The sequence below is a fragment of the Phoenix dactylifera genome, chromosome 2 (assembly GCF_051530095.1).
Source record: "Phoenix dactylifera cultivar Ajwa chromosome 2, Ajwa_hap1_PhDact_Kaust_v1.1, whole genome shotgun sequence".
Lineage (NCBI taxonomy): Eukaryota > Viridiplantae > Streptophyta > Magnoliopsida > Arecales > Arecaceae > Phoenix > Phoenix dactylifera.
In genome coordinates, this window is record NC_143191.1 from 36,536,684 (window position 1) to 36,608,772 (window position 72,089).

Sequence of the window (72,089 nt, forward strand, 5' to 3'; positions counted from 1 at the left end):
TAAAGTTCTAAACCCTTTCTTTCTTGATTTCTGACGAGGCCTGAGCACCACTTCCAGGACTCCATCCAATGAGTGTTCTGATAATAATCTTGTCCAACTTCTGAAGCTCTGGGTTTTTTTTTCTACAAACTGCGTTAGGACCTGCCATATTGTGTTTGGTCGAGAAAACTTGTCTGATTTTGGAGGCCTGTGACAAAGAACATACCTCGAATAATTATTGATTAGTGTTGTTGGCAAGTTCAGGAGAGTTGCAGATGATTCTTGAAGTAGGAATATGGGTTGAAGTAACATTGAAGTACGTGTGTGGTTATTTCGGAAGGTTATCCTGGCCAAACATACAGTTACTTTATGAAAGACCTCCTGATTATCATCCATGGAAATGTTTTGCATGCAAGTGGCGTAAGAGACATGCTAATTGGTCTTACCAACCCCCTTTGTTTGTGTCTCTAATTTTAGTTGTCAAAGTTTGTGCCAAAGAATTATAGGGAAACTATGTTTTAACCTTTGCTGATAGAATGGTGGCAGATGATCACCATACAAGTTCTTACAACATATGATTACGAGTAGTTTGTGCCAAAGAATTATAGGGAAACTATGTTTTAACCTTTGCTGATAGAATGGTGGCAGATGATCACCATACAAGTTTTTACAACATATGATTACTATGACGTAGTTAAAATGAAAAACAACTACTCGTTCATGGCATCCTTTGGCATAACTTCTTTTTTTAGTCATCGCAAGTTAGAATTCTACCATTTTTTTTTTATTTCATCCAAATCACGGATTTTTATATTATGATTCATTGAACTAATATCCTCAATATGCCTCCCGGAGCCGCAAGGTTCTCATCTTTCTTGGAACAAAAACAAATCATTGAAAGTGGCTTCATTACTGGGCACAAGCAATCAATTTATTAATTTCTGGATGCAATTGCAGAACAACAATGTTTAAATGCTTCACAGGATTCATGAATGTGGATTCTGATCGAAAGAATGAGCTTTATCTGCATTTGATGATTTTATGATGCCAAAACGATCCATATGGTCAGGTTTTTCACCTTTAGTTTCTATTGACAGTTGTGTTACTGTTAAACATCTATTTGTAGTTCTTTTCCATAATCTTTAAAGAATCATTCTTTTATCATAGGATTCATGTCAACCTATAGTGTCTCATAAAATATTGTACTATAGACATTTATGATGAGTTTAAACATAATAGAAATTTTTCGCTATTCAATGACATTATCTATTTCCCCACATATGCCACTAATTCAGCAATAACAAGATTTAAGCAAAGCGAGCAATTTTTGTCAGTAGAACAACCAGATATAGAAAAAAAAGGAACTCAGCTAATGAAAGTTTTAAGAGTAACATGGAATGATCTAGATATGGATGGAATTATGAACTAGTCTCATGCTAGTATCAATCTATGTTGCGAAGAGGACCAAGGCAAGAGGGGGGGGGGCATTAATCTAGTTTGTAATAAACAGAAATTTGATGACAGGTGTTAAATTTGTTCATGTGGAGCAGATGTGTTATAACCTTGTGTCTAGCAAGTGCAACCAAAAGGTTAGCATGACCAGAAATTTTGGTGCTTAACATCCTGAGTTCCAGTGGGATAATGGGACACTCAAATGTGCATTTTCTTCAGAAGGGGTCGTCTCCATTTATGGTGGCAACGCTGACGAATCTTTTCAATCAACTGGATGTGTTTCCCATAACATCAAGTTTCCTGAAGCCTGAAAAACTTTCTGAGATCGGACAGAATGCCGCTTTCCTCTCAGAACCTGTATTGCCTGCATCATGGTGTAGGAGTTAATGGTTCAATAGTCTCAGAATCGTCCGATGTTCGCCACCAGTGCTTGAAATCCAGTAAGGAAAACCTGGACTTTTCGTCGGGGCTTTCGTTGTGCAACCTTGAGCTCTTAGCCAGCATCCAAATTCCACATTGAAGAAACATAGCGGAGGAGCTCAAGATGACTGCTCTAATCGTATGACTGCAATTATAATCCGAGGGGCGAAAAAAAATCTGAAAAGCCTCATTGGACACATTTTATTTGTGAACCATTCATAAATACCTATTGAGAATCTTTACAATGGATCAAATTTGACCACTACACAGTTAGGGATTCAAATCTCAAGCGAATAGATAGTTTAAAATACAGACCTTGCAGCCTATATGATGTCAATGGGATCCAATACCATGATAACATTATCCATAATGCCAACAGAAAATTGAAACGATGGTTGTACTCCTATCCACGGTAAGTAACATAACCCCTCGTTCCCATATAAAAATATAACAAAATAGAGCCACGGTCGAAACTGATCAAAGTGAACCATAAGAGGCACAGAAGTCTCGACTTGACGACTCTACTACTTGTCACCAAGGTTTCACATAATGTGGTATCCATTTGTAATGGACCTCATCAAAATTATTATCGACCATTGTAATAGTTACAATATCCATAAAAAAAAAAATGTTAAAGTTTTTAATATGAAAACAATCACTAGAATAATGGCTATCATAATGGCATTGTAATGGAAAAAAAACAGGTAATAACGTAAAAACAAAATTGTTATCTTATTCTATTTTTCACTTTTGGAGGGAATTTTAATATAACATTTGAATTTTCAAAAAAAAATATTTTATTCATAATAAGGTTCAAGGGAAAAATGGCCATTATTCCTGCTATAATGGTCCACTATAATAGTGAATCAAGGAAAATAATGGCCATTCTTTTTCTTTTTTTTATGTTATTTGTCCTAAAAACATAGCGGGGAGCGGCTGAGATGTTATAACGGCCATTATATTAGAACTATGCTTTCCATTCAAACAAGCATCCAGCCGCAGGCGGTTCACCCATCAAGGATTATGAGACAGATAAAGGTTATGAAGACCAGCAGAGCTTGTCAAATTAATCCAACATAAGACTATGCAAATTTCATAAATCCATTCAAAACCTCTCCTTTTTATAAGGATCCAGTCCACGGTATAGACTCAAAACCACGTCATACCAGGCCGAATTCAAGAAATACTCACCTGCAAGCAGCCTTGTGACGACTGTCACAAGTTGTCCTAACCAGCTCCCATTTCAAGGGGTATGTCAATGCATTTAGCAAAACCACATAAAAACAGACCGAAATTTGGCTACAGGTCACTCTGGACCCTGGACAAAAAATTGTTCCACCACAAGTGCATGCCAAGGAAGGATGACAGTTGTTCGAGCCATGGGGCAACATTATTCTGACGGCATAAAATCCAAAGTGTAGTAGATTAGCTTCCTTCAAGAAGGATTTTTGTACTTCACCATGTACAAGAAAGTTTTGTGAAACATAACATCTCGAAGACAAGCATTATAATGCTAACTTGACTGTAATAATATACAAAAGAGCACTGCTTGAGTTGCAGACTTTCGCATCTTTAGCTGTCATACTCTATGTACGCGCACACAAACTAAATCACTTGATTTCTAAACTATTACCCATCTTTGAGGAGTTGACCTGCAACGTCTTTGTAGCTAACTTTCTTCTTCACTGGGTTGGTGTGGGGGTCTGGCTGTGCTTTCTTGCCGTCAGGAATGGAGCTTCCAGTTTCCACATTATTCTGGCTAAGACTTGGTATCATATCCAATAATATTGCACGCAGTGGATCAACCATTTGTTCCAATTTTTCACCAGTTCCTTTATTCCCTGTTTCTGTAAAATTCAAAGTTTGCACATTGTCAAACCTTTCATTGGTTCTATCTTCTGGAGTTACAATCTGAGACCCTTGAGGATACTCAGCTACTTGAATACTAAAATGTGGTGCTTGATATTTGATATCCTCACTTTCCTCCATGTCACCTTGAGACTCTTTCCTTGATCCTAAGGCTTCTCTTTGACAACTTCCATCTGAAAATGATTCTTGATTTTTGACACCCACACTTTCTGTGATGTCAATCTCAGACTCTTCCCTTGACTTCAGGGTTTTCCCCATAGAAGTTTCATCTGAGGAATCACTGTTCTCTGCTTCGTCTGCATCTATTTTTGCAAGTCTATTTCCAATCCTTGCCCGCATTGTCCGTTTGTGTCTTGGACCTGTTCTACCCTTTCTTGTATCAGCATGCGTGGGCCTATCTCTTTTCCTCTTTTCACCTATAATTAGTCTAGAGACACTCTGTTTTTCTGTATTAATTGTGGTTACAGGAGATACGAGATTGTGCCTGCTGGGGAAAAAAGAGGAAAAAGAAAAAAGATGAGAAAGGGGAAACAAGAAAGCTTAGCATATATATATTTCACTGACGGAAGCAGAAAGACGAGCATAAATGAACATCCGCTTACCTCTAGCACAGTAACAATTTTTCTTATACATCCATACATAGATAGACTAGAATGCACTTGAGTGTGTTTGACCCCAAATACTTCCTACTGAAAATTGATGATCGACCTCTCAAAATGAACATCGACATTGTTGACCATGATCTATGATGTATAAAATCATAGGGATTGAAAAACATTTATTGTGCACGCACGCACACACATCCATGCATACATACAAGGCTAGAATACATTTGACTGTACTTGACCTCAAATACTTTCTAGTGGAAATCAATGATGGAACTTGCCCAATGAATATTGACATCAATGATCATGATCTATGGTGTATAAAATCCAAGCAACTAAAAGTTATTTATTTTAGAGGTATCTTACCCATGCATCAAGGGAGCACAAAATAATAGGGCTGAAAACGGGTCGGATATGGATCAAATATTGATATATCCATATTTTTCAACGAATATGGATAGGAATACGGATATTAAACGGATATCAAACTTAATATCCATATTTGTTCTAAAAAGATACGGATACGAATCGGATATTAAGCATATCCGTATTTGTTATAAATGGATACGGATACGATTTGGATATTAAACATCTCCATATTTTTTTATTCGAATACGGATATAAATCGGATACTTTTCTGGATATTAATCAAATTTGAGCAAAATTCAATGATGAAAACTAGCAATAAAGACATGGACAGACCAAATCCCTACTATCCTCATTGAATCTGTTCCAATATTACAAAACAGCTCAGTAAATTACTTGTACAAATCATATAGACCAGAGAATGCAATTAATCTAAGAAAATCCTATCTTTGCTAACATCATGGACGAACATTTGGACCTTAGTTGCCAGAATCAGGAGGCGGCGCAGGTGCAGTCATGGGGAAGCGGATATTTAAGAAACACTTCTAATAAGAAAGTGTCTCGGAAGTGGTGCTGGTTCTAGATTCCGAGAAGAAATACATCATCATTGAAAGTCATCTGACATCTCATGTTTAACAGGACAAGGCAGCTTGTACTGGCAATGCCCAAATGCAAGTCATAGGGATTATCACTTGTCCTGTGGGAAAGTTGCTTGTCTCGTACTGATTCTTCTTCAAGATATTCTTCATTCTTTTTAACTACTTTTTTTTTAAAGACTGAAAAATGATTAAGAAAAAATTATTTTGTCTTATGAATAGGTGATTACAAAAAGGAACCTAATTAGATAGCAAGTATGAAGTTCGTCACTATCGTAATATGGATACTGACAGATGGTTAAAAGTTTTCAAGGTTAAAAGTTTTCAAAGTTAAAACTGGCTATGAAAGACTTGCCAAAATTAGGATAAATTTTTATACTAAGGATAGCGCATTAATGCAATTTACCAAGGACCTCACCACTCTCATTCTTTAGAGCTTAATATATGGTAGATAATACTTATATATACATTCTAAATCACCATAAAAGCATTGTACTAATTACCTCTCATCAATCTTAATTTCTTCTAAAGTATCAGGCTTCAAGTTATAAGAATCTTCATGCAACTTCTTGCCTGTTTCTAATGAATCTTCCAACCACTGATGCATCACAACATGTAGCCTTCTGTCATGTAGTAGGTGTCTTTGAGAAGATGGAAAACTGCAGAAACAGAAGTAAAACATGAACTATTCAAAAATTCATGGTATCATTTAATTTAGCTGACATGTCAGGAAAAAAAAAAGGAAAAAAAGGATACAATATAAGGAGACATCAACGTTTCCATCAATGCCTAAAAAGACATGCTTGCATGCAAGCATGCACATACATATACATATAGCGTAAACTACAAAAAGACAGGTTTTTGAAATTGTAGAAAAAAAGGGCCTCCAAGTCATAAAATGAAGTAAAGCATACAGCTATCCCATAAAATCTGCATTCCTCTTATAAATTTTCATACATACCAGATTCTAAACATCAAAACTAGTACTAGCAGATATCACCTACTACCATCAGAAATTGGAGACAAATGGTACTATGATGTCTATGGAACTGTGGATGAGCACTACAAAATTGTCGATATTTACCTTTTATATATTTCATCAAAGTTGTTGGCTTCTTTCGTTGTTGAACACACTATCAGATGAGTAGCACATTGAAGACCGCTGCAAACTTCACCACCATGCATGGTTATTTCAAGCCTCATCCTCCTTAAAGCAAGCTCTGATATTACTTCATCACAGGTATTTCTTCGATACAACGAAGACATTTTGAAAAATGTGTAAATATTACAGCATAATATTTAGACAATATTGTTCTCTGATTAAGTAGACGCAAAGTGAGCATGATAATGAACACTGAACTTACATAACAGACATTGATTTGTAGAAGTAAACACAACAACCCTGAAACAAGCACAATGCTTCCACCGGACAGTACTTCTTTTTATAATAATCTATGTTGTTTGCATATTCTGGTCCATGCATATTGCTGAATACCTGAAAATGAAAAACAGAATACATTAGACCTATGGTGTCATCTGCTGGCTGTGCCAGTCCATGCTGGCCAGTGTGTACCGTGCATTGCTGGCTTGTACTAGAACATGTCGTGTGTTGCCATGGCACCTCTCAAATTCATTTCTTAATATTTTTAACTAAAAGGATTTTTTAAGTAATTTTTCATTTTTTTTCCATTTGGCATGTAGTGGTACATGTTCTGGCACAGCAAAAAACATGCCATGCTGGCAGGTGGCCAGCATCAACACCTAAGTCCTCAATTAGCTTATTGTCTTCCAGCCTCACTTCAAAACACAGGTAAAATGAAGAAATAACTTTTCAGCTTTCCAGATGTCATTCTGCTTTTGAACAACTGTCTTAGATTAGCAGTTCAATATTAGACGCACAGAAGGATCATGCACTGCAACACCATGATTTAACTTACAACAAAAGAACACAAATTGTGATAAAAGCAACACCAAATTGCAACAACTTCCACCACTTCACTGATCAACTGGACTGGGACATTAATGGTTTAGTCCAGGATCAGCAGAACTGGTACCGGGGACCGTACCGGTTGTCCGGCGGCACGAGTCAGTACGGACCCGCATCGTGTCATGCTGGGCCTGTACCGACACAGTAAAAGAGGCGGGGAGAGGGAGAATGAGAGAAGAAAAGAGAGAGAAGGGGGAGGCCGGCGGAGAGTCAGCGGAGGGCCGGGAAGCCGCCACACGAAGGAGGCGGAGGTCGGAGAGCTGCTGCATGGAGGAGGCAAAAGCCCCTATTTCGAACGAAACAGGAGACCAGAGCGAGCCCCTCTTCCCCGGCTCTCTCCTCCATGTGGCAGCTCCCCGGCCTCCACCGGCCGGCCTCGACCTTCCTCTCCCTCTTCCTCCCTCTCTCTCTTTTCCTCTTTTTTCTTCGTCTTCTCCTCCTCCAATGCCGGTCTTGTTTTCGTCGCCGGAATCGTCCCGATCCACGGCCGGTACAGTTCGAGGCACCCCAAACCGGGCGGTTCGGGACGATTCTGCCGACCTTGGTTCAGTCTCATGACAATGAATCAGAATATAATCTTGATAACAGTTATAAAGATGCTCATGGTGTATGCTCAGAATATATAAGATCCACCTCTCAGGAACAAAAGTATACAAACAATGCTACAAAAGTGAGTACTGTTGCAATTGAGTAGATGCCTTTCTAGAACATTGATAGAATGAGACATTGATCTATTTAACCCCTTGCTATTTAAATAAAACTAATAATCTAGCATGGCTTTGGTCATATAAAATTCTTATAAATGACAACAAGCAATGGCCCATAGTTATGAATGAGAGAGGATATACATTTTTAAGTAGACTTCTCTTCGTGCCACAAACTAGGTCCCACTAATTTATTCCACACTTACCTGGATGATTATTTTTAAAATTTCTAGGAGTATTGGCACTTCCAGATACTTGGATATGGCATGACATGACACAACGTTTCTGCAAATGTCAACAGGACACTTCTTTTTATTCCCCCCTCTTGAAAAGAGGTGTCCTATTGACATTAGCAAAAGTGCTGAAACTAGGCAATTTTTGGGGGGGAGAATCATTTGGAGACTCTTAGTCTCAAGTGCTAGATATTTTTAAGTGTCCTTAGTGTTTCAATATGAAGTTATCAAGGCCATATTGACACTTCAACAAAAGTGTCCCCATCAAAATTATGAAGTGTCCTTATGTTTTTAATTTAAAGTTATCACAATTATACAGACACCTTAAGTGTCATAATGTTTAAAAATAAAGCTACCACAATTGATTATCAATTTAAGTATCCCAACACATCTTAAATAATCTTAAATGAACCGAACAAATGACTCAAACAACTAGCAAACTCATGGTTATTCTATTAATTTGTTTGTGAAACAACACATATAAACTCTCTTCCCCTTTCTAGTTCCTCTTTTCTGTGTATGTACTGAAACACACGTGAACATGCATGCATGCATATACACACAAACATACATACACATGTATGTATATATGTATGCATATGTGTATACATGTCTATATGTTTGTATCATGTATATATGTTATATGTGTGTGTATGCTATGTCAGCATGCCTGGATTTTTGGGGGCTGCTGTGTTTGACACACACTTGAGACACTTGGCAGGTAACACTGCTTCATTATGCCGCTCTGACGGCATCAGCTGTTTGCATTTTGAAGCATACCATGGTGTTCGATGACCAAATCATGAAATTTTGCCTATGGGTTGATGGACACATAATTTTGAATTTTTAAGTTTATTCAATAGGCATATTCATTGTATAAAGAGAACTCGCTAAGAGGCAAAAATTGAGCTGGCAATAATGGTACTTTTTAAAAGCATACCTGTTTAATGTCTGCAATATCTATATCGCAGTAATAATAATCAGAGAATGTGTCGATCTCCTCTTGAAACTTTCTCTTCGAAGAATCTGCAAGAAATAAGTAGTACCTTCCAGGGGCAAAAGCATTAGCATTTATGCTTACAAACTAAAACAATCTAAACAGATAATACAAGTACATAATGCAGTTAAGACTAACTTAGGATGGAAAAGTAGAAGACGCTTTTGTTTGCAACAATCCAAGACCCAAGAATAGTGAATGATATCTCTGTGGCGCATAGCGGCTTGATACTTGATCCCTGCCAAGCTCATCACACAATTTTAGTCAAGCAAAGTAATACCTAGTACCCAATGAAAAACAAAAGGAAGTACCTTTTCTCTCAGCTGCAATGCAGTGAGTAACCGAGTCATTGAGATTCATTGAGAAAGTTCCCCCATTCTCAACCACAATTTTATGAAAGTAGTCTACAGAAGAGGATGGAGGAACATTGATAAAATCTAACAAAGTCAAGGAGGTTTAAACAATTTTCAATCTAATTAAATATTGGAAGAACTAGAAACTGGATAGGCCAAAACTTGTCTCTACACAACATGATTAATTCACTCAGATCAGACTGACAGAACCAGCCAACAGTAAAGCAGGTAACATCCCCCATATCAATATGCAGATGAATTTGAAAAACATGCTCAAAAAGAAAAAGGAGGTGCATAAATGAAATCAATTAGAGGATACAAAACATCATATTTGCAAATATAAGTGTCTCCTCCTTAACACCAGAGATGTCGGTATGGATCAAATGAGCAGGGACAATGGAAACATTTTTCTTCTCTCCCTTCTTTGTGGACTTTACATGTTTTGATCCATGATTTTGTAGACCTCCATGATCTGTTCCCCTCTGTGTATTGCCATTGCTTGAATGTACCAAGTCCACGAATGCTGAGATCATAAATAGAAATACTCAAAAACACAATTTCAAAAAAAGTATCTTGCACCTGCTTGAATGTAAATTGCAGCTGCTTTTTATAAATTGAAATGCAATCAAAAATTAATTTGAAATAACAAAATCAAAAGGGGCGTGCACAAAAATCCAGGAGTAGTTCATTTAAGTAATGATAATAATATCATGTCTCCTATTTTTTACCATGTTCCTGAAATTCTAGCACTTTGAAATTCTCTATTTCTATATTTCACCATCTATCAGAGCCTCAATTTTCTTTCTTTTAATTGTCTCTTGGAGCTTCGTGTGAACCATTATATTAGTTTGCACATGCATCTTTAACCCATGGGCACTGCAAGTGTTTCCCATTAGCTACATGTAAAACATTGTGCCATCCCTCTGCACAAATAATCATGACAAGAAATGCCCACTAACAGATACCAATATTTAACAAAAGAAAATCTTCATTTTCACATACCATTCAGATTAGCTGTAGACTAAATTACATGAAATCAGGTACAGTATAATGTAATGATTTATTGAAATTTCCACATCTCTCTTATTATTCAGTTTGAAAATAAGCACCATGATCCATATGGAGGTTGGAACTGTATTCAGAGTTTACCATCTACAAGAGTAAAACAGCAGTCGCATGCATCAGAAGGCCTCATAGTTGATTAAAAATCAAGGAATGCTTACACTGAACATCAAGGCACTCATGCCATGGCTTGTCATATCTCACTCGATGAATACGTGGAAATCTCAAACTGTATGGCGCAGCAAATACCTTGGAATGTTTAAAATTGGTGTTAAATACATTTAAACAACCAGAAATAATAGATAAAAGATAACAGCACCATACGGTCAAGGAAAAACATGCTTTGCAAGATCAGGTATTATAACAAATACAACAGCATTAAAGAAATAAGTATACAATCATCACAAGAACTATAGTCTAAACAAGCAGTGCAATCATCACCAGAAATATGGAAGTACCTCAGACTTTATTGTTCGGATATCGCTAGTTATTGAAAGTATGACCGATCTGCGGTTAAAAAGTGAGCAAAGAATTGCAAGATCATAGATACACTTAAATGAAAATGAAAGAGAAAAAAAGGCTGCTAACTTGTCAGGGCTGTCAATCCAAACATCTGGCCTCTCCTTTGAATTATTTGTTACTTCATAAAAGGATGGCACTTTTTTTGGATATTCATTCTTCCTGGAAACACAATTTGAAATTAAACAATAGTTTTATTAATCAAAGTTTCCCACCTTCAGAGTTAAATTTAGAGAGGAGAGAAAAAGTAACACCAAAAGAAATTTTAATATAATCACTTAAAACAAAAAGGTGTCCAAGTATTTATGAAAGTTGAAAGTCTATGTTTACCAGTAGAGAAGCCTATTTTTATCTTGCAGAATGTTAACCATTAGTGTCTTACCTGTGTGAGACTTTCCCAAGACAGACTACCAACGTGGAAAAAAAATCAAAATTCCCATAACAAAATTAAATATCCCTATATGTAGCTTTATGAACTAAAATTTTCAGTAGCTTGTGGAAAAGTCTAGGGTTGACAATGACTTTTCACAAACTATAATTTCATTTTTTAAAACTAAGGAATAAATGAATTTGGACATGTTAAAAATGAAAAAAAGAAACCTAAACAATATTTCAACGTTTATTTTTATGTTTTCGATTCTTTAGCTATGGATATATCATACCGATAACTAATAGATTATAACACTTGGAATGACATAATGCAGGGGAATATAACAATCAAATAGATACAGAAAATGTGTATCTAAATCAGCACATCTCACAAACAAATATATCTAAATCCCACTATTTTTTTTCTTCAAAAGGAGGCCAATAACATGACCATTAAAAAGAATGCACTACTTTGTATAACATGAAATGGCCCCTTTAACCCCTCCAATTGATTTCCATGTCATTTTACACTCAATTTCCTATCAGTTTCCAGTAATCATTCCATCACCATCTCCCAGTAAATATATTCCAAGTATTACGAATTGTGTAACGTGATACAAATCTCATCATATCTCCAAAAGATAGATTGTGGTCCCTAAAATGGATTAGAAACTAGGTCAGGCTTAGGAAAAAAAGAAAACAAACAGCAACAATCTTATAAGATTACCATATAGGCATCAAAATTCAACTGGGCATCCACCTCATGGAACCACCCATCATAGAGAAATACACTATTCCTTTCTCTTATTTCTAATATGATATAAATAAAAAGTAACCGCCCACTGTCTTCATATTGAAGTCTTTAAATTAGTGACCAAGGAAAGAGATCGATAAATGTGAAACTGCATCATATATGAAATATGAACCAAGAATTGATAATCTACCCTCAAACAATACAGCACTAGTGTATCTCTCTCACACATTTCAAACTCATACCATGCTATTTAAAGCATTTTAAGGGATAAAATGGAACTTTCCATAGACATGTAACACCTTGTCAAAATTCTAGATAGATGTGAAAGAGAGGGAAGATTAACAAGATATGGATGGCAAAAGCAAAATGGTAATTAATCAAAACATGCACCACATGCTCTCAAAGTTAAAATTTTGGTGGTTAATCCAGAAAGCTCAATAGTGAATGCAGAAGAGGCTCAGTTGTTGTATGACAAACAGATAATAAAAGATTAATAATCAGGGAAATCATCTAGGAAGCCACTTTAGCTACTAAGGGTTTTCAACTTTGGTGCTAGCATGACGGATCATATCTTTCTGTTATGAGACAAGGTTTTAGGTGCCAGCTCACGCCACCCCGCATGCACCCTTGCCGGGCAAGTCATAGCACCAGCACTGGATTGACACAACACCCATTTAATACCTTCTATTTTTTTTAAAGCTCTTTTTTACAGAAATTAAATCCTCCAATAATTTTTAGTTTTGGTACAACATAGCACATGCATTGGCACAGCATGGCAGAGAATGTGTGTCAGGGGCTAACTCCTTGTTTTGAGGCACTAAGTATCACAAAAATGGAGAAGGCAACTGCTGATATGATGGCATCTCCAGCCAAATTAGCATCTATATACAAAAAGATGCTAAACATGAGCAAACGGTAGTAGCATGGTAAGACATCAAGTGCATAAAGGAACTGACAAACCAACTCATGTTGAAACTGGAAACAATGAAGGGACAGGAGACTGTCAGATCAACAAAGCCTCTGACAAGCTGACAAGATCTGGTTGAGCTTTTGAAAAAGGCCAACAACTTACAACTTGATGTTCCTTGATTTGCAAACAAAGTCCTGGTGACAGGCTCATGATCCAAAGTTGTGACTTGCAGCTTCAACAAAAAAAGTAACTAAAATAAAAATCTGGGAAAAACCATATCGAATGCTGCAGTTTTATTCTTTTTCAGATAAGAATTCAGAAAGATATCCGAAAAATAGAAACAATAAATAAATCCATGAAAAGGCGGTCAACCAAAACATAGGTAAGTTGACTGCTCTGCTAGACATAAGGGTCTATCATTATCCCTTTCCATTTTAATGTAACAAGACTTATCTATGGTTGGCTTTCAATGCTTTTGGGCCCCATCTTAATTAATCAGTCCACAGAATAACAGTACAGAAGTAACAGAACAATATACATTACTTCTCCCTAAAAAGTGGCACTTGTGGTTTTTACCCTAAAACGGTGGTGCCTGACATTCTTTATAAAATGCAGGACTTTACTCAATCTGTACAGGGGAAAGTAAACATCATTCTGTTCAAATCTGATGTTTAGAGACTTCTTTTTGTCCCAGGACAGTCATAAGCAGAGATATTTCAGTCAAGACCAGTCAAATTTGGTAGTTCTTATGGGTCTTTGATTCTGCTATATCATGTTTGAGTTCATGTAGATGAGCTGCCAACCTATTTAGATTGACTCTTCAATGCATTACAAGTTCAATGCCACAACAATGAGGAAATACGTGAAGTTCAAGTGCAGTTAAAAGAGAAATTTAAGGGACATAAAAAGAGATTTAACATCATGATGGTATAGGACTACCTGAAATAGGGCTTCAATTTGGTAATGAGAGTATCAAGCTCCTCGTCAGAGAGACCAGTACCAACTCGACAGAATGAAACAAATCTATGAAAAATTATTTAATAAAAGTATTGTTAAAATAACTTTTAAAATAAAAATAAAACAGAGTGATACATAAAAAACTAATTTAGACCACATCAAGATAAGTGTTAAAAAGCAATATGATCCGTAAACTTGTGGTTAGGCATGGTGATATTACTTAAAAAAGAGAGAGGAATATAGAAGAAAGAAAAAGAAAGGGACCAAATCCAAGCTCCAAGGCAACATGGGAGGACAATTGAAGAATATCTATTCATAGTTCACCAATGAATCCATCCAAATTCAATATTCTACCACCTGCATTCTGAGGCATCAAAGTACAAACATCCCTAATTTAATATGGACCCTGAGTCAGCTTATTGACCCTGCAAATTTCAGTTAACTTTAATCTTGTAAACAATCAAAATAGAAGTAATCCAACCACTTCAAAAGGTTTAGATGCATCCTGCATATTACAAATCAAAGCATACTTTCAGATGAAATTGACAGCTTTCCTCATTGCAAGGATGTAGAGATCTAAGCAAGGTCCGCCGTACCGGTACCGGTCGGCGTACCGATGGCCGGCCGGACCGGTACGGTACCGGCCGGTACCGGTACAGTACGCGGTGGTTTCAAAAACCACAGCGCGCGGTGCTGTGGTTCTAAAAAAAAAAAACGTACCGGTGCGAACCGGCCGGTTCGCACCGGTACGAGGCCGGTACGGGCTCCGAACCGGCCGGTACGGGCCCGAACCGGCCGGTACAGGCCCGTACCGGCCGGTTCGGATAAAAAACCGGGAATACCGGTTTTTTTGCCGTTCCGGTACCGGTCTAGACCGGTACGGCATTCCATGGATCTAAGTATATTATGTAAGAGTCATAAGATGTACCACACCAAGAAATGTCATCCTCCCAATATGCAGCTAAAAATAGACACAGTCAATAAGTCATTTTCTTTTATTTTATAATACTACTAATTGCTTCTTAGCAAGGTATGCTGAACCGGTTCAGCAGACCATGTTTCGCAGTGACAAGTAACTGTGTCATGAAAATTCAAACAAAAAACTTGCATGCTTCAGTTGTCATTTAGCATAAAGCCATCTCAATATATAAGCTTTTGCTGATAAAGCCAACTTATACATAAGTACATACATCTTGCACAACCCAAAGGATCTAAGCCACAAACTAGCTCTTGTTGATAAAACAGTCCAATACAAAGAAAAAATCATTTCCTTCTTCTCATTATCTGTTCATAAGTAGTAGTACTATATTTCAGAGTGTCATAGTTACAATGATAACAAATAATAATAACACAATAGATCAATTAACTTGAAAATTATAATGCTTCCAGGCATTTCTAGATAACCTGTCAAGTCGCTAAATATCAAAAACAAAAACCAACTGGATGGATTTACTACATTTTCAGACAATCCAGAACCCCCATTCCAAGAGACAGGGCAGAGAGAAAAACCCAAAATCCTTTCTTAACCTTTTAAATCTAGCTTCATTCTGTATTTTCTTCACCTAAAAATTTCCAATCTCACCATTTTCTCTTGTAAGCTAGAGAGTCTAAGGGGTCAAATTGAGAAAAAAACCAAGCTTTTAAATCTCATGGGACGGGGCTGTCCCAGTTTGCCCATGGAATGGGATGCACCGCCTTCCCGCCCTGTCCCAACACTTGGGACTAGGGATGTCCCAAGACATGCCGATCGAGATGGGACAATGGCGGGATGGTCCTGCCCCAACACTTGGGACGGTACCTTGTCCCAGTGTCCTGTGGGACATCCCACTGGCATTTGAGGCCATGTGAGAAACCATACCTCTAAGAGAGAGAAATGCAGTACAAACAGGATCATACTAAATCTAAAGTTTGACCACATGGTACCACCATATTGCAGAGTATTTTTCAGAGACTACAATATCTTTGATATAGATGCATGCCATTTATACAACCTACACAACATGCACAACTATAGCACGTTGGAAAACCTAGTGTCACAATGTGTATGGTAAAAATAGCATACAAACAATAGTAAAATCATTGCAAAGAATGCAATAGGCCACAACAACCAACTAAAATGGAAAAACTGCAATCTGAAATAATGCATTTGGACACCACTGGTAAAGAAATAATTAATGCAATGGCCTTCTAATCTAATAGTATAGATGATGTGAACTCTCTTTAACATACCCTAATCAAAGACCACCATCTCAATATAACAAACTCATGCCAAGCCTCACTAGCCATATCTCATGATCAAAATCTTTCGTAACTTATCTACAGAAGCAGCATGATGGCCTTGATCAGGAAAATGCACAATCATAACAGTTACCCATAATACTACAAAATCTGAGTCAAAATACAGTAATTTGAAAGGAAAAATTCAAAAATTTTATTCACCGTTTTGGACAGCTAGTAGAATCTGAATGCACTGCAAGACCCATCAAAAACTGAGCTACCTGCAATGAAGCAGGAAAAGAAGGGATGAAAAGAACAATTGCAAATGGAAGTTGATATTTACACACATTACACACATCTACAAAGTCAACTAATATTTAGCTCTCATAGAGCCATCTAGGAACAGTCCATATGCAGCTACCTGCCCTCTTGCAGCATAGGGTCACTCCTAGGTGGCCACATAAGAACTACAGGGTTAATACATCAGAACTGCGTTTTAAGAGGGTATTATGATGAAAACATGAAGCACACCTCTCCTCCACGACGGCCAGAACCAAAATATCCTCCTATAGTCAAAAATCCATCATCATCAATTTAATATGATCAATGAACTCTAGAACGGGAACCAATAAAACAAACTTACAAAAAACAAACCTATAATAAGCACATCCAGATCAGCACCAGCATGTATGTAATCAGGTTTCAATTTCAACCACTTTCCACTTCGATCACCAGGTTCCCATTTGGAACCAAGGTCCTTCAACACAATTCCCTCATCTCTGAAAAATATCTAAGGAAAAAATTAAGTTCACTGCATATAATTAAGATAGAAGAATGACTAGCATTTAATAACTCGACATTTATGATTTTAGCAGAACACAATGTACAAGTATGCAAGAGCAAATCATCAATAGCTGTCAAATGTTCATGAAAATGTGGCATCCAAACTATTGACCATAGCCTATCTACTTGCAATCAGATTGGTCGGGGACCATATCCTCCACGGAATGCAAGTTCCTTCCCATAAATTTTCATGACTTTCATTATGGTCCATGTAGGCCTTTTTACCAAACATCAAAAGTAAAAGTCACAAGCATAGATATAAGCTTTCTTTTTTAGCATCTGCCCAAGCGTACTCCTGGAGCCCAGGGGAAAATTGGAAGTCCAGATGACTGGTGCCCGCAACCTTTAGAATAGCAATAAGATTTCAAAAGGATTATCAGAACAAACTTTGGTGCTAGAGATCAGTCCAGGCTAGCTTCAAAATTTGAGTGGCAAAATAACAAAATCTGATCAAAAAAATAAAAATTGTAAGACTGAGTTGCCTCAATAGCAGTCTTGGTTCCTCAGCATTCTTGGGTGCACAGATCTCAAACTTCATCCCTCCTGCCATCCTATATTCACCTTATGTTTTAGATACTCATTGCACTCTTCTAGCGTTCATTCAAAATCCACCAAACCAAAATTTCAGACCATAGATTATTATCACCCTTCTATAATCATATAGCACTCCCGAAGAAAAACTTCACTATGTTGGCCCAACTAATTGTGTTGCAAATATCATTTTAACATAATAATAAAACCTAAATACAATCCTTATACAATTTTTTTTCTCATGCATCTTTTTTTGCCCTTCCTATGAGTTTGAAATTGTCTGAAACAGACCACAGAATAGGGTGTAGAGATACAATGTCCACTGACTCAAAGCAAGTTACTAATTTAACAAAATTCTCACATACTCTGCTAAGGTTCATAAATGCCAATGATGGTCATTGATTTTAACGATTACATGTTTCTGATCTGTGAATAAAAATATATCTGCAAAAACTGAAAAGGGATGATGATTTAATCACCAAGTGTAATTAATTACATAGTCCTTGACAAGAAGGAAATAGGAAGGACAAATTAAGTCAATTCTAGGTTTACAAGAGAAGGTATTTGTGATGTTATACACCTTCAGGAATTTAATGTGCATGTACGAGCATGATTTGCATTTGTCTTAATAATCAAAGCCAAGTTTAGTAGCAATATCTATAATATTATAAAAATGGTCAAGACTCATGGGACAACATATATGTATGTTTGAATAACATACTTGTCCGTTGTCCCATAAAGAAGCAAGCGGTGTAGATGCAATCAATTCTATTAAAAAATATCATAGGAATTCTAAATCAAGGCCGCATTTCTCAGAAATGCATTCCTTGAATTTCCTGAACACATGTGATGGTCCTAGATTTGTAGTAGCGGATCCAATGTGCTAGAGGTATTTATTAAAGGAATATAATGTATCGAATTTTTTACATTTTACATGCAGGTTTTTGGATTGTTTACTACAGAATCAAGATACCTGAAAAAAAAAAAAACTTCAAGCATCATTACAGGTGCCAATACATGTGCAATATCAGTACCGCACATGACTGGTTAAATCCCAGTAAGGTAAGATTGTTCCTTCTTGATTTCTCATTTTTTTTAATAAGAGTACAAGATTCCACATCAGTAAGCCTATGGAATCACTCATTTGGGCACATGAGAATTCACCTAATCTGAATGATGCATAATGATGAGGTACAAATAAAATGTCTAGTTAATTAAATGATCAAGTTATTTTTTTAAGCTTTATATTAGAACGGGTACACCTATGTGTATACAATCACGTGTCAGAAAGAGAGAGAGAGAGAGAGAGAGAGAGAGAGAGAGAGAGAGAGAGATCTAGTTCTCAACTTCAGAAAGAAATGTTATGATTTTAGGCTTTCCCAAGAAATAACCAGCTATTTTGATTAACAAATAAATAAACTCCAACTATAAGAGACTATGCAGTTATTAAAAAGAACAAAACTTCGGATTTATTCTGAAGGATAGAACTGATTAAAGAAGTCCATGCTAAATGACAACACACCTATCCATAATTTGGTTAGACTTTTGAATCCATCCTAAAACCACTAATGATAAATACACCCTTGCAACTAATACTAGTTTTCTTTCATGATTCTTGCCATATCCTTAATATTTTGGGGCTAAATGTTTCTGGACACACAGCATCACATTCAGCCTATAAGTCAATGCTTTTGTAGACATATATTCTTCGCAGAAAAAAAGGACAAGAAAACCATGAAAAGGCTAGATATACTTTGAACCAGCTAACTGAACAATTATTTGCTTGAAAGAGTAATATAAATAAATAAGATGAATAACAGAAAGGATAAACTAGCATACTCATATTTCTGACCTGTTCTCAATAGTTTCTTTGAAAAATCTCTCCACATCTTCCACAGTATAAGCAACAATGGACCAACATGGTTCGCCTGAAAATTCAAGATAAATATCAAGTCAAGTTTTTTCCTCTAACATCAAATAAATAGGTGACAGAAAATAAGCACATAAAAGCATATTAAATTCTACTAAATGCAAGAATGCACAGAATATAGGTAATGCAAAATATGCCAGTTACATCTCATGCAAATCCTCCAACTTAATATGGCTCCAATCAAGTTGTCATTCCACTTGTTGCGATGATAAGAACAAGTGTTAAGAACAAAGAAGATATTGAAAGGAAATAATTTGAATAATTCATTAGAGAAACATCAGTATAAGAAATTCTTTAATAGCTATTGTAGTGATCTATGAAACACAACAAAATTAAGCAGGTTCACAGTTGAATATCATTGAATGTATAAGGAAGAATATATGTGTAAGAAAATACGGTCATGGTCTTCTCCCATTGGGAAATAAGCTTCATAAATTTGAAATGTGATATCAATGCCATAGATGATGTTCTTTTCCCAAAAGTGATCTCTTGGTATATTGTTTGTAATAAGACTCGGTTGCTTCTTTAAAGCTATGTTGCTGAATCATACAATATGATTGAACTTGTTTAGCAGAGCTAGGTATTGATACTTCTCTTGTCTGGATGGTGGACTATACAATTCAAAATGATATTTTTCGTTTCTAATATTTTAGATGTTACATTTAGAAGTTTTCATAACCAATCAAATTCTAAAAGACGAGAATGAAAAAAAGAAATGCTTACATAATATAAACCAAGGTCGGCAGAACCGATACCGGGTACCGTACCGGTTCTCCGGTGGCATGAGTCAGTACGGGCCGTGCCGGACCTGTACCGACGGAGAAGACGGCATGCAGACTGTGGAAGAGAGGAAGAGAGAGAGAGAGAGAGAGAAGGGGGAGAGAGGGAGGGAGGCCAGCAGAGGGTGGCAGACGCGCTTGCCTCCGCTGGCCCTCCATCAGCATCTGCCACCCTCCGCCGGCCTTCCGCCCTCTCCCTCTTCCTCCCTCCCCCACTCGCTCTCTCTTTCCTTCTCCTTCTCCGGCTCCGGCAACGGATTTTGATTGCATTGCCATAACCGTACCGGTGAGCCGACGGTATGGCTCAGAACGGCTGGAACAGCCCGGTTCGAGACAGTTCCACCGATCTGATATAAACTATCGCAATGAACAAAGGGTACAGTAAAGGTTTAATTCATTCATCACCAATTCACGTTCACAAAAATTTATTGAATACTTGAATATCACCATGAAAAACATAAAATAAACATAGACTCAAGCAAGGTTCGCGGTACCGATCGTACCGACGTACCGGTCGGCTCCGGTAACGGTACGGTATCGATGCCGAACCGATACCGTACCGATATGGCACATTCGGCCTGATTTCGATCCCATCGTCTTTTTTTTTTTTGGAGTTCTTTCACTTTTGAATTTTTTTTGATGTTTTTATGTTTAGGTTTAAGGTTAAAACTAGATGATGCAACTTATTACTTCCAAATGATTCAAATAATGAGATGAAGAATATAAAATATTTTTAAATTAAGATACAATCAATTACATACATTTAAAGCACTCTCGGATATTTAAAATCGGGTCGAGTGGCGATGCTTCTCGTCAATATCTGGATCATTAGCATAATATGGAGGCAGATCAACCCATTCTTCTAACCAAGCGGCATTGTAGTCTTGTATGTTCAATCCTCGAGGAATGCGCGTCGGGTCATAACAACTCTCGAATCTCTCGCTGAAGCTCTGGCTCTGAGAGGTGTCTTGATAAGGGGCCCATCCGAATATGCCGGCACCAAAATCCGACCCATAAGACCCTCCAAGCTGCGCAGGGTAGTAGCCACCGGAAGATGACTCTAATACACCATATCCATAGACTGGCGGAGGCCGCGGATAATAGGAAGACTCGGAACTTGATACATCAATGGATCCGACTCCACATGAGAGGTCATCTGCAGCTGCATCCTGGCCTCTTGAACGACCTCGAAAAGCTCTTCTTCGATATACAATGGTATCCGACCGGCCTATATCAGACGGCCTATCGTGGTCCGTATCTTGTGTAGCATGCGTAAACTGAGACTCACCGGTGTATCGAATAGCTCCCTCCGGCTGTGTCTCATAAGTAGTACCATATTGTCCTCCACTTCCTCCATGGCTAGTAGATCCATCACCACCAGAACCTTCATCGCTGCTGGTCCAAATCTCCTCCTCGACACTCTCCATTGGGGTCCTTTTCTTTCTTTTTCTTCTTTGCTGGGATTGACGCCCTCCTGATCGAGTCGACTGGGTACTAGAGCGTCCTCGTCCTCGCATGAGAGGATCATCTCTTTGAACGGGAGCGTCGTACCAGTCATGCGGTGACTGGCTCCCCTCTAGCCACGTCATATCAGCTGTAGGAGTGCGTGGAATATTGCGCTCAGTCCATTGCTGTGGATCGACCATAGCCTCGGTGGCTATGATGCTGGCTGGTCGTCGAGGCGATCCTGGCTCATCAAGCTCGGGCTCCTGCTGCTGGGCCGCAAGCCAGTCCAAAGCTCGGGCTCATCAAGTCGAGCATAGGATTATAATTCAGATGCAAAAATATCTTGCAGATTTGTATTGTACCTGGACTCATAGTTGTCTTGCTCACGATAGCTGGTCGCTGTCCAAAGCTGTGGCTGCCCTCTCTAAATAATTTGGTCTGTGGAAAGAAGCTTGTTGTAGTATGTCAATAATATAAGATCCGATATATTTACATATGTTACTACATCATAATTACCTCTTCTATACATGACGCGGCGACTTCTGGATCAGGCTCCATCTTATAAATAACATTACGCAGAGCATGAAGAAGTTCATCATCCATACCAATTCCACTCTCGTACTGAAACCGGGGATTCAGATAGTATGCTGCACATAGATGACACCATCTTAGTATAATTATCCAAATATATCAATCAGTATAATTATCAATATTATCACTTACCTGCTAGATGCAATTTCCTACCCATTTGGGCTCCCCACCGCCGCTCAATGATGTCGATGTACTCCTGGGCATGGGCTACATCTGCCTCCATGATCTGAGCCTTTGCCTTCTCCATCATGTGATACAAAAAGCCCATCTAGGGGTACCTCTCGCTATCCACGGCCCGCAGCACTTCATATAATGGTTTGATAGCCTTGACTATCGTATTGGCCCGCTGCCAGAATGACTGCCTGCTTACCAAGTCTTCCATCCTGCTTCCTTTAGTGCCGGCCTGGGCATATCTACTTTCCTGCCACTCGGGACTGATAAACATCTGACGTAGGGCTCCTTTCTTCTCAATAAGGCTATCAAGTGCAATGTAATTCGTAGCAAACCGTGTGACTCCTGGTTTAAGAATTTCTCCCCCTGCATACTTTCTCATTAATGAAAGAATCCAAGTATGGCTATAAATATACCTGGTGATGCGTTGGGCTATCTCCACCGTATGTTGCACCCTACGGATCTTTCCAATGTCCATCAGGATAAGGTCGATGCAATGTGCAGCACATGGGGTCCAAAAAATTTGTGGTCGCCGCTCCATCAAGACCTGCCCGACCAACTTATATTGCGGCCCGTTATCAGTGACGACCTGCACGATATTCTCCTCTCCAATCTGATCAATCACCTCCTCCATAAGTCTGAGGATGTATGAGGCATTGTGCACCTTATCCGAAGCATCAACTGACTTGTGGAAGAAGGTCTTCGTATCACAGTATGTCAGAAAGTTGATGATGGCCCGCTTTATCGAACCGGTCCAACCATCACACATCAGAGTGAGCCCATATGTGGGCCACTTGCTCTTATATGAGCCAATCCAATTCTGTAGCTTCTTATTGTTGTCAAGAAGTTCACCGTAGATGTCCTTCGGGTCTGGAGGATCGACACCGGGACCGGCAGACTGTATGGCAGAAATGGCAGACTTATGTATTGTCTGCAGCATTCGCTAGAATGTGGCTGAAGTGGAACCAGGATCCAATAGCTCGCCACATATCCTTCTTCTTCTCCTTCTTCCACATTGTGTCTACCCTTTGCTGCTTCGAATCTCTCCTGGGAAAGGCATGCGGATCTACATCATGGATTGACGCACTGGTGGAATCCCTCCGGAAGACTTCTTTCGGCCAACAAAACCATCCAGGATAGATGCAATCCGGCTACGTCATCTGCCCTCGCCCTCCCTGACTGAGGTTGTCCTTTGAAACTCTGGATCTTGTCTACTTCCACCAGAACCGGCGCCCGACTCGAAAAACGAGGGCCCAAATCGAGCCCGATGCCTCGCCACCTCCTCCTGCTGTCACCGATCATCCAGACTCGCCCGCATGGCAGCCTGGATCTGTGCCTCCTCCTCATCTGGACCCTCGACCTCCTGTGACTCCATCAAGTGATAGGAAGGTGCTTCTGCAGCTTGGCGTTCCACCTCCGCTTTCTGCTTGGCAGCCTTCTCCTTGGCTTCTTTGATCTCAGCGAGGTTTTTCCTCATCAGCTGACGGGTGCTCGGTGGGCACTCCGAGCATGCAGATATCTCACGAGAATTATCTGCTAAGTGCTGCTTTAATCTGGTTACCCCTCCTTCTTTGAAGCACTTATGGCAATAATTGCACTGAAACTGGGGTCGTCCACTGAGCATCTTCCCATGCTCCCAGCCAATATTACGCTCTTGGGGTTGCCCTCTCCTTGATGGCTCCATTCCTACGACCATATTAATTTTTTTCAATTTCTATTTTTTTGTAATTAAAAATTAATTTTTTAATTTTGTAATTAAATTATAAATTATATAAATTCTGTAAAAACAAAAGTTAATGTCACCATTAACATCGTCCATATATCGACAATATATAAAAAATTCAAGACGAAATGGAATCATTGAATCATTTCCTATTTTTTGGCAATTTTTGACTTAATTTTTTTAAACAATTTAAATGAAATATTAAAAAAACAATGTAGGGGAAAGAAATTTTACCTTATTTAGTTTTTGCTGGATTTTTCTTCAAGAAAAATGACGCTCTCCGACCCTTCTAATTTTTTTTCATGCCTTTGTCTTTGCCTTTCTCTTCTTTTTCTCCTCTTTTCTCTCTGCCTTTTCTTCACCTAAGCTGACGGATTTGGCTTTAGTATTCGGTCGGCTTTTATAGCCAACCGTTGAGGCACTATGGCACTTTAAAAAGTGCCACATTTTGCCACAGCGCGGTACTTTCGAAATGTCGCACAAAGTGGCACTTTCAAAGTGCCTCTGGCCAGCGCTGGCACTAATTTTCAGCAGCGAACCGGTGCGAACCAGCTCGGTTTGCACCGGTTCGCGGTTCGCACCGGTACGAAGCTCAAACCGAACGGTTCCGACCCATATTGGGTCGGAACCGTTTTATACCCCAGTACCGGACCGGTACCAGTCAGTACCGGTCCGGTATGGGCTGAACCGACTGGTACAGGTCGGTTCAGCAGACCATGAACTCAAGGGTAAGCCAAGGAGCTCGACATGCGGCTAACATAGCAAAAAAACAAACATCAAACCTGATTCATAACCATTATCACTGCCATAAACAATTATTAACGAAAATGCATGCATGGATGTGAAATACACATATAAAAGCCATACATAGATAAATACATACTGAGGTTTGACCTGACAATCGAGATGGCTGGGAACCAACCAGCAAATGTGGTAAGGTGAGAAAGCCGCACATAACCCATAGCTCTTAAAATGTAACTGGACTTCTATGCTCAGATGTTCTCACCACAAGTAAAGGTTGTAATTTATTCAGTATAAAGATTAAGATAACCAGTTAAACGATAAAATTGATAAATCATTAAAAAATCCTTTGATTCAGTATCAGTTTGTCCCGGATAGTCTTGCTCCGGAATCCTACTGGGATCTGAATTGATGGCAGATATCTCTTATATTTATGCAATACCAAACTATAATTGATACAATTACTTCTCAAAATGTGAAGATGGCTCACCTTGCAAACGACGATCATTAAGACCCCCATTAGGGGTCAGAATTTCTAAGCGACCCTTTAAAGGTTTTACAACTTTTCGCAGGAGGTCATGTCTTTCTGTCAAGCTCTGATGAATAACACTAGTGTCTCCAACATAAAGAATATCAAAAGCAACATCTGTACATATCTTACGTCAAGACAAACACCAAAGATGCAGATATTAAGTCGAGATAAAGCTTAAAGCTCACCAAAAGTGATAAATATAAAAAAATGATGGCGGCTTAATGATGCATTACTGCATGAGCAAGAAAAAGCATATGCAAAGTAGGGTGGAGCGGGCAAGACAGAGAAGGGATTTAGAATTGTGAAAGAAACTATGGTAACACCACCAGTACCAGTTCCAAGCTTGTATACGGAAGGTGGAGGGCTAATGTTAGATGGACAGAGGTAACAGAAATGACTAAACTCTAGCTGTTCTAATGGTAAAAATTTCACAAGGGACCTAAACAGATGGAAACAAGCTTGTTGGTTCTGGATATGCTTCTGTGAATATACCTTGAGCAAGCTCATCTCATAATAAAAGCTTGATACGGGTCAAAAAGCAGGATATCCATATTAACAAATTCTAACACTCAATCTACCAACTTGCTGCAAAATTCTAGCCATAGAAATTCCCCATTTTTTTATTGCTTTCTTTGAATTGATGAAGCCGAGCACAACTTTTAAAACCTTCAAACAATCTTCGTTCTACTACAAACAGCAATTCAAACCATAAAGAGTGCACATATATATGTTAAAATTAAAACTTGCAAATCATGCCAGTCTTCCCACTGCAACACTAGATGCTTATTCCTTACCAACCTCACACTGTGAAGCATATCAAACAAAATATCAACTGCAGAGGAAAGGATACAGCACAGCTGCATGTAAAAATAATAATAATAATATTAATAAAATAAAAATAAAGAAATGAAGACAGTATACTCCATCTTATATATTATCAAGGCATTATCATAAAGCACAAATTTTTCAGCTTGGAACCTGGCGGTCACTCTCTAATCCTTCTCTAGCTGCCTTTGCTGCAAAAGGATGTTTTTCATAATTAGGGTAGCAAAGAAAAATAAAATAAACAGACTGCATGCACTAGCAACGGCATTATACTATCCAATGACCTATTTCTTGATTTGAACCAAATTCTGCAAAACGTTGAGTCGACGTGTCCCAAACAAGCATTTCACCATCCAGAATACACCTGAATAACATCAATTTGCACAAAGATAAATGATGGATTTTATTAAACAGAAGTTATGTTTATCAGGGTAATAATCCCAAAAGAATATGAAAAGAAAAAAGAATGCAAAACTAACTATAGGACAATTTCAGCTTTAAGGACCTAAAGTAAGTTCCTTATGTTTCAGAAAACTTGACAACTCAAGGTGGTTCTTTCATTTTGAAGGATTCTTTATCCTCTTCAGATGTTCATTCCAGATATGCAGTCTGGTTGGTACTTAAGAATCTGGAGACTTTTGGGGTAGTCCTGGTATTTCACTGGAAATGATGTCCGGTTACAAATTTTCTTTTCCCTGATGGGGTTCCTGTGGGGCAGAGGGACAACATAAGATACAGTTCAGATTACTAAGTTCTGTAGTTTTATGATAAGGTTCATTTTCACTGTCCTCATGTCAAGGTATATAGTACCAGAGGAGGTTATTTTTTCCTCAAATTAGTTGTGGACAAGAATTTTAGGAATGTGCATCTTACCAGCGCCTAATAGCGCCCTGCCAAGTACTGATATGCAGATGAAAATTATGCAACAATGTCAAAAGGTAAACTAAATATATGCAAAGACAGTAGAAAAATTATTTCTTTATTTTAGTATTGATTGCTTCATTGTAACAAGCAGCCATATTTGGAACATCTAAACAAGAACTTCAACCCCTTTTAAAAATTATGACATCTGATATATTGCTATTCTGGATACAACTAATGCAACCAAATTTTGTTTGACGTTGGATAATGGAATTGGGCTTTAAAGAAAAGGCTACACATGAGATGAAAATGTGAAGATAACAGAACCTCAAAGATAGTCGAAATCATAAAAAGGAAAAGGATGCTATTTTTTTATCAATTTGTTATAGCATTTATGACAATTCAAAAGCAAACCATAAACAGAGGGAGCAGAATGCCAGGAGTTCTAGTGCATTTTCACATAAAAATTAACCAGGATGGCAGGATGATTACCTCTCAACAGTGATGTTCTGTAAAATAACATTCAACATGCCATGTTTGTACTCAGGATGATCGAGAAAATTCCTGTGAGCATCAAAAAAAAAAAAAACATCCTGACTACTATTTAAGTAATTAAAATGAACAATGCGACACTAAATTTATCCAGATAAATATTGATGAGTCTAACATATTGAAGAAACAAACTAGAGAAAACTTTCAGGAGTTACTTCATGCAATAAAGGCAAAGAAAATGAATCATTTCAGACAGAACTAAAAATTTAATGTTAACCCAGAGATATTCAAGTTAGGAAGAGGGAAAAAAAGATACTAAGCAATTGTCAGAAATATAAGTGCAACTACCGTGAAAAAAAGTGAATTTCTTCTCCATTCTTGTGGATTTGAATGCGATCACCATCAAACTTGCACTCGACAACCACATGCCTTCCGTGAAGCTAGAGAACAAGAAAAAAATATGTGATTAATAATGATAAGTGCAGATCATGTTTCCCTATAAATGAGGATAACAATACACAGCATGTTGCTTTTGCTCTTGACAAAAGAATATTAACATCACAAACTCCAGACAAAAGAAGTATACAGCCAAGGATATATTGTTCGGTCAAATGCTTAGATATAGGTTTACCTTCCTCCATGCAGTTGCAGCATCAGTGACCCTCAGAGCTAGCTGAGGCCTTACAGCTTTTCCCACTTCTATATCCTAGTCATGAAATGGACATTTTTTGTCAATGCACATTACTGCATGTAATGGGCTTACCGCAATTTTATGCTGACAAGATCATCCAAATGAGTCTAAAGAATTTATAAAAGAATGACACAGGGGGTAAATCATACAAATAAAACTAATATGGATTCAGCTGGGTTCCTGCATATGTCGTGTGCTCAATATGATTTTGATTTTTTTTTCACTTATTGATTTAAAAAAGTAAATGTAACACAACTAAAAATGACTTTTGGCACCACCATACAACATATCGAAGAAGCTAAATTTGATTTTTAAGTTGTTAACCATACAACCTTGATTTTTAAGTTGTTAACCATTCAACTTCTCAACTATCTTCTATTGATCACAAAGCAGAACAGCTTTTGCTGCAGTAACCCTAAGAGTCAGCCTTCCGCTGGTAAAAGGGGAAAAAGTACTAGACAAGTGATGCACCGTAACCAAACTTAGAAAAATTCCACTGATTTAAACTCAGCTCATTTCCTCTATGGGTTCAGTAAAGATGATGAACAAACAATATGCTCAGTCAGCCAAGATCCCCCTCCTCAAGAAAAAAAAAAATCGTGGAGACGAAAAACAAGGCCCATCCCAGATGACAATTGGATCCAGCTCACTTTCGCTGCTGATGACTCCTACTCTTAAACCAGCCAAGTTTGACAGCTAGCATTCAAATGAATGTTATAATCTATATAAATAGACAGAGCTTACCTCATAAAGATTCCTTTAAATGAATACTGGATTTCATGTCAAACAGTCCATGAAATTTGTATACCATATGATAACTTTCTAAATCCTTCCTCAACTTCCACTCAGAAATTTTTAAGGTCTCCATCCAGTAATGCTAATTTAATTTCATCCTCCATTCGTTCCAAATACAGTATGATATGAAAACCTACTATTACAACCAAGAGCCACTTACCTAGGATATTGCATCCACTGTTCAAGTAATTCATAAATGCTTCTATGCCTCTAGTTTATTCCAATAAGGATCTCTATTGCAAGATTTTTTAATGGGCTCATACAATATATGCCATAGTACAAATTGTGGAAGGCAAGTTACAAATATAACATGAAATCAAATGGAGTATAATGCTTCAAGGTTCCAATAAAAAAGCATGTAAGAAATTCTGTGCACACAATTTACAGGCTCCATCAAATATAAATACCAAGAATGAAGATCATTTTATGTCCAAGTTGGATTTGATCAAGCATTTCAGAGAATATCTTAGGGAATACAGATAACCTTGGCATTACCTATACTGAAAGAATTCATTGTAAGTCCATATAGCATCAGAATTTATGCTGCGCACAATTTCATTGGTTTCAAGAATTTATCCAAGCAGTTATTGCTGAGAAAAAACAGATTTTTGCATTACAGAAACATGTTTCTGAGAAACTAAATATTTTTTTTAATCATAAAACTTTCAAGTTTAAAGATTACATTAAATTAAGAAGACTCCAACACCTTATTCTGAATTTATGTTTGTCAACAAACTTAACAGATAATTATTGAACAAACTGTTCACCGAACATGCATAAGCCTCATGCCTAAAATTGTAATATAGTTTTGGTTTCTAATTTCTTTTTTATCATTGTCAACATTTATATCAGTCCTGATGGAAGTTGATATTATGCTGCATGTTGAGAGTCATTGACTGCCTAAAAAATGAAAACAAAATACTGAGAGTCATTCACAGTACTGGAGAGACAAGAAGGGGCAAGACTTCCTGGTTATGATTGTGGAAGTTTACTATTAAATTGGAATATCATAGAATATTCTACAAAAAATAAAAATACTATAGTCTTTTCCAGCATAAAAACATAAGTTGTTCCAAGTTTTAGAGCACAACTGACTGGAAATACAGCTTGGTGTGTATATGTTCGCAATCTCCACAGTGAAAGAGTAAGCTACTTAATTCATGTGGAGAGAATTCCACAAACCACAAATAGACACCATGATTTACACTTCATAAAGGAGTATCATTAATTGTCAAGGGAGTGCAAAATATGTTAGAGAGAAGGGAACCAAAGCTTAATATGTTCAATGCTGACAACTTGATGCTACCTGCCGTTTATGTCGTTGACTTCGATCTTTCAGTTTTTCACAGACTAGTTTTAGGTCACAAGTGACATTGAACAAATCTTCAGCATCTGCGTGAAACTCATGAAATATACTCTTCTCACTAATCCCCAGCTTCAGATCTACAAAGAAGATAAATAGAAGTACAAAACGATCATTTTCTTTAAAAGAAGACCAACCAATGATAGAAGCTTGTCTTTTTTGAGTAAAAATGAAGTTTGTCAATGAGATACCTTTAAGAATGATCATTAGAATCCACTTCATTTCCAGGGCATTTGTTTTCTTAATGAGACCAGAAAGAACAGCAGTCTTCCCTTCCCTGTTAAAGGATGTTTGACTGGAAAATAAATGGAAGACAATCTTGAGCAGAAAAAAGCCATTCATGTGTATGCATGTCACAAACACAGAACACAAGAACAGAAAAGTACTTGAAACATAGTTAACAGCTATAATCAAGATCGACGGAACCGTCCCAAACCAGGTAGTTCAGAAAGTACCGAGCCTTACCGACGGCGGACCGGGACGATTCCAACAACCGAAACAAAAAGCATATGACGGAGGAGGAGAAGGAGAAGGAAAGAGAGGAAAAGAGAGAGAGAGAGAGAGCGAGCGGAGGAGGGAGGGAGAGGAAGAGGAAGGAAGGAGGCCGGCGGAGGGAGAGTAGGAGAAGGAAAGAGAGGAAAAGAGAGAGCGAGCAGGAGAAGGAGGGAGAGGGAGAGGAAGGAAGAGCGGAGGCCGGCGAGCGCACGGAGGGCCGCAAAGGAAGGGCTCCGCCTCTAGTCCCCTATTCTATTCAAAACAGGGGTTCTCGAGGGGGGCCTTTTTAAATTGGCTATTTTTAAGTAAAGTTGGCAAACGAAATAGAGGACCGGAGGTGAAGGCCCTCCTGTACGGCCCTCCACATGCTCACCAGCCTCTGTCGGCCCTCCACTACCCTCTTTCTCTCTCCCTCCCTCTATCCCCTTTCTCTCTCTTTTCCTCTCTCCTGTTCTCCCTCTCCCCCGTCTCCTCTACTGTATCAGTACAGGCCTGGCATGGAAAGGTACGGGGGCGTACTATCCCGTGCTGCCAAGCAACCGATTTGGGCCCCAGTTCCGGCACAGCAGACCTTGGTTATAATAATTTAGAGTTTCTGAATTTTAAAATAATAGGGGTCTACCCTCAATCTAAAGTGAAAGAAACCACTTTTGGATATCCATAGCAGTAAAATTTGAACCTTCAAGTGTCTTCAAACCTTCAAATTATACATCCAGCCTTACAAAGTACAATTTTTTGTTAAAAACTGAGCCTAAAACAATGAGCAACACCAGATATAAATTAGCTAAACATTGGTCATCCAAGGGCCGAGTTTCCCTCGGAATCAACCAAGCTCACCGGGGTCCCCGCCAGACTCTGATGGTTTGCAAAAGCCGACCAAGGTAGCACGGCAGCGGTCACCAGAGAAGGGCTACATCGTTAATTATCTGTAGCAAAACAGAGGGGAGGTGAGTCAACCTAGTGCCGGGTTGGAACCCAACACTGAGCCATGGAATGGAGCGGGCCAGGGCCCAAAAGGAGGTTTGGTGGGCCTGGACAGTGAACCTGGGCCGCTGGACCTGGTGGTGATCGAGGTAGGGTCAGGCTAGAGCCAGCATAAACGGGTCAAAAGCCCTTCCTCTCTGCGACAGACGATTTAGTTGGAGGAGGAGAGGGAGTGATCAGCGTCTTCCTCGGCAAAAGCTCCTTCGCCAATGGCACTCCCGTCCTCGGAGGTGGGCAACAGCAGAGCGGCCCTGGCATTGACCGACCATGGAAAGTGGGGAACCTCCAGCGGCGAGCGGGAGCTGAACCTTGAGTAGGTTGGTGATGACGGGGCAAGCCAGCATTGGGCCGGGGCTGGTCACAGGAAGGAGGTGGCGACAGGATATGGGCTGAGAATAGTGCGAGAGACGCCCGACCGGCGACTTGGGGGTTTGGGGAAGGTTGAGCCTGAGGTGGATCTGAAATCCACAAAGAAGTTGGGCAATCGGGGCCTGCTGGATCAGCCATCTGAGCCTATGGATGCTGGTGGGGCCACTTGGCCACGGTCCAAAAACTAAAGAGGGTGCTAACCAGGGAAGGTGGGGAAGTGAGCACTTTGGAGGAGGCCTTAGGAACCTCCACCTAGGTAGTGGGCGATGTGGAGGCAGATGTTGAGCGCCCACCGGTTGCCTCTACTTTGCAAAGATGAAGTTTTAGTTTTGGAATTGTAGGGGGTTGGGGAAGGCGTCATTTTCAGCCTCCTTCAGAAGATTGGTACAGCTTCATAGCTTGGATGTATGTGTGCTCTTTGAGAGAAGACTGTCTGGCAAGAGCCTTCAACAGGCCAAATGACGTTTTCCACCCTCATGGGGCTTCTTTGCCACTGAATCTTGAGGCTTATCAGGGGGCATTGTGGTGGTGTGGGGATAGGGGTTTGCCACTTTTGATGTCTTTCACAAATGTAATCAATAACTCATCATGGTGATTTCTGACTATATCGGCCCCTCCGGCTTTTGTCTGCAAAGTATGCTAGTATTGACTATAGAAAGCGCCGTATTTTGTGGAGTGAGGTGGCCAGTCTAATCCAACAGAAAATTCCGTCTCTTATGGCGGGTGATTTTAACTGTGTTGATGAGTCTCAAGAGAAAAGCGGGCAGGCCTTTCTCCTCCAAGGCTAAGGTCAGAAAGTTCCAGGACTTCATTTTAGCTAACGACCTCGTTGACTTGAATTTCACTGGACCAAGATTCGCATGGTACAACAACCGCCAGGGTCGGGCAAGAGTATGGAAGAGAATTGATCGAGTGTTCGCCATGGTTGGGTGGATTCAACGCTTTTCGAACTATTATATGAGCCACTTACCTTGGATCGCCTCGGATCACTATCCGATTTTGGTCAATATTGACTCCCTGCTCCTTATCAGTCTTCTTTTCGCTTTAAAAAGATTTGGCTATCCTATTCGCAATCATGGGATATTGTGCGAGATGTTTGGCGAACAGATGTGTGTGGTGATGCGATGTATCGTATCATTCAAAAGTTGGGGCTAACCAAACATCGACTCTGGAGGTAGAATAGAGTGGAGGTGGGTAACATTTTCAGGAGATTGGAGAAGGCTGAAGCCTCCATATCCCACCTCCAATCTAAGGAGGAGCGGTGTGGGGGGCTCTCCCTGGCGGAGTTGCATGAGCTCAGATCAAGGCTGGCGGCGCATCATTCTCTCTTGCGCCAGCAAGAGATTCTCTAGCGGCAAAATTCCAATGTGCAATGAATCGTAGAGGGTAATAGGAATACTAGATACTTCCACCAGTCCACAATCATCCGGAGATAGAAGAATAGAATCAGGAGTCTGAGGGTCGATAGTGGCCAGACTATTGAAGATGATGGTGCTATCAGCTAGGAACTTCTGCGGTTCTTCAAGTCTATATGGACAACACAGCCTGGGACCAACATGCATATGGTGGGGCTGCTGCCAACAGTGAGGGTTTCGGTCCTTGAGAACATTGCTCTCGCCACTCCGGTTGTGGCTAGAAAGGTCCAGGAGGCTATGTGGTCGTTGGCAAAGGACAAGGCTCCTGGCCCAGATTGTTTCCCCCTTCTTCAGAAAGTATTGGGCCATCCTTCGCGTTTTTCTTCCCATAACCGGCTTGACTTTCTGCCCAAGGAAGAAAGTCAAGATTCCCTAAACAAAGCACTCTCCAAGCCGAAAGAAAGAAGGAATGTCTTACTTTCCCTACCGCATGGTATGAGAGTTCCCACTTGAACTGGACGAGCAGCTTGCTCCTCGGAACCTAAAACAGAAGGAGTTTATACGACGCTGGAAAAGAAGAAAAAAGCAACCCTCAACTGTTCTCATGCCAACAACAAAGCATGACATTATTGCTGCCATCCAACAGTTCTTCTGCACTGTGGCGATGCCCAAAGCTTGGAAGTGGACTTTTATCACACTGATTCCAAAGAGACGGGATGCCACGGAGCCGGCTCATTACAGACTCATCAATTTATGCACTACCTTATATATGGTTATTATGAAGATTCTGGTTATCAGATTGTGGGGTATAATTCCACGCCTCATAAATCCGGAGCAGAGGCCATTCATCAGGGATCGAAGCATCATAGACAACGTTCTCATCACTCATGAGTTCATATAGGATCTTCACTAGGCTTTGCGCCAGCACAACTTAATAGCGGTCAAGCTTGACATGGAGAGCGCTTATGATCACATGAGCTAGCAGTTTCTGACTCACTCCTCGGAGAGCTTTGGGTTCCATGAAAGGTGGATCATGAGCTGCGTACATGCGCCCTCCTTTGTTATCCTGGTGAATGGCTTGCCAAATGTCCTTCGATTCCACTATCGGCTTGCGGCAAGGTTGTCCACTGTCCCCGTACCTTTTCATTATTTGTGATGATGCCCATCCAGAGCCCTCCAAATGGCTGCCTTGACGTAGGTGCTCAACGCTTACAGGCCAGCCTCCACTCAAGAGTCGATATAGCATCTTCTCTTCGTCGATGACTGTATGTTGCTTGTCTGGGCTACTAAGTAGAGTGCCCTAGTGATTCAGAGGACCTTGAAGGACTATTGTCTAGCATCTGGGCAAAGAGTGAACCTCACCAAATCCGTTGTTTGCTTCAACCCCAAGATCAAGCCCCAACTCAAAATCAGCATAAAGGAGAGCCTGGGAGCGGGTGAGCATGATGGTGTCTAGCGATACCTGGGCGTTCCTATTCTAGAGAGATGTCCGTGGAGGATTAATTGCAGCGGTATGGAGCTGAGCATCAAACAGAGGCAGGCAAGACACTCTCGATGATGGGTAGAGTGACCTTGTTGAGAGATGTCTTAAGTTCGATGCCGGTCTACTTGCTAACCAAAACCCTCGAGCCTAAGGTCCTGCTGATGAGATTGGAGCTGATGTTTAGGACCTTCCTTTGGGAAAGGCAGGAGAGTATGGGGGGAGCGCACCTTGTTGTCTGGGATGTCGTCTGCAAGCCACTACGCGGTGGGAGTCTGGGCATCCAATCGCTTCTGATGATGAGAGAGGCCCTAGCAGCTAAACATGTTGCGAGGTTATTGCTCGAACCGGAGGGCCTATCGTGCTCCATGATGAGGGCCAAATATGGGACATGTACCATGGCATCAAACTTCCAGGTGACTCGACATTGTTCCTTCATTTGGCGGGACGTGCGCTCATGCTCCACTAGTATTAGCTAATATTAGATGGTCGATTGGAGATGGGTGTTTGATTGATGTTATGGATGATGCTTGGGTGTCCGATCAGCCGCTGCGAACCTAGCCTACCATGGTTGACGTTCAGAGGGCTGAGGGACTCAAGTTATGCAACTTGTTCATTCCCAAAGAAAAGAGATGGGATACAATGACTGTCTAACGCATCTTTAGGGACCAGATAATAGAGAGAGTCCTTACTATGCCAATTCCTTGGGAGGATGCCCCTGATAGAATGGTTTCGAGAACATCTTGTAGGTCATGGGTGAGGACCAATGAAATATGCGACCTTTATAGAGCTAAGCCCATGCGGAGGATCGACAGTGATTGGATTTGGAAATTTCGTGTTCACCCTCGAATTGCCTTGTTCCTCTGAAAAGTGGCATGGGGGTGCCTTCCAACCAGGGGCGTGTTGTATGGTAGAGAGCTAAGACTCCCATTGGCCTACGACAGATGTCCGAAGGAGGAGACGATAGCACATGCCTTATTTCGTTGTCCTAGGGTTAGGCGGATTTGGAGGCTGGCTGGCACTGGCTAGAGCTTCTGGCAATCCACATCCCCCGTTCTGCTTTTCTTGATTACTTAGAAGGAACCACGAGGAATCTTGCTACTGTTCCTTAGGGGTGAAGGTTGCTTACCTTGCCTACCACATCTGGCTTGACAAAAATGCTCGGATCTTTGAGAATAGAAGGCAGCACTCGAGGCTGATGGTCGATAGAGCCTTACTTCAAGCGGTCGAGTTCTTTGAGTCATCATTCGTTGGAGATATTGTGATTGCGAGGGACAGCGGGACTCCCGCTCAGCTCTTGCAATGACCCAGATGGTTTTCATCCGATGGGAGCCCCCACCCCAAGCTTTCTTAAGAAAAATTTCGACGATAGTATATCTGATAGAGGCAGTAAAGGTGGAGCCAGATTTGTGATCAAAGTCGGATTTGTAACCAGAGGCCCTCACTCTAGATTGCTAGTGGTTGGTGGTAGCCGCATCTTTGATGTCTCTATTCTCTGAGCGAAGTTGAGGGCAACTTGGGAGGGTATTACCTATGCTAGGCTTACCCTGACGGTGGACCGCATTCATCTTGAAGGCGACTCTGCTACGGTGATTTAGTGGATCCAAGGTCACTACAAAACACCGTGTGGGCACCCCCTGTTGTAGGACATCTTCAGGATGACTAAGGATTGTATTGCATTCCAAGCTTCCTATGTCTATAGGAAGGCGAATAGAGAGGCAGATTGGATTGCCTCCTTTGTTGCATAGCATTTAGGTGGCATTCTATAGCATAGCTACGAGACCATACCCTCTCCTCTCAATCTCCTCTTGTTTTCTGACTTTATGGAATGTATTCATACTAGACGTGTATGATTTTCTGACTTATTAAAAAGAATAGAACAACTTTCAAAATAAAATTTTGAAATTCACCAAAAGTTGATTCTCCATGGCTACAAATTTGCACCTATTTTCTTTTGAGGCTAGTTGATCAAGAGCATCATTCAACTCCTTGATTGTAAGCCCACCAGAAGCCATTCCTTGCCTACGCTGTAGAACCTGAGCCACATGCAATACTACATCTATGAAAAAGGTTAAGATAATTCAATAATGACATTCATAATGACATCAATAAACCTTCTAGAGGGCAAATCAATGGATTTTCAAAGAGAGTGCCATGATTGTTTACATGTCTGATAAAAGATCTTGACATGGAAAAAGCTACTGTTGTTAGTACACTAGCTATGAGAACACAGTTTTATAAGAGATGGTAAAGAAAAAAATGAACCAACTTGTTCTTTCCAAAAAAAGGGAAAATCCGTAAAACATAGCGAATGAGAAATCCAATTTTTCGAAGATTAAAGAAAAGATCAAGAAAAGAAGTTCAACGTATTGGTTATTTTCACAGTTACAGTTTAAGTGCCCATTGGCAACGGTGGTCTCGAAGCAATAGCAAACAAGTTTACCACAAAAAGAAAAAAAAAATCATCTTCCTAGTAGCAAATTCAGCCTGCTAAATATGCCAATAAAAATCTAGACAAGAACAAAGATGTTTGGGCAAAAAAGGAACTAACCCATTCTTTCCAAGACGAGAGGAGAAAATTCAATCTTTTGAAAACAAAGAACAATCAATGAAACAAAAAAAGAAAGAAAGAACAAGAAATCCAACTTTCTGAAAGATTAAAGCAAAGAACACAGAGAGAGAGAGAGAGGACTCAACTTATTGAGTACTTTTAGGGTTACAGTTCACGTGCCAATTGGCAACTAGCCTGGAAATATCAGCAATCAAGTTTATGACAAAAAAGAATCGTTTTTCTTGTATCAAATTCAGCCTACTTTACATGTTGATACAATTCTTGACAAGAAAAAGCTACCATTTTTAGTACACTAGCTAACAAGTCCATTCATGATTCACCACTAAAGATTGCACAGAAAACGAAATAATAAGCTATTCCGGAGGAGGAAAAGAAAGAACAAGAAATACATTTTTCTGAAGGATTAAAGCAAAGAACCAAGAAAAACAAGAAAAAAAAAAGATAGGAATTTGATTGCGAGGGAGGTTGTGTTGAGCGAGCCGGACCTCGGCGGCGACAAGGGCGAAGTTGCCGGCGTTGGCACCCGAGCGGGCGCCGCCCTTGCGCCAGTTGACGAGGCGGAGGGCGTCGGGAGAGTCCTTGGCCAGGCCGAGGGCGTCGACGAGGGCGGCGGCGAGGGCGGACTCCTTGAGCCCGTACGAGCATCGCTCCCGGTCGAGGGCTGGGAGGATGAGCCGGACGGCGCTAAAGTAGTCCCGCCCCGTGTACACCCGGTCCAGCAGCGTCCTGAACCGCTTCCGTTTCTTCGCCGCCGACCGATCCCTCACCATCGCCTCGAACATACTGCACAGAACGCCGAATCTCACCGTCTCATCTGTCATTTTTTATCTTTTCTCCAAACCCCAATGTCTCACACACACACTCTCTCTCTTTGAGAATAATTCTCTCTTCTTGAAGAAAAGAGGGGTGTTGGAACCGCCTAGGCGTTGAGAGGAAGGAGAAGGAGATGCGATGGGAAAATAAATAGGCTTCGATGAAGTCGGTGCCGCCGCTACGGACTTCAAGATTCGGCAGTTCTTTGTATTTAAGTCGGCGAAACGGGATAAGAGAGCGGGGAGTAGAGTCGGTGATTTGGATACGGACTTTATAAGTCGGCATACCTGGACGGCCTAGGCCAGTTGCCTGACACTCCTGGCGATCAACGTTGCACCCTGTTGAAGTGCCACGTCGGCCTTGAATACAGTTTGATATATCGGCAAAATCGGTAAAGCAGGAATTTCAAAAAATACATCCTGCCATATCACTACAAGGGACAGGTTATGAAATATCTAGCCGTTAGGAACATGAAGAGATAAAAAATGATAGAAGTGGAATTCATCACCCCCATTCATTATCCAAAAAAAATTTGACTCTTTTATTTTATTTCTACGGATCAGGCATTTCTATTTTTGGAGGACAAATTGATTCTTATAAAACGCGTAACAATATGTATGACATATATTTTGCTGGAATTTTAGTTCAATCAGTCAAAGTACTGCCCTATCAAGACGGAAATCGCAAGCTCGGGCCTTGTCAGTCCTAAACCAAGATTCGATGGATTTATCAATTCATCTTTTCATTTTGTGTAAAAGAAAGGGACATATAGCAAGACCTAATCTCCAGCAAGCAAAAATCCTTATTTTTTTTGTTTTTTTTAGCTAAACGTTCAAGCAGCTTTTTTTAATGAGGCCTTGACTGAGCTCAAATCGAAAGCAAGTTTTGACGCACCCCACCCCAACATTAGAGTATTATAATAATAATAATAATTATTATTATTATATATATATATATATATATATATATATATTTGATAGCCTACGCTTGCTGCTTGCAGCATTTGGTATATGCATTGGGTCGTCTAGAATGAAATGCCCACCGTTGTTTTGTCCCATGAATGTGCGACCTGTTTGGTAACCAACGAAAAAGTTAAAAACGCTGTTCTGTTCCATGACCGAGTATATATACCTTTTTTAAATATATATATAATATTTATTATGTCTTTAATAAAAAAAATATTTTATTCTACCTAAAAGTTTAAGATTATTTTTGAAAAGAAAATAATCCTGTTTTCCAAATTGATAAAAATTAGATTTTCCTGTTCCATATAAAATTTTTCTGCCAAATATAAAAATTTTATTTCTATAAAAAATATTTTTTATTTTTTAAAAAAATAATTAAATATAAAATATTTCTCTATCCTACCTCTTCCCGAACCAAACGAGTATGGCCATAAAAACCTGATTTTACTTTTTCCAGGCAGGTACTCAGTATAAATAAAAAAAAGATGGTTGTGATGGACAATGGAACCCACATAATTTAAAGTGGAAAAAATTAATTAAATATAAAATATATCTCCATCCCCCTCTTCCCGAGCCGAACGAGTGTGGCCATAAAAACCTGATTTTACTTTTGGAGGCATGTACGTAAAAAAAAGACCGTTGGGATGGACGATGGGACCCACATAATTTAAAGTGGGGCCCTAGACCCCCTACTTTCCGCATAGTCGATCCCTATCCGACTAAAAACCCGTACGTATATATATCCTAACCCTCATCGTTCGCTCTTACCAGCCTGGGCTCCTAAATTCCGAATCTTTCCGCAGCTCCGCCTCGTTCATCCTCTCTCTCTCTCATCCATCGTCCTTCTTCTTCTTCTAGGATTTCCGCCATGGAAGCCCTCTGGAGCTCTATTGTTCCTTCCGGGGTTATGAAAGCCTCTCCGGCTGGCCATCCCACGAACTCTACCCTATCCAAGATCCCTGCTTTTCGGTTTGGGTGCGCTAAAACCGTCGAAAAGTTTGGAGATTTGCGGTTATGGAGGCCTGAATCGAGTGCTCCGAGGCATTGGACGTTGTTGCGAGCCACCACCCAAAAGTCTGCTGGGGGTGGTGGTACAGGGGGAGAGCATGGGATGTCCGCAGATGGGTTTAGCGTGGTTACAGATGAGGATGCATCTTGGTTTGAGGTTTTTTTTTCATCCATGATTGGATTTTGTTGTCAAGATTTGATCTTTTTTACGATAAATAAATATTTGAATTCTTGTTTATTGTCAAGATTTCTTCTTTTTTTTTATGATGCATGAATGTATATTTGAATTCTTGTTCAAATCTTTGTTTAGAATTCATGTTTTGATTTAAGTACGTTCTTTGATGGACCATAAGGCACGTTTTTATTGTTCAGAAAATTAAGGCGTGTGTTGATCTTAGTCTTAGCTTGAAGAGCACCTGGTGAAGAAAGCGTGGAAGTTATTGTCTTCTTCTTCTTTCTATTTTTATGACTAGTTTATCTAAATTGAAGAAAATGATACGAGGGAGGAAGAGATTTATTTTTTGAGGGGAACACGACTTCTTGATACACACCTAGGAGAAAATCCGCTTCTTTCTTTAAAATACCAATGTTTTATTCGCATCCAAAATCAGGGATTTAATTAGTTGGAGTCTCGTCTGCCCAGGGCAACACGTCAGCTCATCTATCACAATCGCAAGACAATCTTTGAAGAATATGAATTCCCAAATAGCATCTCAGAAAATTTTATAAGCCAGTCATAGTTGGACCGGGCAAACACTCTCATGAGAAGAGAATTTTAAGGCTTTAAACAGTGATTTTGTTGCCATCTTCATGTGCCTTGCATCCGTTCCAAAAGCAAAGCTTCTTGTCATCTTTGTGGAACAACCTGTTTTGTTAATTTTTCTCTATTCTCCATATACATCAAACATGTAATAGAGGGCATAGGTTCCTCTAGCATAGAGTATATAATTAGACGAGAATCAATATAATTGGTTTACTTCTGGACATGATGTAAATATGACTATTAACTCATCTTCTTCTCTACTTGTGTTCCAAAAATATAAACAAATAAATAGGTGGATGGCTGGTTATGCTTTTACATGGTGAGAGGAGCTTTTCTTGCTTCTCCAAAATTGGAACTTTCTTATCATTATCATGTTTTTGCCCCTAATTTTGGCACCTATTTGGTTGGTTTTAGAATACTTGTCTACGAATGTGCTCCTCGTTGTGTTATTTGGCTAATTATCTTTTCATTTAATATTTGAGACCTACTTCTTGTAGCTGGGTTGGGATTAAGTTCTTGAATTCCAGGTCATCAAAGTTCAATCATCAAACTAGCTTTTTCGCCTGCATACATCATATCTTGTGCTTTATCTCGCTCTCAACTTTTAAAATTAAGTTACTTTTATTATATAGGTTTAGAAATCACAGTGAAAGGTGAGCAATAGCTTCGACATCTTGGTATTGGTCTTTTATGTGCGACTGAGAACTGATTGTGGTGTGTTGAAGTCCGAAGGAGAAACTACATGTTCAAAACACCCATTTCTAGCTTAACCCTCAAATTCTCCTTTCGGCATTAAGAAATGTGAAAATGCATGTTGTTGATGATGAAGTGACTAATTTTGATTGACCTTCCAGAAATATGATGTGTAATTTCCACATTAGTATTGGCCTTTCATGATTTTGAGGGTTTATCAAGCAGTGTGAGAGATAGGTTGATATTCTGCTGGTTTAAAAAAGTGTTGTGGCTAAAGCAGCTTAAAATACTTCTCTCTTCACTTTATTCAATGGATCTACTCAAGAATTGTCCTGATGCTTCCTTCAAATCTTTGCAGGGTGACTTGGTTCAGGATGGTAACTGTGCAAGCGGCACTGCTGAGTCATCAAAGATGGTAGCACGTGCCACTTTTGGAAGTGGAACAAGTGGATCCAGAGCTGGGCTTGTCAGAACACCCATTTCTGGTGGTGTACAAAGTGCAACCTTTGTCCACGATTTACCTCGACCAGCCTTGGCTGCTCGCAATCTAATGGAGCAGGTAAGTTTTAATTAAGAGCAAAGCGGAGAAGCCTTAACATATTTAATCGAATCAAATCATCAATTCTTTCTTGTCTTTCTTCCACATTCTGATCTTTCTTAATCTTGTGAATGTCTTAAAACTCTTTGCTTTGCTGCTGTTACTTTGTGTCCATCATCAAGGCCAGGTTTGCTCATCTATGCACTTTGATGTTTCGGATGCATCATCGCCATGCAGGATACCCATGTGGTTCATTAGTTGATTTTGCAACCGATCCAATGGGTCGTACGTAATTAATTAATTCTCACATGTTCATCCAGGGCGCATTTACTACACGGTGTAATGTTTGTCTCCAACTTTTTTGCAGATCCTGTTTTTTCACTCTCTCCATTAGCAATCCACACCCACAATCTTTTGGCTGATTCAAGATGTACACTTGTTGTACAGGTGTTTTAGCTTTATTCTTATAATTATCATTTTAGGAGTACTTGATTACATTCTTTTGTTTTTCACTTTGCTGAAAGCTACCTTCATTGATAGATACCAGGATGGAGTAGCCTATCAAATGCACGTGTAACAATATTTGGTGATATCTTCCCACTTTCCGCTGAACAACAGGTTCTTCACAAGTTATATTTGTATTTTCCTGACCATTCTTTTATGTGAAATCTCAATAACTTTTATCAGTAAAAGACTTATATTTGATGCACTCGTTTTTACTTGCAACTACTTATGTACACAAACAAACATCTTGGTGCCAATATGATTTTACTAGAACTGGTGTTTGGGAATGGCAAATGCACATTCTAAGGAAAAAGAATGAGATCAATCAATAATTTGAACATGTTTGGAGCAAGGATTGCCACCGATATCGGTAGACGTAGGTCGGCCACAGGACCGGTTCAGTGTCGGTTCGGACCGATTTGAACCAGTACTACTGGTTTGGCCTCGAAAAGCCCAAAAAAATTTAGCCTAGCCGGTACCGGCCGGTACAAGCTGGTTCGGACCATTTTGGGGGCCGGTTCAGACCGGTTCGGGGGCCGGTTCGAACCGATACGGGCCGGTATGGACCGGTACCATTTTTTAATGCCGAACCGGACCAATCAGAGATCGGATCGGTTCGGTACGGGCCAGTTCAGTATTCCTTGGTTTGGAGGGAGATGAGATCTTTTGAAGATAATTATAGGAGATGTAGTTAAACAATTGGACATGGATTTTGTTAATATTTATACCAAAATTCTTGAAATACTTTCCTTGAGTAGTTTTACCTAAAAAACTAATGGCAATTATAGTGGATTATTTGGTAGACCTATGGTTCAACTGACTCTTTTCAATAAGGTATATGTATAACCTCGCATGCACTCATTAGCCATTAAGAACTAGTAGGAATTGCAAGACAGTCAACAAACTTTATTGTATAGATCGTACTTTGATGGAAAACAGACGATGACCATGAAGGGCATAGTGACATATGTCGGATTGCATTTGTGGTACAATTTGGAATGATGAAGTTAGAAGCAAGTGATTTAAACCAAAGGCATTAGCAAAATGTAGAGGGGACTCCAGGCGAGGGGTTTTAGCTTCAGGGCTTCCTTAATGCAATTGCAGCAGTGATTGGAAGTTCATTCCTTCTCTTGATACTATTTCAGAATGCTTCGTAATTCTCCAATAAGTAAACTGGTCTTGAAAAACATCTAACCGATAGCTAATTTATTCTCCTTTTCTATCTCCTGCTTTGATACTGATTTAGGATGCTTCGTACTTCCAATGAGCAAAGCTGGTCTGAAAATAATTAACCAATCGCTTTTTTTTCTCATTTTCTCCTTTTTTATATTTCCATAATTTGAATGATTGAATACAACTATTATTTATTTAGTTAAACAAACACCATTAAGTTAAGTTATAGTTTTGATTTATCATGTTAATAATTGATCAATTGTGCAAGCTTTCTCTATCTTATCATTTTCTCGCTGTTGCTATCCTAAAGCCAGCAGATGAATCTGCTCTTTTATTCAATACCCTGTCATATAAGTGTGAGACTGAATCTTCAAATCAGGTTTCAGAGACTAGGGAAGGCTTAAGCCTTGGGTGGAAGAAATTAACAGTTTCAAAGGCACATGCTTTTCAAGGAAATTGGTTTTGGGAAGTATCTGAAAGTGAATCAGAATTCACTAACCTTATACTTGTTGGCTATGGTGTATATATGAACAGAGTATGCAAAATCTTAACCTCCTAAGAATATATGAAAAAGGAAAATCAGCTCTCCTGCTTAGGCGAACAATAAAAGAAAATGACTACACACATCTAAGGCAACAATCCTCTCAACACTGACGGTGTGATTTATGGTAACTTAACCTGCCAGTGTTACCATTTTTTTCGTCTTGTCCAAAATAAAGGAAATAAGGAATAATCATAAGAACTATCAAATGTTCTTTTAGTTATCTATCCTCAAACCTTTAAATTTACAAAACAGACCCCAGCAAATGCTGCCAAAAAAAAGCATTCTTAGTTTTGGCAATTAAACATTTGAATGGGTTTTTCCTCTTCTGCTTCATGCTGCATACGTAAAAATTTTGAACTGATTCTTGCTTTGCAATTCATCCTTCATGAAACTTTGTAGACAAGCTATTGAGAATTGACACTGAGCCATTAGGCTTCAATGCCAAATTTTCTGTTATCAGTTTATCACCAACTTACAGTGTTTAGAAGGTGAACTTATTGTCAATCATTACTGTGGAATGTGTTAGGAGAAACCACTTAGACATCCACATATGCCCATAAACAGCATCATTTTGACATACCCTGGTGGATCCATCCTGGGCTCCATTCATTATCTACTCTCCATGAGTTGTAACTGACCGCATTGTTTTGAAGTAAACTAGTTGGATTCTCTGGTACATTCTTTGAGACAGAGAGAGAGAGAGAGGGAGGGAGCATATTGTTTTGAAGTAAAGTAGTTGTAACGTGTAACTAACCACATTGTTTTGAAGTAAAGTAGTTGGATTCTCGTACATTCTTTTCTTTTGAGAGAGAGAGAGGGAGAGCACATGTGGCCATTTAGAATTGTTGGCAAGTTTTGCATGCTTCAATTGTAATTTACTTACTAGTTCCTCTTGATACTTATTGGTGAATAATAATTTCTACACAGTTTCAGACAAATGTTTCATGGATGTTTTTAAAAAGTAGGACTTTTTTTTTACCCTATTGCAGGAATGGGCTCATCAGCTGTTTAGAGCAAAACACCCACAATGGGCATCTCAACAATGGGGCAATTTTTACTACTATAGGATGCACAACATCAGGTTGGTCTGTGAGCTTTTCTTGCACCTGAACAGCAATTCAATAATTCCTATTAAGAATTCCAAAATTTCACACATATTGCTTATAACATGTCTGCTGTACCTTAAACAAAAACCATTTCTACTGCCTACTTGACAAAACATATATGTTATTAGGTGAACTGGTAACTTGTAACTTTTGCTCTTGTAATTTAAGTTCTTTTTTAAGGATTTGTTGCCAAGGTTACAAATATACATGATCGTGGTGTATGCATCAGTGCATGGCTCTGTGAATGTATGGCAAAGAACAAATGACACCAAGAACTTTGACTTTGAGAAATCTAGAAAGGCCAAGAGAAGTACAAAAAGGTTGCAATTAAGGACAGGAGAAACTACTTTAAACAATGGCAATGAACAAGTGACATCAAAGGGTTTGAAAAACAATAAAAGGCAAAGGGAAAAAGAAAAGGCAAAAAGCATTGGTAATGTGAAAAAATGATGCAATTTATGATCTATTTGACAGTTTGGGTTTGAAGGAGGCAGGAACGAAGTTTATAGATTAGCTCGAACGCAGGATGGGCAGACCAGAAACACAAATCAATTTAGATGCATTAAGAGCAAGGGAAATTATATCTGGAAGATAAGGAAGATAAAGGACATGGAATGGTTATATCTGGAAATTGTTAAATTTCTTTGTCATTGTTTCTGTTAGTATTCTTCTTGACCAACTGATAATCATCTTTTTTGTTGCTTATAATCACTTATTTAATAGAAAATGAGATTAGCTAGCAAGAGATATATACTATATACATGAGTTGATCAATACTTGCATATCACCAGTGACATATATTTCATTGGAGGGTTCGGCACTGTTGCATGGGTAGATGTCAAGGAATATGAAGCCCTTCAACCTGATAAGATTGCTATTGATGGTGGAGAACAAAATTTGAAGGTGCGCCCTAATGGGTATATTTACTGCATTCACCACATAATTTTAGTTTAATTTCTTTTCATCACCATTCACTTACATGAATTGTAATCTGATCAGAGGTTCCATGAGTGTCAAATGCTTAAATATTTTGCTTTTTCCCACATGCATGATGATTTTTCCCCTTTTTCTTTCCCAAAGGAACTTAATGCGATGTTCTCAAAATCACTCAAAGAAATATTGTCAAATGAAATGGAGTTAGATGATGCTGCTTTGATATCCATAGACAGCAAAGGAACTGATATCCGGGTCCGGCAAGGAGCACAGGTATCAACCATAGTGTAAACGAGAAAATCTTGTGCAAATGCAAGTGCTTCTTTGATTTTTTTTTTTTTTAATCCTTTTCTGATAAGCTTAAGGTTGCAGAGTTTGGTATCAACTAGTTTGGCTTTAGACTTGTTTCTAAGCCATCTTTGTGAGCTTGGAAGTAGATTGTGGCTTTCTTGTTTGATAATGGTTGGTGGGTATCAATGAGTCAGCCCAGCGATTGGCATACTAAAAAATATGCATTTGTCAAAATTTCGTAAAGGTCAAAAATTTTATTCTTCAAGCATGTATTTGTCAGTACTTTAAGTAAAGGATCACACTATTTCTATTCTTATGATCAGTATGGTAAAGTGCTGATGAAGTAGTTCAGGGCAAAAAAGCTTATCTCATTTTCTGCGATTAACAGATGTGCAAGAAACAATTTAACCAGCATTTTCTCATTCTTGCATTGTAAAAAATGTCATAACCAACAAAGATAGTTTGTGTCCCCTTATTGTCACTGCCAACCTTTGGAGGGTTCAAAATGTGTCCATTTCCAATTCATCCAGATCTTGGTTCCTAATTTGTTCAACTGCATACAGAATTATCTTCATCTGTCTCCTAGATTGACTGTCAAAACCAAATAACAAAATTGGCTTTGACCCTTCCAACTTTATGTGCTCGATTTGGATCTGAAGGTACAAGTTTGTTCAAATGTAATTTACATCTGTATTTCAGTTTGGCGAATAAAAGGCACCTTGTTTGGAACATTTTGCAGACTAAATGTTGAAAGCTAAAGATATACATATTGGCTTGTGCCTTAATTTATTACTTTCTTATGTCATGTAAAGCTTTTTAATTCAATTTTTTTTTTTTTCATTGCTTCTCTTGCAACATCACTTCCCCAAAAAAACACTTTGCTTGTATCTTGGGAGATTTCTCTGAGTCCACTAAAAGCTCTTAAATAGAATTTTTGCAGACAAGGCCTTATTTTCTCTTCAAGCTTGACCTTTGCTTTCTCTTTGTCCACAGAATGGCTGTGAATCTTGTTTCATATTCTTATATTTGAGCATGCTCCTGTCCAATGCTCTTCCCCTAGAAGTGACGGTCTTTGTTAAGAACCTGACTTGAAATTTGTAAAAGCTGAGGATTGTGTTTGTGTTTCTCTTTATGGCCTACGGGCATTAGTTCTTACCTAGTATTATAATAACTAGCATTTTCTTGCAATATGGGCTTTATTTTTCTAAATTAAGAAGTTATGTGGTCTAAACTATTTATACTGACTCCAGGTTTCTGGTTCCTGTTGAGAGTTTTATGTTCTTTTTTTCCCCCAAACATATGTTCATGTGAGCATCATTTATATGATTCTCGGTTTTGAGGGATCTATATTTACAATGCCTCTAGTTGTCCATTCCTGGTATTATGGATAGACATTCTTAATATTTATGTACTATGCTTTGTGATGGCATGTTATTTTTCATTGATGCAGTGCAACATTCAGAGGCTATCATTTGAAGTAGAACAGGGAGTGCAGACTCTGGATGAAGCCAAGGCAGCACTTCAAAGGATAATTGATGAGAAGTCAAGATCACATAACAGAAGTTAAAGTTTTGTAGTTTTTTTTAGCATTTATATGTGACAAATGTCATAAAATATATATTTTTATCTATCAAATAAAGAATATAAATGATGAATATCAGCTTATTTAACTTTTTTAAGCAGCTTGTATCAGCAATAGAGTGGAACTTTACCAACCTGTCCTAGATTTGAAGCCTTTTATATTTGCAGTAACAAAGACATATTGAACCAAATAGCAAAGAAGATACGGTATTTTGTAAATGCTCTACCCAGATTTCACCCATCAGAATCTTCATGGATACCAAAAGACTGCAATTGTATCCAATCTGAACTATCAAGCTCAAGATATGTCATACCGGTCTGAATCAGAAGATATAGGACGTACTGGTTCGGTGTCCGTACTTGGTATGGGTGGCATATCGATATTTGGTACGTTAAAAAAATTATGTACTATACTGACATTGTGCTAGTGTGGCACTAGTACGGAATCCGGTATCAAGATGACGAATCTTAATCAAGCCAAATTTTGAGATATAAGAACACAAGGTGCGAGCTCTATTCTTATTTTCATAGCTCCAGCATTAAGGAGAAGAATTATCAAAATCCTACTTTTCCCGCTTCTCTAAAATATTAGCACCCTTTACATATACTCATTGGTGTGCATTGCCTACCCATTGTGTCTAATCCTTATAATCGCTGTACTTTTATTACTTCTCTAGGTTTGGTAAAGACCCACCCCTTGTTTAAGTCAGAATAAGTCCCCGGGACATTGGCTTCCGCCAACAGTGAACTATTAAGGATCGCATCCTGCGCATATTCTACATTATAGCCTGCAACTCCATTTGTCACTATCATTTTTCTCCACCCGCAATCCTTGTTAAATATTTAATGAGAATTATAGTGCATATGCGCTGATGTATATTGATGATTGCACTTCATTGTAATATGAGCAGCACGCACTTACTAAATTAGATTCTTATATACTTTGCCACTCATTTCCTATGTATGTGTTGCTTATCTATCCTACAGCTTAGCACATGCATAACGATAGGTTTAGCTCAGATTAAACACTCCTCTGCCATGAAAGGTAAATATTTCATTCTAAATGTATCATAATGCAGTATTTTCAGTTAGAAAAAGTATGGTGATGCAGGAAACCTCTATAATAGTCTCCAACAAATACAAGAACCTGGGTATAAATCTAAAGTATCTTAACTTTAAGATATCCCGCTATTCTTAAACTATATTATTAGGTGAACTTCTAGATTGCACAGTTTGCACTTCAGCAGCCCTTAATAGATATTTTTTATAATTTAATTTTGTTTAACTCGTTTTGATTTGGCTCTCTTCCTTTCTTCAAGAGAGCAAGGAAATAGTACATTATTGAACAATAATTATGTTTTTTTTTTTCAAAAAAAATGATGATAGGAGTCTTGAAGCATGGTCTCCTCCAAATGCATGTGTTATAAGGTGTGTCAGTTGAACAATCCAAATCTTGCTGAAGTGACAGTGCATCTATCGATCTTAAGTTAGATTGAGATCATAACTTTTGTCATGCTTAGTGTAAAGTACTTGCAAGCCTGTAAATTAGTTTAGCATATTTCATCAAGAAAAAAAAAGATTCAGCATATACTTCAAAAGAAATTAAGCCTGTAGACCAAGGTACTCTTTCATACCACCATCTCTTTGTTGCTTCCATTCATGTTTGTATCCTTCCCTTGCCGATTGTCATGTAACAAACCCACTTACAAACTCTCTTCAGAGTCCAAAAGCTCCAAACTACCCCATTTCAAACCTTAAGCATCATTATACCTCATTTACTCTCCTCCATCCTTACCTCCTACCCTTCCTGGATAGCATGTAAATATAAAATTTCACATCAGGCCGAACTACTTTCAGTTTTCCCCCTCTTTCACTGTCTATATGCATCTTCGCCTCATCAACTGCAGTCTCAAATATTACCATTCCCCTGTCCAACTTCGCTCTCAGAACCACTTCTTCCCAGGCTCCCAGCTTCACATCAATCACCCACCACCCTCCCAAGCTCAAAGTTACCGAACTGTCCTCGGAACCCACGCCTCTGGCTTCATCGCCTTCTCTCCATGAATCCTACAACTGAAACAGAGCACCTCCCACCCCTCTCCGCCACCACCACCACCACCAAGAGCTTGAAGAGAGCCCTCTTCATGGATTCAAACCCAGACTCCAAGGCCTCCCCCTCTCCTCCCTCCTCCTCCTCTTCTTCTCCCCCTTCCTCCCTACTCTCCCAGCATCAACCACATGGACCATGACCATCTCTTCTCCATCCTCCCCCCAGAGTCCATCCTCTCCTTCTCTATGACCTGCAGGAGGTTCAGATCTTTAGCCTCCTCAGACTCCCTCTGGAAGTCCATATGCAGGAGGGATTGGGGCAGTGGCGTTGTCGACGCCCTCCTCGCCTCCTCTGCCCATGAGAGGAGGGAGCTGTCCTGGAAGAGGCTCTACCAGCAGGTTTCCCACCTGAGCTTGCTCTCTTGCCGCAGGTTTTCAAACAAAGATGGGATCTTTCCGAAGCCCAGGGCCTCCCACTCCCTTAATTTCGTCTCTGATTGGCTCATTCTCTTCGGCGCGGGGTGCGAAGGAGGTCAGTCTTTTTTCCCTTCACGACGCCAACTGCTTTGCTAGATGAATTCGAGCTTTTGGTTGATTTTAAACTAGGAATTGGATTCACCGCATGATGGTTCTGTTCAGCTTGGATTTAGGGTTAACAAGATTCCTATTGGATTGCAATGAAAGAAGTGATTTTGCTACGGTTGCTCTTTATGCAGGACGAGAAGTTATATTCTTGTGGTTCTGTTTGCACTGTTACCTAGCTATTTGAGCCTAGACTCAAGCCTTCACTTTCTATCACACAAAACTATAGTATAGCTTTATGGGTCATTTTTGGTGCCAGAGGCCATTTTTGGTGTCAGGTCAAAGAATTAAAGCCCATTTTGCTTGATGCTTCCAACTCTGTTATGTAGTTTGTCAAAATGGATTGACTGAAAAATTGCAAAATCACAAAGACCACGGAGAACTTAAAAGATGGTAATGGTTTTCTCCTGATCATAAGAGTGCATTTTCTGATAGTTAAGAGAGCTAGAAGTCAGTGCTGGTGCCTGATGTTTTGATAGTGGCAACACCACTCACCATTCTCCAACCTAACATCCGATGGCTTCACAAAGACAAACTTGATTACTGTTCTCAAAATATTGGAGCACATCTTAATCAACAATAGATGACTATTTGAAGAAGATCAAGGCCTCAATACATCGGTTGAATTTCCTGCATCTGCTAGTAAATATGAACACGCATGACTATTTTGACTTAGGAAAGCACAAGAAACTGTTTTTACTGCAATATGCAAGCATGCATGCACACGTGTGCACATCCTATATGGAAGCAATTCTGTCACCCTGCCCCCTTTTGTTTTATTTCATGCTGCAGAAACCAGTAACTGCAATTAGTGAGGATTGTTTTTTTTCTTCTTGTTACATAGAAAATCTTAATAAGTACTGCAAAGACTAAGCTAGCAAATTTTAACGTATGGGCATTTATAGATGTTTACAAGATGTGCAACAGCTCTAGTTTAGCTCTCAAGGCCAAAGAGATTTTACAGGGATTCTGGTAACCTGTGCCATATCTTGGAACACCAAGGGCATCACATATTCCTTCAAGGCTCAATTTTGATATTGGCTTTGGGCTTTGGGCTTAAAGACATTTTCTTTTTCCCTTTAAGAATAAACATGCATTTTGCATGAACATGCATGGCTAACATGTCAGAATAAACACAAATTGAAGAGATTTCAATAGAAGTTTTCGAGAAGGAATCTCAACATGAAAGAGAGCAGAAGGGTAATGGAGGATGAGTTTGGTAATTGATTTGAAAAAACCTTAATGAAGCTACATTTGATGACTAGAACTCTGTGTGCATCCTGAAGATCATGAAAAACTATGGTTGGTGGTGGTGACAGTGGAATTGCTTTGTTACCTGTTAGTTATTACTGACATAATGCAAGTGCATTAGAAGCAATGGCTTTTATATCATTCTTTTCCAATAAACAGAAGGATAAAGCTTAGTCTGTCATAATAAAAACTACAAAACGAGACCTAAGACTTATGTTTTCATTGGTGAAAAACAAAACAACATCCTGTTATAAAGGGGGACGTTATCAAATTAACATTTTTGTATTGCATTGGTCATTCTAGATGGACAATTCCTGACTGGTACCAACTGGCTACATATGTTATCAGGAGGCATAGTGTATCATGTGAGTACTGTCTGAAGTGGGAACTTAAACAGCAAAATTGCTAGAAGAGTACTGGTTTGTTCACTCCTCCCTTTCTTCTCAAATATTAAAAGAAAAGAGTTGCTTGAATAGTAAAAATTTTAACATGTCATCATCCTCGGGAAACCAGCCTCACTACCAAAACGAATAAAAAGAAAAGGACCATAAAATGAAAAGCTTTTTGAGCGTCGCTCACAATCATGCAAGAACGTCAGTACACAGTCAAAAATACTATTAGAGTAGATGGTAGGGAATAAACAATTTGATTATAAACTAACTTCAGCTGACTGAAATCATCATGTGATCATCATGCACTAGTACTGGGAAATGGTGGTAGCTTCAAAAAACGACTGAACTCTGGAGTGTCAAAACTAACTTTAGAACCAGCACAAATGGTGTGATGGAGCAATAGAAGCAGATAGCCAACACCTATTCTGGCAACCAATCCACATTTACCAAACCATCCGCTCAATGTTAGAGCAAAAGAAATTATATAAAAAGAAAAAGGACAAAGTACAGCATCAGGACTCAAGTATCACAAACAATAATAGGATGAATGAATAAGAGAAAGATGAGTCTAAAGAGAGAAACACCCAAACATCTATTTGTTAGATGTATGCCCTAGAAGCCAATCTGGCTGACACATTATTAATTTTAGGGACATAATTTTGTACTTGACTATTTATTATTGAATAAATAAAAGGCATCTTTTCATTCATATTGTTTATGTGTCTATGAATCGTCCAAGAAATTAATAAGATGATGATACATATTCTCAAGAGTTGAGAATTTGAGCCATGTATCATTGGTGATTAATTTCTAAATGCTCCTGATCAATGGATCATCACGAGGACGGTGATCGATCCGATCAGTGCACAGATCACTTTCCTTCTGGATGGACGAGGCTGGAGTCCACAGTGTGGGGACACTGAAGTGATAGTGCAGGTGCTTGTTAGAGAACAAGGGTACTGAGCGTGACCAAGACAAGAAGTCACTTGGATGTCTATCCACTCGTCAGTGACTTGCTTGATGTTGCAGTAGTGTGACTGGTCCTTTGACTTGCGGTGCTTCGGCTACTCACAGTGAGGTTACTGTAGTTTGACTGCACACATACATGGTCTCTAGCCATATGGGTCCATGCAGTGTAGATTGGCTGCAGTAGGTTCACTGTAGGAGTAGGGTATGCACCTATAAGGAATCTATCGACCTTGATAGAAGAGGAGTGATCCTATGTGATTTGTTAGACTGAGTTCTAAGACCTTGGCCAGGGCAGTAATATAAAGTGAAAAAAGAGTTTTCCACTATCGAACTCAAGTCAAATAAATCTTGACATATGACAGACGATGGGGTTTGACGAGTTGTCCATGACCTCCGTCCTGTAGGGATCCACGATAGTAGGATTGTATCACACGTTAACTGCACCTAGAGGTTCATCATTCCATTCTGCTGGGTAGCCACTACATGCTGCTAGGTGTCACTGGTGGATGGTGGGACTCATAGGGATTATCTGGATGATTGATAAACCCTAATGAGTTGAGTTGGAATCGTTCCAACCCATTGAAAGGAGTTTTCAATGATATTAAGATAGAGATCACAATATATCTCACTACCAGTCAGAATAGAACCTATGGGGTCACACACACTAGAAGTATTGACCGATCCGATGGTTGAAATCGTGATTAGGAATCACAAGAAATCAATTTGATTGATAAGAAGTTGAAGAAGGAACAAAGGGAATTAATTAATTGGACTTGAAACAAGAGTCCTACTTCGGGTAGGATTCCTAGAGTCCTGATTGGATTAGGACTGGGAATCCTAGTTGGAGTAGGACTGGGATTCCTATTTGGAATAGGATTCCTCAATCCTAATGAGATTAGGAGTTTTGAATCAAAATTGGATTCCTACTTGGAGTAGGATTCCTAGAAATCCTAATTGGATTAGGACTTTGGATTCAAATAGAGTCCTAATTGGATTAGGACTAAAATTAAACAAATCCTAATTAGATTAGGATTCCTTAAGTCTAAATTAATTAATAATCTAATGAATCAACATGACTCCTAATTGGATTAGGATTGAAGAGTTCAATTGAGTCATGGTTCATTCAAGTCCTAATTGGATTAGGACTAGCATAGATTGAACCCAATTTGGCCAATCCTAATTAGATTAGGATTAAACCATGAGAGAGGCACCTAATCCTCTTTGGAAGAGGATTAGGTTAACCAAGTAAGAGGGGCATAAGCCCCTCTCATCTTGGATGGTGCGGATTGAAGAAGAGAGGGGCCGGCGCCCCCCTTCTTTCTTTGGAAAACCATCTAGGGCTCCTACTTTGGAGGAGCCCTTGATGGCTATAAAAGACACCATGAGGCCGGCGCCCTAGGCATTGGAGTCCTCTTCCTCTTGTGCCGTGGCCACCCTCTTCCTCCCTCTAAGTTGCAGCCGCAAGCAAGGGAAGAAACCTCCAAGTGTTGGCGGCCTCCTCCTCTTCCTTTTCTTCATCCAACGCTAGCAACAGAAGAAGGCTGTGCAGGGGCTCATCTTCTTCCTCTTCTTCATCCTTCTTCTTCCTCCTCTCAAGCACTTTCAAGAGTTGAAAGAAAGAGAGGAGATCAGCCATCAAAGCTATCTCTGCAAGGGAGCTAGCACCCCGGTGAGATAGAGAGCTTGGATCGGATCCTGCTTCGTGTGGATACCCGTAGAGGCCGGACGTTTGAACGGCTTCAAGCGAACCCTCTTCCAAAACCACGAATTCAGATTTGCGGTGATCATCTACCCGCGCAAGGTGAAGATTTGATCTTCCTATTAGTTTTAAAAGTTTTAATTCTTACCTAATTACGAAAGGTCTCGAAACAACGTTCATGCGATGAACGTCGAACCCGTGCATGCCGATTCCGCTGCCATCTGATTTAATTTTTGAAATATCAGCGGCATGGGCGGGTTCCCAACAGTGGTATCAGAGCCTAGGCTTCGTAGATTAAGGTAAGAATTAAATATCTAAAGGCTTATTAGATCTGAAAATTGATTGATCATGCATGCTGAAAAATTCTGCATGCAGATTTTTTAGGGGTGCTGATTTTTTACATGCTGATTTTTATGTGATAAAAAGATGATTCTAATTGCATTGTTAATGGGATTACAAAGTTTAGAATCATGATTAGCATGATCAGCGACCTATGTCATGATATAATCAGTGAGTTTTCAGATCTGAAAATTATAATTGTTGCATACGGTGATGATCATAAGATTCAACCCCTTTTGGTATCAAATGTAATGACGTGCGATGTGATCTGCGATGTCATGTAATTTTTCAGATGCTTGCATGCATCTTATTTGATGTTTTGAGAGGCCTGCGTGCCTCCTAAAAGGAGATGTAATTTATTTTTATTTTTATTTTACATCTGGTTGTATTTCTGTGATGTGATGTACATCAACGATCAAGTTGAAGCAAAGGCATGAGATGAAAGGTGATCTAAGCGGTTGATGGCGATGGGATCAAGGGTTGATCGAGGATCGAATCAAGGAGGCTTGGAACCAATTCAAGAGTTGAAGACCACTTGATCGATTGATGTGCATGTGCTTGTAATACGACCTAATTAGAATCCATGATCATCACCTAATTAAAGTTTAGCTTTAATTTGATGCTGCGATTATAACTGCCTGTGATGTGCCGTTTGCATGTGATGTAAATGCGAGTCGGGTAGATAGGTTTACATGTGATGTAGCAAACCCAATTGAGACCTAAATCAAAACCTCCTCAATCAAGTCGAGAGTGAACCGACATGAGCAAGTCATATTAGATTAATTGATCTACTTGGTGTCTAGGAAAGCATGAAAGGTGGTTACTTAATTAGGACCTTACTCTCTGAGTAAGGGGAGCCTCCCACCTGCTTACCTGGCCAATTGTTCGATTACCTCTTATGAAGGGCTCAAGTTGCAAACACTAAGACCTGATTAACCAATATTAAGTCAATAGGTTTTCCACTGTAGTAGAGCTGCTAAGGCCTTTCTGATGTTGATTTGTCTCGGCTGGACACAGTGGTCAAGTTGCATCGGGGGGCTGGACCTCTCTATAGACATAAGATGTTGTAGGGTAAAGGTGGGGTTGGGCACCAATAACTGTTAGGTGAGGACCCAATGACGACTTTATTCCTACGGTTATACGGTGGGTCTGACTTAACTAAGCGATGGGGCCAATAACTGTTAGGTGAGGTCTTCATGGCTTAGAGACCAAGTTACACTGCAACATGCTTGAGAAGCATTGTACAAGAGTTGTACACTCATCCATCTATATGTCACCAATAACTGTTAGGTGAGGTGGCATGTAAATTGGTGGGACCGCAGTACCCACTAGAAATCCTAGTCGCGTAGGATTTCCGTTTCCCTACCAGGGGAGTGTGAGGGATTCGAGAAAATAGTGGGAGTTGCATTTGTTCTAAAAGACCTTAGAACAGATTAGGATCAAGTACAAAAGTCTAACTAGAATCTTTACTCTCTGCAGATACAATGTCGGCTTCAAACCCTTTGACCCGTATTCTTGAGACCAACCGACTGACCGGAACCAATTACAAGGACTGGCTTAGAAATCTCAAAATTGTTTTGGACTGTGAGAAAGTAGGCTACATACTCGATTCAGATATCCCCACACTACCAGCACGTCCTACTGATGTTCAGCGTGAGATGCATAAAAAATGGTTGGACGATGACATTAGAGTGAAATGCTATATGATGGCATCCATGTCTAATGAACTCCAATGCCAGCATGAAAATATGAAGACTGCTAGGGAAATACTGGCACACCTGCAAGAGTTGTATGGTGAGCAGAGTCGCACAGCTCGGTTTGAAGTGTCCAAGAGGCTCTTCAAAGCGAAGATGCGCGAAGGGCAGTCTGTCCATGATCACGGTCTGACCATGATCAAGGACCTAGAGGAGCTTGAGAAGCTCGGTATGGACATGCACAAGGAATTACAAGTGGATTTGATCCTACAGTCACTTCCTGATTCATTTGGTCAGTTTATAGTAAACTACCACATGAATAAGATTGAATGCACTAAGACTGAACTAATCAACATGTTGGTAACTGCTGAGGGAGCCTTGAAAGGTTCAAGGGGCAATGTCCTTGCTGCTGAGTTGACTTCTGGTTCCAAGAGAAAGTCTACTTGGAAGAAAAAGAAGCCTGCGAAGAAGCAGAAGAAAGACAAGAAGCCAAAGAAGGAAGTTCAAAAGAAAAAGGCTAACGACAAAGGAAAATGTTTCCACTGCAATGTCGAAGGCCACTGGAAGAGGAATTGTCCTTCATACCTCGAGAGCCTGAAGAACAAGAAAGGTGACACACCTTCAGAAGGTATAGACTTGCTCATAATTGAAACTAATCTAATGGTTTCTTCTACTTCTAGTTGGGTTATAGATTCTGGTTCTAGTGCTCATTTGTGCACTACCATGCAGGGTCTAAAGGAAAGTAGAAGGCTGGCGGAAGGTGCGGTAACCCTTCGGGTTGGCAACGGGGCAAAAGTTGCTGCTGTGGCTGTGGGCACCTACCATCTGCGACTACCGTCTGGATTTAGTTTAGTACTTAGAGACTGCTATTATGTACCTGCTGCTAGCAAAAATTTGATTTCTGTTTCATGTCTAGCACAGGAAGGTCATATTTTTACATTTGATAAAGACTGCTGTTCTATTTATTTAAGAAATAAAATAGTCGCACGTGGTTTCATGATTGACAGTCTCTATCATTTACATATGGATGTATCTGTGAATGTTACCGAGCAAGAAGTGAGTGCCAAAGGATCCAAAAGATCCAGAGATGAGATAAACCAAAGATATTTGTGGCACCTCAGGCTTGGCCATATTGGAGAAGACAGAATGAACAAAATGGATAAAGATGGGCTTTTAGGCTCATTGACTTCCGAGTCATATCCAGTTTGCGAGTCCTGCCTTCAAGGAAAAATGGCTAGACTGCCCTTTGTAGGACATGGGGAGAGGACCACTGAAATACTTACCCTAGTACATACAGATGTATGTGGCCCATTTGATGTGCTAGCCAGGGGACGTTATTCTTACTTCATTACCTTTACCGATGATTATTCACGGTATGGGTATGTGTATCTTATGAGACACAAGTCTGAGTCTTTTGAAAAGTTCAAAGAGTTCAAGAATGAAGTAGAAAAACAAACTGGAAAACCTCTTAAGGCTCTTCGATCAGATCGAGGAGGAGAATACCTTAGTGGGGAATTTCGGGATTATCTCAAAGAAAACGGCATAGTCTCACAATGGACACCTCCGGGTACACCTCAACTCAACGGGGTGTCAGAAAGGAGGAATCGGACCCTATTGGATATGGTCAGGTCCATGATGAGCTTCACTGATTTACCTATGTTTCTTTGGGGAGATGCCTTACTCACAGCGATTTATTTATTGAATAGGGTTCCCTCTAAATCCGTTCCTACCACACCGTATGAGATATGGCATGGTAAGAAACCAAGTCTTGGTTATCTCAAGATTTGGGGATGTCCGGCCCACGTCAAGAGACTACAGGCGGACAAACTAGAGGCTAGGACCATAAGTGCTCGTTTTATAGGATATCCTAAAGAGTCATTAGGATACAATTTTTACGTCTCAGAGGATCACAATGTGTTTGTGAGCCGTCATGCCATCTTCTTGGAAAATCAGTTTATCCTTGATAGAGGCAGTGGGAGGAAAATTGAGCTTGAAGAGAAAGTCTCTGAAAAGCAACGAGTCATGGATCCTATTGAACCCATTCATAAAGAGCCAGTACACGATGTCCCTCGACCACCTCGTAGATCTAGTAGGGTCTCCCATCCTCCCGATAGATACTTAGGTATACTAGAAGAGGATACCGAGGAAATGTTCCTAGTGGGAGATAGGGATCACATACAGGATCCCAAAACCTACAACGAGGCGATATCTGATATTGATTTCGAGAAATGGCTGGAAGCTATGAAGTCGGAGATAGACTCCATGCATTCTAACCAAGTCTGGACCTTAGTAGACCCACCAGAAGGTATTGTACCTATTGGATGCAAATGGATCTACAAAAGGAAGATAGGTTCGGATGGAGAGGTAGAGACCTATAAGGCAAGGCTTGTGGCGAAAGGGTATAGTCAGCGCGAAGGCATTGACTATCAGGAGACCTTTTCACCTGTAGCCATGCTAAAATCCATCCGAACATTGCTTGCCATTGCAGCATTTCATGATTATGAAATCTGGCAGATGGATGTGAAAACTGCTTTCCTGAATGGATATCTTAATGAAGATATCTATATGGAACAGCCTTTGGGTTTCACTTCCAGTGATGGAGATCACAAGGTCTGCAAGCTGCAAAGGTCCATCTATGGACTAAAGCAAGCATCTCGGAGTTGGAACACTCGTTTCGATGACGCAATCAAAACGTTTGATTTCATCAAAAACGAAGAGGAACCGTGTGTTTATAAAAAGGTTAGTGGGAGTGCTGTCGTGTTTCTCGTACTGTACGTAGATGACATTCTCCTGATTGGGAATGATATTCCCATGCTAACCTCGGTCAAGGTCTGGTTGTCAAAAGAATTCTCCATGAAAGACCTTGGGGAAGCGTCCTATATTTTGGGTATAAAGGTCTATAGAGATAGATCTAAAAGGATGCTTGGCCTATCACAGAAAATGTACATAGAGGAGGTGCTGAAGAGGTTCAGCATGAAAAACTCCAAGAGGGGTCTCTTACCCCTAAGACATGGAATTCATCTCTCCAAAAAGATGTGCCCCAACACATCTGAAGAGATTCAACGCATGAGCAAGATACCCTATGCATCGGCAATAGGGAGCCTCATGTATGCCATGCTATGTACACGACCTGATATAGCTCTTGCTGTGAGTGTCACAAGCAGATATCAGTCGAATCCAGGTGAAGAACACTGGACAGCTGTGAAGAATATTCTTAAGTACTTAAGAAGAACTAAAGATTTATTCTTGGTTTTTGGAGGGTCATCAGAGTTAAAGATAGAAGGGTACACAGATTCAGACTTCATGACTGATGTCGATGACAGGAAGTCAACATCTGGATATGTGTTCTTGTGCAATGGTGGTGCGGTAAATTGGAAGAGTTCTAAATAACCGATCATTGCTGATTCTACCATGGAAGCTGAGTACATCGCCGCCTCTGAAGCTGCTAAGGAAGGCTTCTGGTTCAAGAAATTCATTGCAGAGTTGGACGTGATGACATCAGATGCCATAACACTCTACTGCGATAATAATGGCGCCATAGCCCTTGCTAAGGAGCCAAGGTCTCATCAGAAGTCTAAGCATATAGAGCGGCGCTTCCATCTCATACGCGACTATGTTGAGAAGAAATATGTAGAGGTGCAGAGAGTAGACTCCGCGGATAACGTGGCAGACCCGTTCACTAAGCAGCTAAATCAGCAAAAGACTGAAGCCCACCTTGAGAAGATGGGGCTTAGATATATGACTGATTGGCTTTAGTGCAAGTGGGAGATTGTTAGATGTATGCCCTAGAAGCCAATTTGGCTGACACATTATTAATTCTAGGGACATAATTTTGTACTTGACTATTTATTATTGAATAAATAAAAGGCATCTTTTCATTCATATTGTTTATGTGTCTATGAATCGTCCAAGAAATTAATAAGATGATGATACATATTCTCAAGAGTTGAGAATTTGAGCCATGTATCATTGGTGATTAATTTCTAAATGCTCCTGATCAATGGATCATCACGAGGACGGTGATCGATCCGATCAGTGCACAGATCACTTTCCTTCTGGATGGACGAGGCTGGAGTCCACAGTGTGGGGACACTGAAGTGATAGTGCAGGTGCTTGTTAGAGAACAAGGGTACTGAGCGTGACCAAGACAAGAAGTCACTTGGATGTCTATCCACTCGTCAGTGACTTGCTTGATGTTGCAGTAGTGTGACTGGTCCTTTGACTTGCGGTGCTTCGGCTACTCACAGTGAGGTTACTGTAGTTTGACTGCACACATACATGGTCTCTAGCCATATGGGTCCATGCAGTGTAGATTGGCTGCAGTAGGTTCACTGTAGGAGTAGGGTATGCACCTATAAGGAATCTATCGACTTTGATAGAAGAGGAGTGATCCTATGTGATTTGTTAGACTGAGTTCTAAGACCTTGGCCAGGGCAGTAATATAAAGTGAAAAAAGAGTTTTCCACTATCGAACTCAAGTCAAATAAATCTTGACATATGACAGACGATGGGGTTTGACGAGTTGTCCATGACCTCCGTCCTGTAGGGATCCACGATAGTAGGATTGTATCACACGTTAACTGCACCTAGAGGTTCATCATTCCATTCTGCTGGGTAGCCACTACATGCTGCTAGGTGTCACTGGTGGATGGTGGGACTCATAGGGATTATCTGGATGATTGATAAACCCTAATGAGTTGAGTTGGAATCGTTCCAACCCATTGAAAGGAGTTTTCAATGATATTGAGATAGAGATCACAATATATCTCACTACCAGTCAGAATAGAACCTATGGGGTCATACACACTAGAAGTATTGACCGATCCGATGGTTGAAATCGTGATTAGGAATCACAAGAAATCAATTTGATTGATAAGAAGTTGAAGAAGGAACAAAGGGAATTAATTAATTGGACTTGAAACAAGAGTCCTACTTCGGGTAGGATTCCTAGAGTCCTGATTGGATTAGGACTGGGAATCCTAGTTGGAGTAGGACTGGGATTCCTATTTGGAATAGGATTCCTCAATCCTAATGAGATTAGGAGTTTTGAATCAAAATTGGATTCCTACTTGGAGTAGGATTCCTAGAAATCCTAATTGGATTAGGACTTTGGATTCAAATAGAGTCCTAATTGGATTAGGACTAAAATTAAACAAATCCTAATTAGATTAGGATTCCTTAAGTCTAAATTAATTAATAATCTAATGAATCAACATGACTCCTAATTGGATTAGGATTGAAGAGTTCAATTGAGTCATGGTTCATTCAAGTCCTAATTGGATTAGGACTAGCATAGATTGAACCCAATTTGGCCAATCCTAATTAGATTAGGATTAAACCATGAGAGAGGCACCTAATCCTCTTTGGAAGAGGATTAGGTTAACCAAGTAAGAGGGGCATAAGCCCCTCTCATCTTGGATGGTGCGGATTGAAGAAGAGAGGGGCCGGCGCCCCCCTTCTTTCTTTGGAAAACCATCTAGGGCTCCTACTTTGGAGGAGCCCTTGATGGCTATAAAAGACACCATGAGGCCGGCGCCCTAGGCATTGGAGTCCTCTTCCTCTTGTGCCGTGGCCACCCTCTTCCTCCCTCTAAGTTGCAGCCGCAAGCAAGGGAAGAAACCTCCAAGTGTTGGCGGCCTCCTCCTCTTCCTTTTCTTCATCCAACGCTAGCAACAGAAGAAGGCTGTGCAGGGGCTCATCTTCTTCCTCTTCTTCATCCTTCTTCTTCCTCCTCTCAAGCACTTTCAAGAGTTGAAAGAAAGAGAGGAGATCAGCCATCAAAGCTATCTCTGCAAGGGAGCTAGCACCCCGGTGAGATAGAGAGCTTGGATCGGATCCTGCTTCGTGTGGATACCTGTAGAGGCCGGACGTTTGAACGGCTTCAAGCGAACCCTCTTCCAAAACCACGAATTCAGATTTGCGGTGATCATCTACCCGCACAAGGTGAAGATTTGATCTTCCTATTAGTTTTAAAAGTTTTAATTCTTACCTAATTACGAAAGGTCTCGAAACAACGTTCATGCGATGAACGTCAAACCCGTGCATGCCGATTCCGCTGCCATCTGATTTAATTTTTGAAATATCAGCGGCATGGGCGGGTTCCCAACACTATTTACAGTCACAACCATCCCAAGTTAACAGCAGTTCTGAAATGATCGGCATATTAATCTTCCATTCATAAGTTTATAGCACAAAATAAAGCAAAGGATGCAATCAAAACAAATGGCACTACCCAGAATAATTAGACTAAGATAGAACCCCTAGAAAGAAATTAGAGAAATAAGAAGCAAGCATAATCGCCAAGCAAATCTGTCAGGCACATGACAACGGATATCTTCTTGATAGAAAGAACCAATGAGAGGATTGGAGACAATGAGAATGCAAATTCAGGCTTGGCAATGATTTTGGCAACGTCGTCATAGGATGTTCGAGGCAACCATGGCTTCTATTATATACAACTAAAATAGAAGCTCAAACTTGTGCTAAACTCTCCATCGACTATGTGGATGTCTATATTAATGATATTATTAATATAGTTCTTGATGATCATTAATGACAAGAAGCAAAATTCAACAATGGTTGGAGGGGAAAAAAACATATCCTGCTCATTGTACGAGTTATATACTGATACATAACTAAAATGAAGGATCAGCCTATGTTGAGCTCTCCATTGAGGCATGTACTAATGATATCATTTATATAGTTTTTTTATCTTAGATAATAAGTAGGGCTCTTCCATATATTCTATTTTTTATCTAATTATATATAATTAAAATAGAATTTCAATTTGTGCTTAGCTCTCCATTCACTACGTAGATGCCCATAGTAATGATATCATCTAATGATTCTTTGTTTTGGATAATAAATAGGACTCTTATATCAAATCCTCTTTTACTATCTATTCTATTATATATATATATATATATATATATATATATATATATAAAGAGAGAGAGAGAGAGACTCGGCTTTGGCTAAACTCTTCATTCGTCACATAGATATTTTGGATAATAACTAAGATTCTTATATCTATTGTTTTTTATTATGCATTCTGTTTTTTATTCTATTATATTTATCCTATATTGCATTTAAAAAAACTGTACCCTATACATTGGACAGATTATACATTAGTTTACTAATATTTTGGTGCTCCAGGTTAAAACAGGCATCTTTTAGAGGGCAAGCTCAAGAAACAGCTTACCCAGAGTAAACGTAATGAAAAATGTAACAGCTTACCCAGAGTAAATGTACTGAACAATGAATGATCCGAGGATTGCATCCTTTGGTATGTTCGAATATGTATTAAAAATCGAGAAAATGTCACACAAGGATCTAGAGATCACCAGCTTTTTCATTTATAGAGTAAACAGACATTAAGGTACATTTCTGAATATATTGTGGAGAGGTTTGATAGAAAAAATTATACATGTTCAGAATACATCATGTTTCAGGTGCAGCCGATCAGAACACTTGATTCAAAAAACTCGCTTCCCTCTTAGCACTGGAGATGCTGACTCAGATTAAGGCAATGCTGAGATAAAACCCAAATACCTAGTGATGGGATAAGGCTTTTTGTCATCTAATTTCTAAAGTCAAACAGTCCACTTTTATACTTGTAAAGTCTGAATTTGCTCATATTGCAACCAAAAAATCCACATGCCAGCGAGAAGCTAGCAACCATAGTATATATGCACAGAACAATTTGTGGAGCTGCTCCTATTTTTTTTTCACAAAAGAAAATCCAATGGCCACCATATGAGAAACACATGTTACTAAACCATTAAAGCATTCAGAGAAGTTGAGAAAGGAAAAGCGCCAGAGAACCAACAAGAAAATAAAGTTCTCTGTCAAACCAAAGTTTAGTAACTCCTGAACATATAAACCAAATGCCACTTTATCCTTCTCTTCCAACACATCAAAGATCCCCTCTACTATACTGACCAAACCAACCTTGTTACAAGAGTATTCGAGCTTAATAAACAAAAAGGTAGAAAACACATAAAAGCTATACAATCGAACACCAGGAAAACAGCACGTCCATCTTAATCCATCATAGATCACCATAATCATCTCAGACATTGCCAATGCCAACAGCCAACAAACAAATACTGGAGTTGACATATATAACTACCCCACAATGTGAACCCAACTGCTGTATCCACTAAACTGGTATGACATCGATCTTTGAAGTGTCCTCGCATCTCAAAACTATTCCTTCAAGGCTTGCTGGGAGTATACACTTTGCCCACTGGCATCCGGTGGAAAAGGGCTCTGAGGGAGGAACTATCATGAGCACATTGTCATTCCTTTGGACAACCCCCATTACACTAACAGTGCTGCCTTCTTTGATGTACCTACAGGTGAAAAGACAAGAGTAGTTAACTACAAAGTGCGAGCAGAAAATTCATTGACAAGTTTTCTTTCCAATTTTCTGCCTTATGCCAAATCAGTCCTGATGCTAGCCCGCGCTATGTGCAGCAGGCAATACTCAAAGTTTCTCCCCCAAAAAAATGGGCATTGCTCTATCATGCTTATAATATTTGGATATTTCTGGGTAAAAAGCTTGCAAAGTCCAACAAAGAAAGAAAAGCAACAAATGCTTCTAACTTGACATATTACCCTTCTTTCAGGCGCATTACACGATCATCACTTGAAAGGTTCCTCTCCCGCAACCACCTGAGGAATTCAGGAGACAAATCTTTGTTGTTCGGGTTGATGTCAACAACAACGGACTCATCCACATATGGGGTCACCCTTGCACCATAGCCTGTCTTGACCAAGGCTCTTAACCCAGATTGAAAATCAGAGATGTAAAAGTCAACCACATGCCTCTGCCAAAGTTCCAGTTTTTGATGATGGAAAAGTCAGCTCAAGATCACAAAATTACCACAAAATAAAAGAGCATTTGGGATGGTTGCAGTAAAGGCAAACCCAACAAGTATCTGAGAAGTCCAAAAAACGTGAATGATTTGATATCATGACAGCAGAGTTCCAGTGGCTTAGGTGCTCTTTGAACCATAATTTATCAGTTGGTCCTAAAAAAAGTTCAACAATATACGAGAGCTTCTTACCTCCAATGACCTTAGTCCCCAGGTAAAACGACGGTGCTTGGAATTGGCAGCCTTCGAGTCCCAACCCCTGTATTCATATAAACTAGTAGATGTATACACACATCTAGGAACCTTCTGAAATGATGACTCCAGGGGGACATTTCCGCATGTAACAACCTGAGAGAAGCATGAGTCTAAGTGAAAAATCAAACAATATGTAGCCCTGACCATCAAAAATAGACAAAAGGATAGCATTTCAAAAAAAGTGCAAAGTGGAAATTGTGAAATTAATTGGAAACGCCTGCATATGCTTTTTGGTTTAATGCATAGCTCATGTAAACCAACTAAATATTACGTGTCTCAGTAATCTTAATTTCAAGATTCCTCTTTAGGTTCTGAAAATATCCAGCAATGTTTTAAAAGAAGGTGCATACCCCAGAGACTTTAACATATTGACCATCTTTTGCAGTTCTAAGTTCAGCATCAGGATAGCGGCCAACGAATCCAATGATAGCTCTCCTTCCCCAACAACTATTCCAAATGAAAAGAGCAGCAACCACTCCAAATATAACCACAACAACAATGAGAAGAATGGCATTGTGAACAGCACCAAGAATGAAACCACCTGCAATAAACCCCATCACAAACAGCAGAACAACAGACCACAATATTGGCTTGGGCAAGCTCCCCTTGAATGAAGTTTCATCCTCCTGGCTGAGATTGGTGACAGCCTGGTTATGAGCAATGGAGATGCTATGTAACTTCATTGACCCAGTAGAATCCAGAGGACCAGAGACTTTTCGGGGGGCACCAGATGAACTAAGTGGCCCTGAAGAAATTGGTCCAGATGTGATTAACCCTGTAGCAGGAAGCATTGGCGGAAGGGGGCCAGAATTTTGGCGAGCCATCGGGGTGACCCCTCCAGATTGAGGACCAGATGACTTCTTAACTGGATCTCCATGTCTGTTAAGCGGTCCAGAATTGGATTTCTGTCTGTTTGAGCCTCCAGTGACTGGGACTGCAGATGAAAGAGAACCAGAGGAGTAGCTAGAGCGACCAGGAGCATTAGGCATGATAGGTCCTGAGTGTGAAGCTGCACCACCAAATGATGTACTCCTTGAAGGAGCATTATTAAGTGGTCCAGATTTTCTTGACTTCTCCACATGAAGATCAAACATCTTTCCAAGTTCTCCAGACTTTTTGATATCTCCACCTGTGTATGGCATGGCTGTAGAGCTCATTGTTGGAGGTTTCTCCTTTGGTTGCTCTGGCCGGCCTGAAACATACAGGCCATTGCTGAGCTGATGCGATGGGAATCTGGAACCCATCAAGCTTTGTCAAATTTGCTCCACTAGATCTCAGCAGATGAAATGCCAAATATCTGCTATAGTCCAAAGGATCAAAGTCGAGCGCTAGTATTCGATGACATTATTATCATGAGGCCAAATTTACAATGAAAGTACCATTTCACAGTATATTTCTTTTCAAGCACTCTGTAGGCAGAACCTGTGAACCACGTCAGAAATCAATGAATTCATGTCCATGCAGGGAGAAAGCTATATGAAATAAAGGGTTTACAAAAGATTACTGAAAAAGAATGGAACTGTGGGAATTAGTTTCAATCTAATATCTATGCAATATGTGCATATGCATGGAAGCAAACTGCATCATAATTATGGTAGTGTTAACATCAAACCTCATTCCAACAAATTTGTATTCCAATATCTTCCCCGAAATTCCTAGGTGCTCCAACCTTTTTATAGCCCGAAAAAATCCTTTCTCACGATTTCATCCTAATGATGGTAATGTTAACCCAATTTCTCAAAATTTCCAAATCTTTTGTAGTATAGTTAGTAATAACTTGTGTTGTTAATTATAACTATATATGGCTATCAATCAAATCCTATATAGAATATGTTTTAATAACATTTATATGTTGCATACTATTATTTTATTTCATACTATATTTATAATATAATTAGATAATCAATTTATAATTGTTTATTATGGATTGCAATGGGATTATTGTTCACCTGATTTGACCCCAAAAACATGATGGATTGAAAAAATTAATATTATACACGATCCAGTCCAACCCGAATGAAATCGGGTTAGGTTGAGTTTAGTTTTTCAGCCCCAGCCATACAGATTGGATTTGGGTTGTGCCTATCCCTGCCCCAACCTGACCCACTTGCAGCCCTACATGTTCCTATATCCAGGAGACATCATGGTGCCTAATCATATTCTGGTAAGATTTTATCTCCCTGGTTCAACAATATAGACTTCCCCACTTGCATCAGCAAATTGAAACAAAGTCATCTTGCTGATTATTTATAACAGAAGATTGGACTAACTTAGGGTTCTAAGTTGCACATTTGGTGAATTTTCTTTCAGTTAGTCACCCATTTCTAGGAAAGGTGACTGATCTCATGATCAGGACTTGTGATATCTTATGTACTAGGGCAGGGATTCAAGCACAGTAGATGCACAAAATATTAAATGGAAAATGAGATCTGGTTCAGCTCAATTACACCATAGCAGGACTGTAACGCATGTTACTGCAAAGAACTCCAATAAAAAAGGATATTTATTTAGACGGCAAGTAACACCAACATCAACTTACTACTGTAGAAATGCAAACCCTGATCCCACGTCAAGATTAATGTCGTACGAGTAGACATTTTGTTTCCACTGAAATCAGGTCATGTCCAACCAATAACACTAAAAGCCATGCAGAATTACGGAAATTATACTATCTTTGACACCCGAAGTCTACACCTAATGTCAAGAAAAAGCACATTCTCAATTAACCCTTTATAGAATTGGCAATTCTCAAATCAATAAGTATATATAAAAGGAAGAAGAAATGACCAAACTGAAACCGACGTTCTAGTAATATTTCTAACTAATCCAACTGTTTTCTTTTTTTGGTAGAACGAACAAATTAATTATTTAAAACGAGTGTAAATACATCAATGAAAATCAGAAAATAGAACATTAAAAAATTGCTGCGGAGGACATGTAAAAGAATCTCGTAATGTAGATCCAGTATGGTTAGGGACATAGCTCGCCATCCAGCGGGCATGGGATTAATTAACTAATCCAACATCTTCGACATCAAGCGGTCGAGAGGAAGAAACAGGCCGCAAGGCAAGATATGCCCACCTATCTGTCTTTGCAAACTGTTTTCAACATCCAAATACTACAAGAACCTGAGAGCAGATCTATTAACATCCGTAAGAGAGCACCCAGAACCTCATCTCAAAAGTGAATATATTTGAAAAAAGAAGCGCGTGCAAGGATGGAGATCCTGCCCGAAATTACCATTTTCCATCACCTACAAACCAGAAACTAAAACCCATATCACATCCTGGGGGAGCACAAAGACCCCAATCTCAAATCCAGCAAAAGAGGCCGAGATTTGAAACCAAGTCTTACATATCACCAAGATCCATCACTCCAGGATTACGACCCAGATCTCTAATGGCGAGGCAAAAGCATTCACAAAATTTCTGGCACTGCAACGAAAAACTCAACAAATATTGTTCTAAAAACAGGCCATAGATCTCAATTTGTAAGTCAAAACATCCATAAATCCTCCCTCTTTTCCACAATATTTTCGAGTGATAGGCAACTGAAACAGTAGAAACTGCAAGAACTCGAAAAAATCCGAACTTTTTCCCTCAAGTCGGTCACCAAAACCAGAACTCTAGATCCCATACTGTAAGGTAGTAAACCGAGGAACGAAGTAACCCATACCATCACATTCCGACTTCCCTCTGAGAAAAGGAACGACCTTTACCCATCTATCAATCCACACAAATCCCTGCCTCCCAGATCCCAAATCCGGAAAGAAAGCAAGCCCACATTCCCACTCCCATCGAAGGAAGACCAAACGGCCGCGACCAAAACCACGTAGAGCAACCCAAATCCCCCCAAAGACCGGACTTTTCCCACCTTCCCCCTCCCAGATCTCAATCCAGAGAAAGGAGACAAGCGCACATTCTCATTCCCAAAAGAAACGGACACGACGGGATGGATCAGAGACCCAGATTCGAGATCCCAACCCCCCACCACGGAGGGAAACGCACAAACAGAGAAAGAGAGAGAGAAGAGCAAGAGAGGACATCTCTCCGTACCTGGGGAAGCCGATAGGAGTCATGAGATAGCCAGCTTGGAGGCGAATAGGCGGGGATCAGGAGGAGGTAGGGGGTGGGCTTAAGCTGCTAACAATCGCCATCGCCAGAAAGAGAGAGAGCGCTGCCTGTTTCTACTGTATTCTGTCTCCCACAAAACCTCCAAAGAAGAGTGAGGAAGATCAACCCAAAAAATAAAGGCTCATAAGAGGGGAAAGAAAAGTAGAGACACACCTTCCACCTCCACCCTCTCTCTCTCCACCATGCCCTTTTCTGATCTCTCCAATGCCCAAAATATCCCTAAGGTCTTGCAACGTTACTGTTAGTATCATACTATTTCCGGTAAAAGTTTTACGTAAAAAATGTACATTCTGATAATTCAACCTATTGCTCTTCCATAAATACATACATAGATATAGTCGTCGTTATGGTTTCGATATCGAATCCAACTACTAATTAGGTTACTTCCTCTACTACTTACTATTTTAGAGAGATTTTGGACTCATTTTGTATCTATTTTTTCATCTCCATAGAATATTTTATCTCTTGACTCTGATGACAATACTTACGCAAAATTAATATGAGCTACCAATGTATCAAATATATATATATAATTTGTGCAATGATTTTTTTAAAAAAAAAGTAGTAACAAGGTAATGTTGAATTATGATACGTGCAACCTCTTGTGATCTCAGGAAATGCCGCTGTTGATATACACTCCTTTAAAAGAAAATTTGGGATGTAAATGGACAAATACTGAAACATTTGACCCTTCATTTCTAACCAAATCTTCTTAAAATAATCTGGTTTCATAATAGGACTCTGCAGAACCATAATGTTGCACAATAGCATCCTCAGACTCCATAAAAAGAAAATATTCATATAAAACTGCTACAAATTTTCTACTGCAGTCCCTGTACATTGCTGATATATCATTAGATTTCTGATGCTTGATTTAAGAAAGGCACACCTTGCAACTTCTACTCTAGCTTTGTTTTTTTTTTTTTTTTTTTTAGATTTTTAGTTACATCTCATGCCTCATAATTTTTTTAACAAATATTTTAATATATCTCGAAAAGTTATCCACAGGAACTATCT

The 72,089-nt window shown here is 39.6% G+C and overlaps 3 protein-coding genes across 5 annotated transcripts; 1 reads left to right on the forward strand and 2 right to left on the reverse strand.

The window, feature by feature from the left end:
* Positions 1-3,247: 3,247 nt before the first annotated feature.
* On the reverse strand, positions 3,248-38,888 carry ATLIG4 (DNA ligase IV). The gene is made up of 27 exons (XM_039121180.3): positions 38,404-38,888; positions 37,291-37,382; positions 30,855-30,940; positions 30,607-30,743; positions 28,446-28,520; positions 28,163-28,254; positions 27,815-27,886; positions 26,746-26,825; positions 26,615-26,652; positions 26,487-26,493; positions 25,595-25,750; positions 19,576-19,651; positions 17,004-17,128; positions 16,881-16,915; positions 16,572-16,630; positions 14,115-14,198; positions 11,212-11,304; positions 11,082-11,130; positions 10,785-10,872; positions 9,881-10,084; positions 9,520-9,645; positions 9,347-9,446; positions 9,152-9,257; positions 6,652-6,782; positions 6,372-6,533; positions 5,791-5,946; positions 3,248-4,207 (listed from the first exon to the last, which is right to left on the reverse strand). Exons 1-27 carry the CDS (start codon positions 38,737-38,739, stop codon positions 3,481-3,483), a joined length of 3,492 nt encoding a protein of 1,163 aa, XP_038977108.3. The 5' UTR covers positions 38,740-38,888; the 3' UTR covers positions 3,248-3,480.
* Positions 38,889-40,434: 1,546 nt separating this feature from the next.
* LOC103701482 (uncharacterized) lies at positions 40,435-48,919 on the forward strand. 2 transcript variants are annotated; one of them, XR_015975430.2, is made up of 9 exons: positions 40,435-40,861; positions 42,519-42,719; positions 42,881-42,983; positions 43,066-43,145; positions 43,239-43,316; positions 45,909-46,000; positions 46,817-46,942; positions 47,106-47,231; positions 48,700-48,919. XR_015975430.2 is itself a non-coding variant. In XM_008783546.5 (9 exons), the coding sequence occupies exons 1-9, from the start codon at positions 40,565-40,567 to the stop codon at positions 48,814-48,816; spliced, it is 1,206 nt and encodes a 401-aa protein (XP_008781768.2). In that variant the 5' UTR covers positions 40,438-40,564; the 3' UTR covers positions 48,817-48,919. The 2 variants fall into 2 exon arrangements, 1 of the variants encoding a protein (XP_008781768.2); XM_008783546.5 differs by having other exon boundaries at positions 40,438-40,861; positions 46,817-46,928.
* Positions 48,920-65,561: 16,642 nt separating this feature from the next.
* Positions 65,562-71,288, reverse strand: LOC103701481 (protein SHOU4-like). Of its 2 annotated transcripts, XM_039122279.3 has the most exons (6): positions 70,995-71,251; positions 68,319-68,361; positions 67,290-68,236; positions 66,877-67,032; positions 66,425-66,636; positions 65,562-66,159 (listed from the first exon to the last, which is right to left on the reverse strand). In XM_039122279.3, the coding sequence occupies exons 3-6, from the start codon at positions 68,181-68,183 to the stop codon at positions 65,967-65,969; spliced, it is 1,455 nt and encodes a 484-aa protein (XP_038978207.1). In that variant the 5' UTR covers positions 68,184-68,236; positions 68,319-68,361; positions 70,995-71,251; the 3' UTR covers positions 65,562-65,966. The 2 variants fall into 2 exon arrangements, with proteins under 2 accessions (XP_038978207.1, XP_008781766.1); XM_008783544.6 differs by having other exon boundaries at positions 67,290-68,361; positions 70,995-71,288.
* Positions 71,289-72,089: the final 801 nt, after the last annotated feature.

Excerpts from the sequence above, each read along its gene's own strand:
- ATLIG4 (XM_039121180.3), bottom strand. The coding sequence starts at position 38,739 with ATGACAGATGAGACGGTGAGATTCGGCGTTCTGTGCAGTATGTTCGAG. Across the intron at positions 30,941-37,290 it reads CTAGCCTCAAAAGAAAATAG|GGAAGGGAAGACTGCTGTTC; the intron begins GTGCAAATTTGT and ends ATCCTTTAACAG. Across the intron at positions 10,873-11,081 it reads TCCGAACAATAAAGTCTGAG|GTATTTGCTGCGCCATACAG; the intron begins GTACTTCCATAT and ends AAACATTCCAAG.
- LOC103701481 (XM_008783544.6), bottom strand. The coding sequence starts at position 68,183 with ATGGGTTCCAGATTCCCATCGCATCAGCTCAGCAATGGCCTGTATGTT. Across the intron at positions 67,033-67,289 it reads AATATGTTAAAGTCTCTGGG|GTTGTTACATGCGGAAATGT; the intron begins GTATGCACCTTC and ends TGCTTCTCTCAG. Across the intron at positions 66,637-66,876 it reads GGGGACTAAGGTCATTGGAG|AGGCATGTGGTTGACTTTTA; the intron begins GTAAGAAGCTCT and ends GAACTTTGGCAG.
- LOC103701482 (XM_008783546.5), top strand. The coding sequence starts at position 40,565 with ATGGAAGCCCTCTGGAGCTCTATTGTTCCTTCCGGGGTTATGAAAGCC. Across the intron at positions 40,862-42,518 it reads AGGATGCATCTTGGTTTGAG|GGTGACTTGGTTCAGGATGG; the intron begins GTTTTTTTTTCA and ends AAATCTTTGCAG. Across the intron at positions 46,929-47,105 it reads GTGGAGAACAAAATTTGAAG|GAACTTAATGCGATGTTCTC; the intron begins GTGCGCCCTAAT and ends TCTTTCCCAAAG.